At 33.6% G+C, this 72089-nt stretch overlaps 6 protein-coding genes across 9 annotated transcripts; 3 read left to right on the forward strand and 3 right to left on the reverse strand.

The window, feature by feature from the left end:
* The first annotated feature begins 5738 nt into the window (after positions 1-5738).
* Positions 5739-8005, forward strand: LOC109009057. Of its 2 annotated transcripts, none has more exons than XM_018989415.2 (2): positions 5739-7121; positions 7579-8005. In XM_018989415.2, exons 1-2 carry the CDS (start codon positions 6935-6937, stop codon positions 7722-7724), a joined length of 333 nt encoding a protein of 110 aa, XP_018844960.1. In that variant the 5' UTR covers positions 5739-6934; the 3' UTR covers positions 7725-8005. The 2 variants fall into 2 exon arrangements, with proteins under 2 accessions (XP_018844960.1, XP_018844955.1); XM_018989410.2 differs by having other exon boundaries at positions 5740-7459.
* A 2530-nt stretch (positions 8006-10535) lies between these two features.
* Positions 10536-11132, reverse strand: LOC109008447. The gene has a single exon (XM_018988540.1). It carries the CDS (start codon positions 11130-11132, stop codon positions 10536-10538), a length of 597 nt encoding a protein of 198 aa, XP_018844085.1.
* A 6096-nt stretch (positions 11133-17228) lies between these two features.
* LOC109009074 lies at positions 17229-20723 on the forward strand. Its single transcript, XM_018989418.2, has 5 exons — positions 17229-17342; positions 18161-18323; positions 18851-18934; positions 19040-19243; positions 20431-20723. The coding sequence occupies exons 1-5, from the start codon at positions 17277-17279 to the stop codon at positions 20523-20525; spliced, it is 612 nt and encodes a 203-aa protein (XP_018844963.1). The 5' UTR covers positions 17229-17276; the 3' UTR covers positions 20526-20723.
* A 1458-nt stretch (positions 20724-22181) lies between these two features.
* LOC109009080 (U-box domain-containing protein 34-like) lies at positions 22182-42881 on the reverse strand. The gene is made up of 10 exons (XM_018989430.2): positions 42877-42881; positions 28076-28266; positions 26751-26872; positions 26540-26655; positions 25681-25802; positions 25297-25568; positions 25104-25208; positions 24291-24719; positions 22612-23361; positions 22182-22535 (listed from the first exon to the last, which is right to left on the reverse strand). The coding sequence occupies exons 2-10, from the start codon at positions 28233-28235 to the stop codon at positions 22341-22343; spliced, it is 2271 nt and encodes a 756-aa protein (XP_018844975.1). The 5' UTR covers positions 28236-28266; positions 42877-42881; the 3' UTR covers positions 22182-22340.
* Positions 33810-38312, forward strand: LOC109009095 (subtilisin-like serine-protease S). Its single transcript, XM_018989449.2, has 11 exons — positions 33810-34011; positions 34157-34251; positions 34361-34458; positions 34541-34699; positions 35254-35365; positions 35446-35974; positions 36052-36146; positions 36242-36484; positions 36570-36684; positions 36824-37010; positions 37425-38312. Exons 1-11 carry the CDS (start codon positions 33907-33909, stop codon positions 37985-37987), a joined length of 2301 nt encoding a protein of 766 aa, XP_018844994.1. The 5' UTR covers positions 33810-33906; the 3' UTR covers positions 37988-38312.
* Positions 39613-44935, reverse strand: LOC109009101. 3 transcript variants are annotated; one of them, XM_035695133.1, is made up of 2 exons: positions 44726-44935; positions 39613-40246 (listed from the first exon to the last, which is right to left on the reverse strand). In XM_035695133.1, exon 2 carries the CDS (start codon positions 40231-40233, stop codon positions 39799-39801), a length of 435 nt encoding a protein of 144 aa, XP_035551026.1. In that variant the 5' UTR covers positions 40234-40246; positions 44726-44935; the 3' UTR covers positions 39613-39798. The 3 variants fall into 3 exon arrangements, with proteins under 3 accessions (XP_035551026.1, XP_035551032.1, XP_035551027.1); XM_035695139.1 differs by having other exon boundaries at positions 39613-40251; positions 44727-44917; XM_035695134.1 differs by having other exon boundaries at positions 39613-40243; positions 44726-44917.
* Between the last annotated feature and the right edge of the window lie 27154 nt (positions 44936-72089).

Below are 72089 nucleotides of genomic sequence, written 5' to 3' on the forward strand. Positions count from 1 at the left end.
AAGTACGAACTGAACATGAGGCATGATTTGGAAGTTTTGATTCATCCCCTTTTCAATCATACCTGTACAGCCAATACCTTCCCACAAAAATTAATCTCATCCCGTATGGTTCCAACACGATCAAATCCCAACCATTATACAAGTTCAAGTTGACTGACTAGTCGTGAAAAACATTGAGTTTCCTAAAGTCTCGCATCTGATTAAAAATAGCAAAATCCAACCAAAGAAATTAGAATTAGTGTAGCCAACCGACTTGTTTCCATCATAAAAACAAGCTGCAGCCCAATCCCTTTGGAATCTATATTTAAATCTATATTTATTCCAAAAAATACAGCAAGGGAAATTATTAAAACACACCAAAGCAATGAAACCTAATGGAAAAGTCACCAAAGAGAAAAGGCAAAAGGCAATCAACTGTGCATATATATATATATATATATATATATATATATATAAAGATGTGCACTTTGATCTGGTATGCAAAGAAGATCAACAGGGCTCATGAACCTAATCCCTTTGCATTTCAATATAAAAAATAAAAACAGCTTTTATGATTCATGTCAAATTCAAAATAATAACTCAATCAAAACATCAAGTGCCCATGATGGGAAAGTGAGAATGAGAAACATCATAAAACCATTTTCATAAATGGATTCTCATGAAACAGAAAAATATAACCTTATATCGTGATTTCAGAATTACAAAAGAGTTTTTTTTTTTGGCAAGTTCTGTAAGGTTATTCAAAGGATTTTCTATTACCAAAATCCAAAACAGATTGAGACTTCGGAATTCAACTGTGCATAAGAAATTGAGTAATGTTTTTTTTGTCCACAAAGTGCTTTTGAAGTTCTTTTCCAGTAAAGTGAAAAGTTAGAATGTAATCATCTAAGCCCCTTAACTCTTATATTCTCCTTCTTACCACCTTCCAATTTCCATGATGGGAATTGGAACGGACAGTTAAAATACCAATTCAAGCTTACATCTTGATGATATTCCTTTCTTTTATTCCATCTCAACGTAAAAGCATTAATTGAACAGAGAAAAGACTGTGATCAGGCATTAGCATTTCAAGATTTAACACCTATAAGTATGATATTTTGTTCACAAAAGATGATAAAATTATAAAAGTATGATGCAATTCCCTAGTCATTTATAGTGGGCAGAAAAATGTTACTATAAATAAATATAACTCCTTTGATAAGTATAAGTAATAATATAGCAAATCAAAACATAACATAACAATCACCCTGAGTCCTGACTGACAATAGCATGGAAGTTGGTCTGCAGAATTCTAACTGTTGACTGCCATAGATAACAAATGAAAAAAATACCTACAGGACCTGAAGCACCCGGCATATACTTTATATGTTTAACAAAATAACAAAAAAAAAAAAAAATCCAAATCTATCAAAGATTCTTCCATTCAAACATTTTCATTATAACAGACTCAAATCAACAAAGTAATAAAAGGGAAAAACCTTAAAAAAACTGTTACAGAGAAAGCAAACCAAGACCAGTACTACTTGTTGCTCCGATGGTGAGTTTTTTTTTTTCCCCTTTTCATTTTCTGTACCACACTCCATTCTAGGTTTTCATTTCATTTTCTACACAAATGTTACATAAAAATACAAAACTACATAAAAAGACTGAAGATTTTATCTTTGGAAACTAGAACAACGAAACACCTATAAGAGATTAAGGAACAAAAAAAATCTCAAAGATTTAACTCAAAGCTGTTGTTACCTCAAAGCCAAGACCCATTGAAGAGCCAAAGATTTGCAGTTTGGAGCTTAAATTTCTATAGAGGGAAAAATAGAGAAAGAGGGTAGCGTCGGGCTCTAGAGGAAAGAGAGAAATAGAGGAAATTTTTTTCGGATTGTGGGTGAAAGAAATGGGAGAAGAGACGCGGAAGAGGAAGAAAGAAATGAAATTACGGGCGAAAATGGGATGAGCAGTTAAAACAAGTGATTTTATAATAAAATATTCGGATAGATTATGAATAGTGACTCTTCAAATATGAAGATGAAAATAAATTTACTGTAGGTCAAAGTTTAAGTTTTCATGTTTACCGAATTCAATGCCAGTGTTTTAAACCTCTCGTTCATCAAATTTTGGAGAATCATTCATTTTGGCGAGACCGATGCGAGTGCTCTTACCTCTGCTTCTATAGAACCAAATAACATTCATGATAATCACTGCATGTAAAGAAAAACTGCTGTTCTATGAGGCCGTTGGTGGAGGAAGAACGTGGTGACAAACGTGAAGAGACCATTGGCGGAAGAAGAACGCGGGGTGGAGGAAGAACGGAGCGGGGGGAGGGAAATTCGAAAATAAATTATTTGAATATTTTTCCTCAAAATGCAAGTTTAACTATTAAAAACAAAAAACCACATCACACTTCGTGTGGTGTATGTGGACAATTGGGCAGATATGTAGAAGCACTCTTTAATCCTTTCATCGCATATCCATCATACTTATTAATGGAATCCACGTCATCACCAATAGAAACCAGCCACGTGTCAACACAAAAAATTACACAAATTTGAAGATTAAAAAACTAAGAGATAAACAAATGTTAAATTAAAAAATAAAGAAAGAGATCTAAACTTAAGTTTTTTAGTATTTTTATGTTTTTTAATTTTTAAATGTTTTTAGTTTTTCTTGTAAGTATTTAAGTTAATTATATTTAAGATTTTCGTGTTGACACCTGACGCATTTCTATTGCTTATGACGTGACTTCCATTGGTAGGTCTTATAAATTTGTAACAGAAAGATCAAATTGACTGAAGATGAAAGTATAGAAATAAAGATAACAAATAATATATACAAGTCTTAAATGCTTAAATTTTGTGTAAATCTTTTGTAAGAAAGTTGATTCAATTATAAAAAATAGTAAAATACTCACATTATTTTTTATAAGATATATAATTTTTTATTTAAAATTTGTACATACAAATATATTCGTTTTTAAAAGTCTATGGCATAAACTGTATAAGAGCATTAATAATTGATAGCAAGTCTAAATTTTGACTAGAATTTGAGATTTTGGTTATAACCAAAATTTTTAGAGAGGTTAATTCATATTGGACTAGTCATCATAAAGTTAAAATAGTAATATAATATTATATATTTTAATAATATTTAAAAAAACTTAATATTTTGTAAATACACTTGTATTAATATTAAAATTTAATATTTTGTAAGTACACTTATATTTAATATTTTGTATTAATATTAAAATTTAATATTAAAAGAGAGAGGTAGTTGGATGAAAAAATCATAAAATATTGATTTGGTCCTTTTATAGTGACTCTCCAAATATGACTAGAGGCCCTAAATTACTGTAACTCAAAGTTTCACAAATATACATTTGACTAGTCCAATACAAGAGTTTTAACTCAAAAAAAAAAAAAAAAAAAAGATTTGGCTGGCATTTGACTAATCCAATACTAGTACAGGGTAGGTTTGGGATTTAGATAAATACAAAATTTTCATCTGATTTCATTTCATCTCATCCTATCTTATTTTCAAACATAATTCAAATACAAAATCTTCAAACTAATCATTACAAAATTTTCAAACTTTTAAATAAAAAATAAAAAACAATTCCAAAAATAATATTATAAAACTATATTATTATAATATTTTAATTTTATAATATTTTTTATTCAACTTTTTTCCTCTATTTTCTCAAAATTTTAAAAATACTCAACTCAAATTATTTACTACTATTCATAAATTATTTTATTATTATTCATAAAAATTTTATTTCATCCCACTCTTCAAATAAATCGGCCAAAATAAATAGATTATTTTAATATTTAATATTTTCTTTTCTTGTTAAATTTTTCGGGATCTTTGGAGTTTAGATCTACTACAAAAGTCCCATTGGAAACCAACCGCTTACGTGTCGTTTACACCTGGCTCCACTGGCCAGCCTAGGAAGATGCACCTTTTGGTCGATGTCTGTGTGACGCGCGGTGTCATCGGTATGCGTGTTTCCAATGCGCCACTCTGCTCCACCGTTTCGATGATCTCCACGGTATGCGTGTTACCAACGGTACATATTTGTAATTTTAAAATGCATAAGTTCTGTATATTTATTTTAAAAAAAATAGATAAATATAAAATTCATATAAAAAAAATTACTTTTTTTAAAGATAGATCTAACTTTTTTTTTAAAAAAAATACGGAAGTTTGGTTCATCCTAAGATTATATTTAACATTACCATTTTTAATATTCTACAGCCTTAAGTAAGGAGTGTTTGATTCTCTTTTTCGTATCAAGATTTTTTATCATTTTATTTGAATATAAAATATTTTTTAATTTTTAATTATTTTATTTATTCATTACTTGATCATTATAATTTTCTTAAATTTTAAAATAAAATATAAAAAATATACATTTTTTAAAAAAATTTGAAATAAATATAATATTAAAAAAACTAAATTTATAATATTTTTATTCAATTTTTTTTCGCTATTCTCAAAATTCAATAAAATATCTTAACTCAAATTATTTCATTATTATTCGCAGAATTTTCATTTTATCTCATTACTCAAGCATGCCCTAAGTCTCAACTGGAATCTTACAGTGTGCACTTTACAGCAATTAGGGGTGTAAAGAAAAAAAAAAACCGGTTAAACCGGATCGAACCGGTAGGTTCAGTCTAGTTTGTAAGCAATACAGTGTGGTACTAGTTCTTAATAATGAAAATCAGTCCTAAACTAGTGCAATACTAGTTTTCATATTTTGAAAACCGGTTTAAATTGAACCATATGGTATATATATTTATGATTTTTTTTATATTATATTATATATTATATGCTAAATTTCTAATTAACATTACATGAAATTCTAATATTTTTATTCAAATCTATTAATCTTTATAATTTTTAATATAATATTTAATATAACATATAAATTTTAATCTTATAATATAAAAATTAATATAATATAAAATTTTAATTTTAAACATAAAAAATAATATTAAGTTATTAATATAAATTTACTTTTGATAGATATATATATTAATGATAAATACATTTTTTGTATAATAAATTATAATATATATTCTTTTTGTAAATGCATTTTAGACTTATATAAGTTCTATATAAGTCTAGAACTTATATAGACTATAGTTAAATTCAATACTATACTAGTATGCATTTATAAAATAATGTACTTATGTTATAAAATAAATAGGCTAAAAGTTTAGTATACGTAAACATTATATTATTATTAACATAAATAATCCGTAAAACAAAAAAAAAAGACCAAACCGAAATCGAAAAAACTAGAAGTTTCTATTTTGGTAGTGATTTGGTCCAATATCGGTTTTTAAAATTTCAAAACCGATATATATCGGTTCTTTTTTAAAAAATATACAGAATCAGATCGAATCGGACCAATTATACCCCTAAGAGCAATCATTTAATAGAATGCGCTAAAAATTACCCCAAGTGGTGACATATTTCTGGTTCCATGCCAAGAGACAACCAATCGACATATTTGTAGCCATTTTCCATTTGTTCATTATCCTCTCCCCATCATTTAGGTTTTGTTTCGATAGTTAGATGAAATAAGATAGTTAGATGAATTTCTCCATCCTTATTTACTTGTCGTTTGAGTCCTTGTAGTAGTTTAATTTCAGAGTCTGTTATTTTACTTTACATGTGTCGCTTGGATATTTGTCTAGTTTGTTATCCCTTAGAGGAAGGATATAAGGGAAATGGGGGAATTCATTGTGGGCATCTGAACATTTTGCTTGAAAGCTGGAACTATATAGAGGAATTGGGAGCCTCGAACTTTCCAAGGCGTAGCCAATTTATCTGAAGTCTATTTTCTACCATTTATCTCATTTTGCTATTTTTACATGTTCATAACTTCCCTTTCCTGTGTTCTTCCATCTACTCTTTCATTGAGGATCATAACAAGTGGTATCCAGAGCCACCGATTCTTCATGGGTGTGGTACGATTAAATAAAGAGCAATTGGTGTTGCTGGAAAAGATTTTGGAGAAATTAGAGTAGATGACATAAAGACTCGATGAAATGCAACAAAATTGAAAGTGGATGCAGGAATCTTGGGTGCAATGGTAAGACAAGGAAAATGAAGAAGAAAGCATAGTAGAGGTGGAAGAAATACAGAAATCGATAATGCAGGAAGAAAATGAATAGACATTAGTAGTTTCAATGGAAAATTGCTTGGTAAGGGAAGACCAAGCTGTGGTGGAGGGAGTAGAAAAGGCAACTACGAAATCTGTGGCAGTGTTCACGGAAGTCGTTCTCAAAGAGATCCCCAAAGAAATGATCCCATCCGTCTGTAGAAATTCAAACCCAGTGATTAGGATCATGGTCATTCTCTACAATTCACGGCATTCACCACAAAGAACCAGCCAACTTAGGTACTACAAAAATCTAGAAGACAGCTCAACCACATCTTGACTCTCTCGTTCTAGGGGACCTGAGATAGATCCAGGGAAGGGAACATGACTCGTATGCATCCCCCTTGGCCAAAATGCAACTCTTTGTCTCTGTTTGTGTGTCGGCTTGGGATAATTCGGGTCTTTTTGGCCATGGATGACCCCAACAAATCCCAAACCCCAGCCGCAACGCAACAGTATGGGGTGGAGTCACTGGTGGTTGGACAACATCAAACCCACAAAGAAATGGTGGCGTTACATGAGGAATTTCCAGATTTCTCCGTTCTTGCTTTCAATTTCTGCAAGGGTGAGAAACAGAGCCAATTTGCGGGAATATTATGCGAGGATGAGGTTACCATCATGGACTATCCATGACAGTATGAGGGCTATCCCTTCCTTCCACTGTCTTTGATTCAACATCTTCTTTGTGTTTGTGAGAGTTGGCTTTCACTTGGAAATCAGCAGAATATTATTCTTCTCTATTGTGAGAGAGGGTGTTGGCCACATCGCATGAAGTCTGTCTCCATGGCGAAGTTTACTTTACAAGAAATTGAAGCACTTCAAAACGATGGTAACCAGCGTGCACCAGAGTTGTTTGATAAAAAGCCTGGAAAAACCCTTGCTGATGGGGACTTAATAAATTCTGAGTACTTGAAGTGGGGAAATGAAGCTAAAGAGTTAGGCGGTACTCTCAGTGGTAACCACATTTTCCTTATCTCTAATTTCACTTCCTACCGAGATTTGAGTGCAAAGTATACCATTGAAAACATTTTTGAGATATTTGAAGCCCTTCATTTTCCTCTTGTAACCCTTGGTGGAGGACCATGGAAAAATCTCACGATTGAGTTTGCCGAGAATATTAAGGGGGTTGCATTTAGCAAACATTTGATACACTTGCATTCTTACAATGGGTCAATTGATCGACGGCAGCTTTCAGAAAGTGATGCTCACGTTGGTGGTGTGAATGACTTGGCATTCTCACACTCAAATAACCAATTGTGTGGGGTAACTGGTGGAGTTGATAAATTAATCAAGGTTTGGGATTTGTCTGGAAGAAGACTTTTTAACCTTGAAAGTCATGAAGCACCTGTTTATTCCATTTTTCCTCACCAAAAAGAAAATATTCAGTTTATAATTTTAACTGTTGTTGACAGGAAAATTAAGGCTTGGTTGTATGACCATATGGGCTCCAGGGTTGACTATGATGCACCTGCACAGGGGTGCACTAGAATGCTCTACAGTGCTGATGGAAGCATACTATTCTCTTGTGGAACAAGTAAAGATGGCGACTCTTTCCTAGTTGAATGGAATGAAACTGAATGAGCAATAAAGAGGACATATTCTGGATTTTGAAAAATATCTGTTGTTAAAAACATTCCTTATGAGAAATATTTTTTTGCTCACTATCTGTTTGACATATTGTCACTTAAATGGTTTTTGAGCCATTTGATAGAGGAAAGGAAAGAAACCCTTGTGGAAAGAGATTGTGATGGCCAAGGTTCTGTCTGGTGGAATCAATTTAGTTTTCATTCCCTAAATCATAGCCGACCACATTTGGTGGAATTTATTGACTCTGATGAGCTAATGATATTCGTGGATAATGCTGGTGGAATCCTACCTGCAATTAATCATTCGCCTTGGGATGGTTTAACACTTGCAGATTTTGTCATGCCATTTTTCCTCTTTATTGTTGGTATTTCACTTGCACTTACCTACAAGAATTTGTTATGCAGAGCTGTTGCAACTAGAAAAATAATATTACGGGCTCCAAAGCTTTTAATGTTAGGCCTGTTTCTTCAAGATGGCTTCTTCCAGGGCCTTAATGATTTAACTTATGGGGTGGATATTGAACATATGAGATGGATGGGTATACTACAGAGAATTGCAATAGCATATTTGCTGGCATCATTGTGTGAGATTTAGCGGAAGGGTGATGTATATTGCAGCAATAGCCATAATAGGGTACTGCTCTCTGCTAGTTCTGATGGCCAAGTTATTTTATATAGAGTAATGCTACATACAGTCGTGGAATGTGCAAACGTCGTGCAGTCGCTTTGAAAAAGAGTATGATCCACTATTAAAAAATTAATTTTTTTCGTGTGAGTTCTATATTTATTTACTTTTTTCAAATCGATTGCACGACGCTTGCATATTTACGACTGCTAGTATCATTTCTCTTTTATATAAGCTCTCTATTGAGACAGTGGGGCCTAATATGACAAAGAAGTAGACACCTTTGTCTTGAGCTATGGGAATTGTGAAGACGACCAAAGGTGGTGAAAAGAAGAATTTTTTTTCCCTTCCTGGTGGTTGTACATTTAATATCAACGTCTTGATTTTGGATAATGGTGCATTTCTGCATTTGACTTGTTAAAGTCTGCACTACATTAAATGGGGTTTAAAAAAAAAATGGCAAGCTTCTCGAGTTTTGCTCTTGTGGAAAGATTCTATGAAAGTAAATGAGGTCGTTCAACAGTTGCAACCTTACCCAAAATTTTGAGGAAAAGATTTTTTAAAGGGAGAGAATTTGTTATGAACCTGATTTTTACGACGTCGTTGGAGTTCAACTAAAGCAACAACATTTTGGGTCCTCATTTACTTGTCATTTAAGTGTTTCATTTACTTGTTGTTTGAGTCCTTATAGTGGTTTAGTTTCAGAGTTTATTATTTTACTTTACACGTGTTGCTTGGATATTTGTCTAGTTTGTTATCCCTCTGAGGATATAAGAGAAATGGGGAAATTCATTGTGGGCATCTGAACATTTTGCTTGAAAGCTGGAACTATATGGAGGAATTGGAAGCCTTGAACTTCTCAAGGCGTAGCCAATTTATCTGAAGTCTATTTTCTACCAGTTACCTCATTTTGCTATTTTTACGTGTTCATAAATTCCCTTTCCTGTGTTCTTCCATCTATTCTTTCATTGAGAATCATAACATAAGATGTGTAAATAGTAATAAAATAATTTGTGAATAGTAGTAAAATAGTTCAAGTTAAGATACTTTACAAAGTTTTGGAAAAGAAAAGACAAAAAGTTAAATAACAAAATTATAAAGTTAAAATATTATTATAATATCATTTTTTAATATCATTTTTGTTTTGTGAATTAAAAAAGTTGAATTATTTTTTGTGTTTTGTTTTGTTTGGAAATTTACAAATGAATTTAGAAAAATTTAGATAAAAAAACTCAAAATTTGAAATTGAAAATATTTACCTTTGTAATATTTGAATGTTGAGATAAGATTAGATGAGAAGACTTTGCAATCCAAACTGCCAGTTTGGATTAAGAAATACTCTCAATCCATCTCATTATTATAATTTTTATAAATTTTCACATAAAATATAATAAACAATTCAATTTTTTCAAATTCTAAAACAATAATAGTATTTATTATTATTACAATAATCTCATATCATCATTACAATAAAAATTAATATTCTAATAATATTTATTCAACTTATAACATTTATCACAAATTACTCTCCAAACCTAACTTTACAGAACTTATTACTTATTTAATAGTACCCAAACTATTTCGACAAGAGAAATTCTATTTGTAGTTCCCAAATGGAGATTGTATGTGCAAGTCTTTCATTAAATAGAAAAAAGTACCATTTTGATAAGGATATTATTGTAATTTTGAAAAAATTTAAAGATAAAATTAACTAGATTTATAATATAATTCTCATTTAGAGACTGTAGGTAGTATTGCTATTTCGACAAACATAAAAAAATGTTATAGGACCTTCATTTTTCGAAAAATTATAAAGTATTTATGGAGTACTAATGGCGCGATACTTCTATCCTATCACTGCACGTTAATATGTTATGTAATTAAAATTATTTATATAAACAACAATTATAATTAATGTGTAATCCTATAAAAAGATGGGAGTATAGCGTTATTCTTACTCTCAGGGCACCTAATAACTACTCCTTTTTTTTTTCTGTCCCCCATGAAACCGTGAAAAATATTTTTAAATCGTCTTGACGCACAATAATATTTAATTATAAGGCAATATACTCATTTTATACGTATGTCTCTCTTCTAATTCAAATACTTAAAGAGATCAACTTCTTTTTTTTTTTTTTGAATTCAAAACAACTTTGTATTACTCATCATTCAGGACATTACAGTTTTTGTCATGCAATACAGCATTGCATATTACATACGGTCCCTCCTCAATCCAAATTTTTTCCTCACCTAGAACTAGAGCATGTTTGGCTAGCAGATGAGCCACTCTATTCCCATCTCTAGGCACAAACCTTACATTCCACTCCCTTTTCCCTTTAAAAAATTGTTTGATATCTTCCAGAATATGCCCCATCGACGACTGGTCTTCCACATCTTTGTTGATCCTGTTGATGACAGATGCTGCATCTCCTTCGAAGATCACCTTTGACAAAGCAAGTTCATTGCATATTTCTAAAGCTTTCCATAATGCCCAACTCTCAGCTAAAGCAGGATCTACAACATGTTTTCTGACATCACAAATAAACACCAACACTTCCCCTTCCTCGTCTCTAATTACAATCCCCATCCCCATTCTTTTAGCCTCCATGTCTGTAGCAGCATCCCAGTTGGCTTTCACCTCATTAACATCTGGTTTTTGCCATTTCTTCAGTTGTACTCTAGCAGTAGTAGTGGCTGCATCTCCATCTTGAAAACTCTGTGCTGACTTATAATCCTCAAGCCCCTCACTAACCATTTTCAACAGTTTATTAGGACTGTAGAATTGATTTTCGAAGCATACTTATTTCTTCTTAACCAGATCCTTCGCATTGTGGTAGCAATCCATTCCATCTCCTCTTTGTTTAGCTTATTCATCATCTTAATCCATAGTTCTAAGAAAGCCCTTTCCTCTGTGGCCCATTTTTGTACTAGACTGCTTGGCTCTGCCCACACATCTGCTGAGAAGGGACAGCTCCAAAGAATATGGATTATAGTTTCCTCACCCCTTCCACGTATTGGGCATAATGGGTTTTCACCAACTCTTTTTTTTTAACCAGAATACTCTTAGTAGGAATGATGTTATTAGCAGCTTTCCACAAAAACATTTTAACTACAGCTGGCACCTCCATCCCCCAACTAAATTTCCAAACAGCTTCATCTTTGACTCTAGTTGATGCTTCCCCTCTTTCCTTCCTTTTCATGTCCACTGCCAGGTGGTATGCACTCTTAACAGTAAACAAGCCATCTCTTGTAAAGCTCCAAAACCTCTTATCAGAAGACCCCCTTCTGCTCAAAGGAATTTGAACAATAACTTTGGCTTCTTCTGGTGTAAACAATTCATTAATAAGTCCTTCATCTCATTATATCGCATCTGGCCCAATCAGCTTGTTCACCCTTATATCTTCCCAGGATTCCTTCACAGTAGATTGCACACACTTTGATGTAGGTGTAGGCAACCACTTCTCACCCCAAATCTTAATATTATTTCCATCACCCACCCTCCATTGTAAGCCCTCCTTCAATAACTTTTTGGCTGACAACACACTCCTCCAAATGAAGGAAGGACTTATACCAAGTTTAGCCTTTAAGAACTCAGAGTTCTTAAAATACTTATCTCTATAAACCTGAGCAACCAGAGAAGAGGGATTTTGAATCATACGCCAGCCTTGTTTAGCTAACATGGCTATATTAAAACTCTCTATATCCCTAAACCCCAACCCCCCTCTTGCTTTTTGCACTCCCAGCCTCTCCCAACTCCACCAATGTATTTTCTTAACATTTTCTTTGTGACCCCACCAGAACTTTGAGTACAAAGAATTCAACTCCTTACATAAAACTGTTGGCAATTTAAAAACACCCAAAGTATAGGATGAGATGGCCTGTAGAACTGCTTTGATGAGGACCTCTTTACCTGCTTGGGATAAGAAGCTGTTTTTCCAGCTTTCTATCTTCTTCCATACCTTCTCCTTAACTCCTCTAAAAGTTTTGTACTTTGACCTACCCACCATAGCTGGAAGTCCAAAGTACTTTTCATAACTATCACATATAACACCACCAGCTTCAAGTAATATCCATTTCTTTTCTGCTTCATCAGTGTTATAACTGAAGAACAAAGAAGATTTTTTCTTGTTTAACATTTGGCCTGAAGCTACCTCATATTTCTGTAAAATAAGACTCAATCTCCTCCATCCATCCCTTTTTGCTCTGCCAAACAGCACACAATCATCTACAAAGAGCAAATGATTGACTCTCACACCACCTTTAGCCGCTGAAATCCCCTTAATAACCCCCATCTGGTCAGCATGATTGGTAAGGAACTTAATCCCTCAGCACATAAAAGGAATAAATATGGAGAGATTGGGTCTCTCTGCCTTAAACCCCTCGTAGGTGTTACCTTACCACCAGCCTTACCATTCAAGAGAACAGAATAAGTCACTGTACTTACACAGCTCATCACAAGCTTAACCCATTTCTCATTGAAAGCCAACCTTTTCATCACAGCTTCTAAAAAATTCCACTCTATCCTGTCATAAGCCTTAGACATATTCAGTGTAAGTGCTATACTCCCATGTTTACTTTTCAGCCTTGTCTTCATTGTGTGAAGCACTTCATAAGCTATCATGACATTATCAGAAATAAGTCTTCCCGAAAGGAAAGCACTTTGGTTAGGGGAAATTACAAGAGGCAGTACAAGCTTTAGCCTATTGGCAATTACTTTTGAGCACAGCTTATACACTACATTACAAAGGCTAATTGGCCTATAGTCACTAACCAACATAGGCATATTCACCTTAGGAATTAATGCAAGATAAGTGTAATTAAGAGATTGAGGGATATTACCATCATTCAAGCATTCTAGCACTAACTTTGTCACCCACAATTCTCCAATGTTGTTGAAAAAAACTTGCACTAAAGCCATCAGGTCTAGGAGACTTCAAAGGCCCCATCATTTTCAAAGCCATCTCCACTTCATCTTTTGTGAAAGGTAAGTCTAGCCTCTCGTTCATATCCATTGAAACTTTAGGAACCAGGTTTTGAATGCAGTCCTCAATGGCTTCCACCGAAGGGTTAGAGGTAGTAAAAATGCCTTCAAAATAGTTATTAAAGACCCTTTCAATCTCAACCATTTCATAAGAGACCCTGTCATGGCAAACTTGGATTTGTAAAATCAAGTTTTTCCTCCTTCTTTGTGAAGCACAGGCATGGAAAAACTTGGTATTTCTGTCTCCCAGTTTATACCAGTCCCTCTTTGCCCTTTGTCTCCACTTAAGGTCCTCTTGGTCTAATAACAACCCCACTTCCTCTTGAACCTTCTTTATAGCTGCCATGTTTTCCTTACCCTCCTCATATTGTAACCCTTTTAATACTTCGGTTTTCTGTTTTATTACTCTTCCTCGGGCTTTTTCCTTCCAATAGCTCCAGTTGGTTAGAACCTTGCTGCAGTTTACCAATAGCCTCTGTACCTGAGATATATGTGAAGAACCAGCTCTTCCTTTCCCCATTTTTGTTTCAATAACTCTGCTACAATCATCATCCAAGGCCCAAGATGCCTCATATTTAAAGTGCCTTTTGTTATTTCCTTCCCTTCCTGCTTGCCTATCAACCCATAACACAATAGGCCTATGGTTAGAAGACCTTGCTGGCAAAACCTCTAACAATTTATCAATGTAGGCATCAAACCATTTGGGGTTTGCCATAGCCCTATCCAACCTTTCTTTAGTAAAAGTTTCATCTATGTGTCTGTTACTCCATGTAAATTTATCACCATGCCAGCCCACATCATGTAAATTACTAGCTTCAAGTGCCTCCCTTAACTGAGCCATTTGGTGTTCCCCCCTTTGTCTACCTCCCAATTTCTCATCATGTGTAGTGATCTCATTAAAATTCCCCATAACACACCAGCCAATCCCATACTCAGGTTTAAAAGAGGCTAGGACCCTCCACACCTCATTCCTTTTTTGCAGTTCGGGATGGCCATAGAAGCCAGTAAACAGCCACTTGTTCTTTGTCACAGGATTTGTAATCCAATAATTAATGTGCCTTTGAGAATAGTTATGAATTTCAGCAACCATGTCACCCTCCCAACACAACATTAAACCACCCCTTTTGCCAACAGCAGTAACTTCAAAACAATTGTTCAACCCCAGCTTCCTTTTTATCCACTCATTCTTTCCTTTTTTCAGCTTTGTCTCCATTAGGAAGACAACGTTGGGTTTCTTTTCCTTCACTAACAAGCAAATGTCCTGAACTGTCTGAGGGTTCCTGAGCCCTCGGCAGTTCCAACTTAGGATTTTCATAATGTTTGGCGGGGCTGTTCAACAGCCTCCGCCACTACAAGTTCATATTCTTCTGCCCCGACCCCTAGCCTTCCTTTTTTAATCAATCCTCCCAACTCCTTAGCCTCCTTACTATCATCCCTCCCACGTTTTATAAGAGTCTGTGTCAAACTAGTTTCAGCATTCTCTCCTTTCTCCCTTGCCCTTCTATTTCATCTCCCTCCACCTTTATTAATGATATTATGGGCTGGCCTAACTACTTCCTCAGGATATAGCTCAACAGCTTCAGAGTTCCCAACCCCTTCCTTCTCGGTCCTTATTCTGCAATCTCTTTGTTCACACATTGGAAAAGTGCTATCATTAACCTTCTCATTTGACTTTCCTAGTGCTCCCATTCTATCGCTCATCTCAGTTCCCTCATCTCTTCCTTCCTCCACACTTCTATCCTCCTCCCTACTAGTTTTCTCAAGAGTTTGGTTATTTTCAGACCTATTCTCCCCTACTATAGGAATCTTAGATCGAACAGTAGGCACCTCTTCATCAAATCCTTTTTTAGCAAGAAAAGGCCCAAAGCTCCTCCTCTCACCTAAATCTGCCCTGAGCCAAGGGCCATATTGCCCCTCTCCCCCTTGTTTCCTCATGGTTCCATCGAGACCCTATTTGGACATAGCCCCCCATTATGTAAAATTCTTCACACTCAAAACAGATTCTAGGGAGCTTTTCATACTTAAAAGGGATCCATAAGCTTTTCCCTTTTACCGTAATCCTTTTCCCTCTTATTAGAACCTTAAACACATCCAACTCCACCCGCACTCTCAAGTATTTGCCCCAACCGCACCCTTCCGTATTGGTATCCACATCAATAACCTTCCCAATCACTCCTCCAATCTGCATACCACAATCTCTATTCATACAAGCAAAATGGAGGTCATGGAGTTGAACCCAGAACCTTTCTATAGTAAAGGATAGTGCGTCTGGCTGATTCAATCCATCATAAATGTTAAGTACCATCAGACAATTATCAAACAGCCAGGGCTTCCCATCCCAGACCCTCTCTTTATTAGCTTGCGTTGCAAATGTAATCACAAACACATTGGTTCTTACCTCCCGAAAGGATGCAGGTTTTGATATTCTCCAAACTTTTGTCATAGTTGTTTCAATCACTCCGCTTCCTATGCTTCTTTCTACCATAACCCTTCCCACCAAACACCTATCCCCATTTTCACTCAGTTCATCTAAAATATCATCACCCATCACAACCTCCTGATCTTCTTCCTCCGTAAGTTGTAGTCTCGTCCACTTCGTTTCCATCTCTTCAATTCCTCCTTTCACTATGCCCTGCAGTCTCCTCTTTCACCGTATTTCCACTCCTCTTGCCGTCGTCGTACGTGTTTTCCTCCACTGGGACCACCACCCAGACCGTTATAATTGCCTCACTCTAAAGAGCCCCTCCACCCCTTTTCCAGAGAGAAAAAGGAGAAGAATAAATTTAAAGACATCAACTTGAGAGAATATTATTTAGATGTGAAATAATTTTTATAAGTCTCAAATAGATAAGTCTTGCATAAGTTTTTGTAAAAAAGGAAATCACACTTTATAAAGAATATAAAAAAATATTTTTTATTAGTGAGACCCATATTTTTATATAGGACTTTTACGAAACTTACCTATTTGAAACTTATATTGTAATTACAGAGCATCAAGCATGTATTAGAGACTATCAAAAAAGTTTTGGGTAGTGCTATGTCCACCGCCCCCAGTTACAGCTGGGAGCTACTGTTAGATATAATTGTTCTTTTTCTTTTTGTTGTCTTTTTTTACATGTATTTTTTTTATACTTTTAAATATTTTTTTAAAAAATAAAAAAATCACAATATTATTAAAAAATAGTTTTTTAATGACTAAGTAAAAAGAATAATTAAAAAATAAAATAAAAAATTTCAACAGTAACATAGAATTGTAAGAATCAGTGGTGAGAGTATCATTTTCCTTGTTCCTGCTAGTTATTTTCATGTGTTTTTTTTTTTTACTTTTTTTACATGTATTTTTTAATACTTTTAAATATATTTTTTAAAAAAATTACAACATCATTAAAAAATAATTATTTAATCACAAAGTAAAAACAAAAATAAACAAAACAAAACTAAAAATAAAAAATAATGCAAGCGGTAGCTCCAATGAGAGCTGAGAGCGTTCAGCCTTGTTTGAATTCTCAAATCACCTCAACTCACTTCAACTTATCTCATCTTTATTATTACAACTTTTTAAAATTTTCACACAAAATATAATAAATAATTTAATTTTTTCAAATTTAAAAATAACTTTATTAAATTTTTACATAAAATATAATAAATAATTTAATTTTTTTAAATCTTAAAATAATAATAATATTAAAAAATAATATTTTAAAAATATTTTATTTTATTATTCATAAACTATGTCAACTCATTTACGAATCCAAAGGACTAATTTTTCAAAAGGATTGCCCAAGGGAGAAGTAGTGGCTCTTAATTTTAGTGTTTAGATAATGAATTATTTAATGCCAAGAACAAATTATTTATTTAATATATTTGGATGAAAAATGTGAGCCAAGAACGGAGTGGTTAAAGTAACAACAGACCCAGATGAGTTCCTGCTCTTCCATGGCTTCCCTTCTCAGTCCACGTCCTACGGCATCTCTCCTACACAAGGTAGTTTGATCATATATCGCTGTTTGAAAGTCTCTAGGCACAACAATTTCAACCTCAAATCTGATAGATTTAGTTTTTTTTTTTTTTTTTTTTCAAATTGCGCTTGGAGAGCGCTTGTATAACCCATCAAATTATGGCTTCAAGAAAAATGTTAAGGCTGCGTGTTGTGGCAGTGGCAGTGGGGCTAACGGGGGAATGAATTGTGGAGGAAGAATGGAATAGAACCATACAAATTATGCAGTAATCCAAGCGAGTTTGTGTGGTTTGAGGTGGCCATACAATTGAAAGTGCTAACCGCCAGTTAGCAGAGCCGATATGGAGTGGAGCACAAAGCGTCTCAGGGCCTTACGATGTGAAACATCTATTCCAACACGCATAGTAGCTTTTTTTTTTTTTGGTTTTATAAGTAAGAAAATTTTATTCATCGAATGCAATTGTTTTTGGATATTAAAGTTGTTGATATAAGTTAACCACAACTTTTTCTCAATTAATAGTCACTTGTTTTGAAAAGTTTGAAAAAATAACTATGGTCATTAATAAAGAAAGACCCAGATGAGTTGCTGCAATGGAGGATTTCTGTTTTACGTTGAGGTGTAGCCTATGCTTGTGTTGGCATTACTGGAGTTTACATGATTGAACTATGCCTTTTGGCTTAAGGTTCTTGGTGAGGTTATTGATAGGAATGGTTAGGAGCTATCTAAGATCGTTGCACTTCTTGTGTTTGCTGTTCGTATTTCCAGTTAGTCATATCAATTTTCTTTTATTACCCTGATATTATCCTGATGATTTTGAGGACTCCTTCTATCTTTTTATTGCAGGTGAATCGCGTGAGTTCCATTACGTCTACAATCACACAACCCAAAGCTCATCTGACTTTTGTGAAAAATGAAAGATTGCACCGGCTTAGTTTCATGACAAATGCTAAGATGGCTGTTGAAGGGGAAGTGCTGGAGAAAGAGTCAGTCAGTGTCGATGGCAAAGGTGCCAATTCTTGTCATTTTCTACTTAAATGGATTTAGTTGGATCTTTTGTGCTTGACGTTCCTAGTTCATTCAAAGTGGAATAAAGATTGTGAGAGAGTATGTCAGCTCGGTTGTGTTATTGCATGGTTGGAATCTAATAGCATTCTGGTATTGGAAGATACAAATAAATTCAAATTTAAGGTGATAGAAAGCATTGGAAAAATAATAAGAAGGTTCTCAAAAGCATGCATGTACTCGCAGTAAAATTTTCTCTAGATAGTTAGATTTACCCATTTTCTATCAATATCTCTTTACACATTAGGAATTCCCTCATCTATAGCAAAATGGGCAGAAGTATATGTCCTGCCTCCCCTTCCCCAACAGATACGTTGGCACAGAGAGAGAGAGAGAGAGAGTATAACGTGAAAAAAAGTTTAAGCTGTTGGCTATATGTAAATCATGATCTACTTTAACATTACACATTTGTTTTTCCCTTATGTGATATTAAGTTCGATGCTTTTAATCTTTTGGCTGCTATTGATGTAGATTATGGAGTTGTTAGTGTCCACCATGTTGGAATTCTGTGTGAAAACCTTGAGAGGTCACTCGAGTTCTATCAGAATGTTCTGGGTATGTTACTTTTTCATGCTAATGTTTAATTGACATTTTTTTTATACAGAAGAACGTAAGTTTAAGAACAGCTTTTCCTTTTCTTTTTGGATGGTAAAAAATTAGGTCTTGAAATAAATGAGGCAAGGCCAGATGATAAGCTCCCTTATAGAGGTGCTTGGTTGTGGGTGGGTTCTGAGATGATTCATTTGATGGAGCTTCCCAATCCAGACCCCTTAACTGGACGGCCTCAACATGGTGGCCGGGATCGTCATACTTGTATTGCTATTAGAGATGTGTCTAAGCTAAAAACAATCCTTGATAAAGCTGGTAAGTTTTACTTTTCTTCAATCTGTCAGTTTTTCCCTGTAAAAACAATGTTGCCTATATACAGGGTTGTGTAGGTAGATTTTCTTTTTGACTTTTCCCCCTGGTGTATTGGAAATTATATTGAAGCCAAAAGTAGAGTACAAAAGACCGGGGTTTAAATGCACCCCCATGCATCAGCTCTAAGCTGAGCCATTCCATAAGGGAGGGATTCCTAAAGATCAAAAGATAAAGCTCGGTCACAGCCTTTCTTGGCTAGCAGATCAGCACAGAAGTTCCTCTGTCTGTGCGAGTGTTGGATTAAGGCAAAGTCCTGCAATTAGATATTACAGTGCTCTATTTATTAGTATGTCCCGGAGGGGTGAATTTGGACTGTTTGGCATCCAGTTCAACATATAGTTTTCACCAATATCCAATGCCAATGAAAGACCATCCCTCAAACTCCATAGTTTAGCATCTGTGCTTCTTGTGACTCCAATGTTATGGGAGAAACCGTTAACTCATTTTCCATTGCGATTTTGGAATTTCCCTGGCTCCTGCCTCATCCATTTTTCTCTCTGGTACCAATTTGTGTTAAGTTTGAAGGTTTTGAGTTGTGCTGGAGTCATCTATTAGGAAGGTTTATGTTCTCGTATAAGGAGGAAAGGCCACGATATAGTCAAGGCCTTTGGTTTCTATTTACTTATAAAAAAAAATATTCAAGGCATTTGGTCCTGGCTGAAGATAAAGAGTTGGCTGACGGACGTAGGATTCCAAAACCAATTTGTTGCTTCTGATTCAAGGAAGCTAGCTTTCCGTAGGAAAGAAAATACTCTAGGGAACAAAGTGAATGTGCCATTGGACTTCTTAAAGGCAATCAGGAGGAAACTAGGAAGAGTCTATCATACTGCAAATCATTGTTTCAAAAGGATGGGTGAAATTACACTCATGAATAATGTGAATTGTTGTTTCGGAATGGTTAGCACAAGAGGGCAAGAGTCCTGGATGATAATAGAATCAGAAAGCAACAGGTTTCTGGTGGTATGTCTATGATATTGCATAACCAAATAAAAGTTTTTGATATTCAGAAGAGCATCACAGTCGAAATCCAAGTCCAGTTAAATGATGTAGGCTCTCAATTTCAGTTAAAATTTTCAAATGGCAGTTTCATACTTGAGGACTAGGTGTGCCTTATTCACTATATTTTGCAGGTATTCCCTACACACTTAGCCGCTCTGGGAGGCCAGCAATTTTTACACGAGATCCGGACGCAAATGCTCTAGAATTTACTCAAGTGGATGTCTGAAACATTTGAACCATCAATGAAAAACGCATTTGAATGGAGCATTAATCTTTGGCAGGTATTCTCTTGGTGGCCCAGGAATACCCCCATATTATCTTTATGTAATCTATGATACACAGCAACTACATGTACAGGTATTCAAAAAATAAATGTATACCCCCCAACCATGGTTTTCTAAGCCCTCGGTTCTACAATTTGCTAGAAATGGGAGTGATTTTATGAGCTAAACCTGCATGTTTGGCAGAAAACACACAAAATTATTGATAAGTATTGTTTGTCAGGACTCAGAATATATGAACATATTTATGAGGTGGTCCATAAATTATCTTGCAATTTGAATCAGAAAGTATGAATAGAAGGGAAATGGTAAGCAGAAAAGAAAAGAGTACATGCTATGGGAGACTTCACAGGTCACACTAACAGCTGAAAGAAAACATCTGAAATACATAAATTAACCCATTGAGAGGGAACACTTCAAAAATACAGCAGTCTGATCCGAGGCCTGCGACGTACGGATTAGTTAGGAAAGCTTCTTTGGATTGAATGGTTTCTGAGGTAAAAGATGTTGCAACATTAGCTGCTTGTTGCTGTAGGGACCGTTTGGATATAGAGGTGAAATGAAATCATCTCATTTTATCTCATATAATTTCAACTAATAATCTTACTATTATTCACAAATTATTTCAACTCATCTCACTATCCAAACGGGTCTTAAGTTATCGAGTAGAACAATGTAAACATTATCAATGTTGCCAACAACTTAATCGAGCCGAGTTCAAATTTGCTCGTTTAATTTTTATGAGGAATGTTACACAACCTTCCATCCTCCACAAACCATATTTTTTTAAAATTTTAATATTTTTTAATATTTTTTTTAATATTTTTTTGAGTTTTTTCTTTTTAAACTAATTTAATTTTTTTTATTCATTATTCATATATTAAATATTTGATAAAAGAAAAAAATAATAAATACTAAAAAAAGTGTGGTGTGTGGAGGTTGTGTGAATAGTAGGAGATTGTGTAGATTTTTTGAATTTATATTCCTGTCACTAGTTGAGCTTGAGCTTATTTTCGAGTTATATTAATTTTGTTCATGAATAGCCGATAAATTATTTGAGTGAGTTTGAACTTGTTTAAGAACGGTTTCATTTTGAAAAAATAAATTATTTCTATTTTCTTTTTTAACTTATTAAATTTTTTTTGTAAAACAAACTTGTTCTTGTGAATATATATATATATATATATTTTTATATATAATTTACATATACACATATTAGCAGTTATATAAGAAGTCAAGCAAGCAATATGTGTAGTGGAGTTATTCGAATTTAACTAAATTCTGTCCGAGTTGTATTGTATCAAAATTAATCTAACAAACAGCAGAAATTCAAGTGGACTGCAAAAATGATGTGTCGCATGATTATGTCATTAAAAATTAGTATTTATACAAACAATTTTAATAGCATTGATATTTTATAATAAGATGAGAGCACCGCACCATCCACTCTAGAACTACATAAGAAATTTTCCGAGATCAAAAGTTCAAGAACAATCCATGAACTTCTGTTATTCATAAATATATACATTAAATGCTAGTTACAGGTCTCATACAAGTCTTTTGTAAAAAAATAGATTTCACTAATAAAGAATAGTTTTTTTTTACACTTTTTAAAGGTGAGATCTACTTTTTTACATGAATTATTTCTCTTCTGTGAATAATAATAAAAAATAATAATAAAATAATAAATAGTAATAGATAGTACTCGACTACCCAAACTAGCCCCAAGTAATTTCTCAACCTAGATCCCCCACCCACTTCTAGGCATGTGAAAATGTCACACGTGATCTCCACTCCTGGATGGCATAATGTAGAGTGTGGTTTGGAGTTAAAGTAAAATGGTGGAGTCTGAGTCTTGTCACAGGGGATACATTATGTTTCTTGAGCCATGCCTTAATTGCTTCGTGCTCATAAGTAAAACCATCAGCAGCAATGTGTGGGTCATCCATGATTTCCTGCATGGAGGAAAGCAATATTTGAGATGCACGCTCAGATAACCAAATCCATCCGGTGAATTGCAATCTATTTTACCTGTAGGATTGGGCAGAAGTAGTGCTTTGGTGCATAAATATTCTCTCTTTCTATTCTCAAACTTGCTTTTGCAACTTCACTAACTCTTTTGAGGACCGGCAGAACTTCGGTGTCAAGATCTGGTCTATCCCTGCATCTGAGTTTGGAACACCTCAGTGCAATTTGAGCTAATTCCTCTGTTTCAGCCAATGGCCAATCTCTGACTGACTTATCTAGGATGTCAGGAAGGGAGCCGTTTGTAATGGCATTTTCAATAATCGATGGTAGGCCATTTGGTTGGCGGCCTGTTAACAACTGGAAGGTTATGACCGCAAAAGCATATAAATCTGACTTGGGTCGGATGGTGCCAGTTCTAAGATATTCTGGGTCCATGTAGCAGAGTGTACCAGCAAGGATTGATTCTCTGTACTCCGTGATGTCGTCAGGCACAACATCAGAAATAATTTTAGCAAGCCCAACATCTCCAATTTTGCTCACATTATTTCGGTCTAACAAGATATTACCCGGTTTCAGATCTCGATGGACAATTGGATCTGGCTTTGAGTTATGTAAGAATGCAAGTCCACAAGCTACTTCAAAAACTATCTGGAACCGAACGAACCAAGGAAGTGGTGCTTTCCCATTTTGATGGAAAATATATTCCTCCAAGCTTCCATTTTCCAAGTATTCATAGACCAGACAACCACTCTCAGGACAGGCTCCAAGCAACAAAACCACGTTGGGATGGCGCAGCTGGCTTAGAACTTCAACCTAAGAAAAGTTGGGAGAGAACGGAAGGAAACAGTTTCATCAAAATTGCCGCAACAAACCATAGATTCAGGAAATTCAGCACCAAAGTAATTTGCAAACAAGCATTTATTAGAAAAAGGCATAAAAAAAGATGTGAAAGGCAGGGTTACCAAATTCAACTAGAGTTTTATGATGAAACAGGAAGTTATTCGAGACGATTTGAGTGGAGGAATTGGTGGTAGGAAACCATGTAAAAAAATGAGGGGCCTGATAGAATACTGAAGAAAAAAAAATCCCTACATTCTCTACAGGAAGGTTTGCTACTCAAGTGTTCAAAGGGAGACCAAAACCATTTCCGCCAGACCGTCATTTTACAATATGTTTTGCTGAGGGGAGAGGGGACCAAAAGGACAAGCGTGGAGAGTAAAGGGAGGGAAGTGACCTACCAAAAAGAAAGCAAAGAGAGAGAAGTGAAGGGAGATAAGGGATTCCCTCTCGCTCCCAGCCCGCCATTTCGTCTCCTCCCAAATGCAAGAGAGAAGATAGAGAAAGACCATGTTGAAATAATAATTGTTAGCGGGCCCAGAAAACAATCGGGCTTCTCTTTGATTTCCTCTAGAGTCTAGACAAACAAATTTCTTGAGGGAAAAACCACATTCCTTCGTTCTTTCCTTTCCCTACCTTCCCCTCATCTAGCCAACAAGCATTGTGTAGGGAATTTAAGGGAGTTCAAAGAACATTTGGGAGCTTTCACCAGTATAAAAGGATATTATTAAAAAAAACTTGACTTGGTTAAGCAGATGATCCCAAGTAGTGAGTTTTCAAGCATTTCTGAAACAAATTCAAGAACTTCAAAAAAGGACCCTTGATAGAAGACAGCAGGAGAGATAAAGCTGAGTCTAGAGATACTACTGTGACTGAAAAGTGCAACAGACTTAAGCTAGAAATACCTCTTTGAGAAACTCCTCTTTCTTGCCAGTTGCATCATGACTTAGAACCTTCACAGCTACTGGAGTGTGATCAAGACTGCACTTGTAAACTTTCCCATACCCACCTTCACCAATCACATTACTCTCAGAGAAGAATTCGGTTGCTGCCTCTATTTCATCCCTAGTATACCTTCTGTACCTCAAGTCTCCAGAGAATAGTGCATCAACAATTGTCTGTTTCCCCAAGGAAGCCTTGAGGGCATTCAGTTCAGCCATCTTCCTTTCATTAGCCTCTTTAGCAAGCACCTTTTTTGCCTCCTGAACCTCCTTTATAGCTTCCAAATACTTGGCTTTATCTTCAGCAGCAATTTTTCTAAGAGCTTCTTCTCTTTCTAGACCAGCATTCACTCTTCTAGCCTCTTCAAGGCATTCAGAAGAAACTAACTCAACCTACAAATTGAGGAACTGATGGTTAAAGGGTCCATGGTATGTGAGATTGCCATAAGTTTCTCTCTCTCAGCCAATCAAAATAACGCATCTTCTCCAAGACCATATTTATAGTTACACCATAAATCTGAAATTTTGCGAACATAATGCAAAAGCTTTGGATGCAAATAAAATTAATTTGGTTTTGAAATATATTACACACCTAGTTAAAACCTACAAGAAATCCTAAAATTTATTTTGTTTTTTCTTGAAAGGTAGGAAGTACAAAGAAATTTAGTTCAAGTTTTCAACCTTATGCCTACAAATCTTTGGAACATCATGGGATGATAAACCTCAAATATATTATTATTTTCCAGTATCAAGTTACCAAGAGATCAAACCTCTTACATTGTTTTGAGCATGAACCAGCTCTTCACAGGCTCGTTTGTACAGGGCAACAGTATTCTGAATTTCCAGTTGCAGTTGTTCTACTTCAGCAGCTTGCATATCTGACTGCACAGAAGTATTCAGATCACACTTGCATGCCACAAAACAAAAAAAAAAATGAAATCTTTAAAAGTTTCTTAAAAATTAATCTTACCTGCCCAGATATTGTAGAGCAGAAGGAATTGCAGAGCTTGATAGTTTCAATGTCGCCTCCAAAGTTGCGATGATTCCTTTCCTGATCTAAAATGGAATTTTCAGAAGAATCCGCATTTGCAGAAGAATCCATATTTGTTAATATCTGAGAATTTAGGTAACTAAGCTGTGATATTGATGATGCTCCGAAGCTTTTTTGAACCTTGGGTTCTACATGGGGAGAATGAAGCCCAGATATTTGTTCAGTATTGTCACCGGAAACTTCCCCATAATCTGTTTCAGTATACATCACATAATTAGAATTGGTCTCTCTGTAAGAGGAAGGGATAAAACAATTAACAACATGAAAAATTGTTTCCTGAAATATCATGTACTTCCAACTTACCACCAGTGGATGAGGAACCAGCTGGTTTTGTAACTATATTGTCTCTAGATACAATATAAATATCGCAAATGCCAGCAACACCTCTCAGAACAGTGGTTGGTACTCCTGGTCCCTTTAGCTTCCTAAAAGAAATTGAGATAAATCAGCAACAACACCAAAAAACGAAGAATATGAAACTAAACTCACTGTCCCCAACCCCCAACCCCAAAAGGAAGGGAGAAAAAAAAAGAAGAGCCAAAACTGTTAGATGATGAGTTGAGGGAATTACACTTATGAGCATCACAATTTTTTTTATTGGTAAAAGTAAGACTATAATGAATCAATGGAATATGCATAGCCCAAGTACACAAGCATAAAAAATTTACTGTAAATACATCCAAAGAAGGGCTTCATCACGTTATTTTTAACAAATATGTAGTGCTTGGATGTCATTAGATTATCTATTTAGGTAGCCAAAAATTTCAAATCAACTTGTGCTACAAAATATAAGCTTATAAACTCCCATGATTAAAAACCTCCAGCTATGTTACCATGAAATCCTCCAAGCAGAGAAGCAGCATAAAAAACTAGAGCAGCATCTAGGTTGTAGGATATGCAAGATTAAACATAAGATAACCATACTGAGAAAAAAGCAGTCATAACAACATAGGTTTGATACAGGTGTCTTCTCTCGTGCAGTACAAGTGTTCTTAGATTGCACATAATTGGTGTCCTCAATAAAGTTTATACATCTTGCGCCAAATGGTCAAAACAACACCGTCTTGATGATTGTATATCACAGAAATGGACATATTTCTAACCGCATAGATTATTAGAATATAACAAAAGCACGATACTTAAAGTAAGAATGATCTCATACCTCATAACAAAATTTAAGGAGCAAGAGCCCAATACTAAACTCTTAATTCCTGACTCAGATACATATCTAAGAAGTGCAGTTGCTGGATCATTATCCTCCAGAAGCAAAGTTTCCACCTATACAAGTTATCAGAGTAACATTGTTAATAACTCATCACAAGCTCAACAAGAACAAGTTAAACTAGCTTGACAGAGACGTACGACAATCTCACCTTTCTTGTCTTGCATAGTTCCTGAAATGGGACAAAGATTTCTTCAAACTTTAGTTTCACATCCTCCATGTACATCTCCACCACATTTTCAGCCAGTTCTTCCACAGGAATATGCTCTCCTGCTGTATTTAAGAAAAAAAACCAACCCGACTGTCATAACATTAAAGTAACTCACCCGCACAACTCATCGGCTATCCAAATTAATGTCCAATCCTAACACAATATTACTATATTATGAGTAGGATAAAATTTTATTAATGATGAGAAGGACTTTTATCCCGTACACAAGAAGCATACATGAATCACTGAACAAACAAAAGGGAAAAGTGCATTAAAATCTTGAAAATTAGATACCTATAAAAAAAATCTTAAAAATTAGATGTGGAAAAAGGAGCACCATAGTGGGCCTTTGTCCAATGATTCAAGGTAAAACACACGACTTTAACTCCGACACCAAGTTTTCAAAATCCTCAAAGCAATGCTGGTTGCGAAGAGGTAAGCATTGATGGTTGCCACACTGCCCTTTCCAGCATGTTAGAAGCTCCAACACCTGGGAAGGCATCACCCAATTAAATCCCAAAGAGATCGAAGATTATACTCCATAGGATGTTGGCACTCTTGCAATGTAAAAGAGTTTTCCAAGGTAAGAATTTTCCCCAGTGCCGCTGTCCACGTGAAGTGAAGAAAACCATTCTGGGAGGAGCCCTTTTTCTCCAAATAAGCAACCACGGGAAATGAGACTTCAAGTGATCATGTAACACATTGTAGTATCACTTCACTTCAAGCACGCCTCTCCTGGATGGATTCAAACCCTTTTATCATCTCCCACCAGACATGAGTACAACCTCCATCGCGTCTCACGAACGTTGTACTTATTTACCATGTTCTTTTACTGGGGGGGTTTAGTTAATTGCCAAAATAGTGGGTAATGCCGTAACGGTATCTTGGAAAGTTTACCTCACGAAGAAATAAATCAATCAAGGATAATTGGCACGATTCAGTGAAAACACATGAAAATATGCTCCCGTTTGCTGGAGTTTTACGTGTAATGGAATCCATCCTTCGAGTAATAACAACCAAAAGAAATAGATAACATAATATCAACATCAATACATTTTCAAAGTTAACCCAGATAAGTTTACCGAGCGCCAGAACTCAATCAAACTGAACAAAAGAAATTTGACAGTCCACGAGATGCAGATAAGAAAAAGCCAAAATAGTCTTAGAGCAGAAATTGCTAGAAGTAAAGACACCAAGTCTTCACTTTTCCCAACACTTTCTCGGCAAACAAACAGAGCAGGGAGAAACAAATGAAAGAAACGTACACGGAGTCGGGATTGCAGTTATTTTGGGCATAACATGGACTAAGACGAAGCGATCTGCTTTGGGCATGAGATTCTTAACCGCCCACCGAACAGCTCGTCTGCTTCCCCTGCCTCTTCCTCCGCCGGAGCCACCGTTCACTGCAACTGCCACTGACGTCATCGCCGCCGGAGACGCAAAACAATAGGGAGCACTGAAAAAATATAGAGTTAATTACATAAATTCATACAATTATTCGTTCGTGGAATGGGATGCTGCTATTCCTGTTATTTTCACAAGACATCACCACCTTTTTTTTTTTTTTTTTTTAATAAAAATAATATTATTCCTATTTTTAATTTAATTTTAACATTAAAAAAAATAAATGGAGGCCAGACCACTAATTTTTTTTAAGAACCTGATTTTTTTTAATAACTTGAAAAATAAGAAAAATTTTAAATATAAGCTTCACATTCTGCACATCTATTTAAAAATATATGATTTTACTTTTTTATTCTCATATTTTATATTAAATTAGAATAAAAAAAATTAAAATTACATACTTTTAAATAGACGTGTGAAGTGTGAAATTTTTATATAGTAAAAAATAATGATACAAAGTTAGCATATTCAATTGTAGAAAAGGATCTACATAGGAAATGGCTTTTCCTGAAAAGATGAGAAGTGACAACCTTTCTTTATGATACAGGGTCATGCTACATCCCCCCGCTGGGCTTTCGCTGGGACCTTCGTGTAGTATTATTTTATATATTTTTTTTAAAGTTATTTTTTATATAAATTTTTTAATATTTAAAAAAAAATATTTCTTTAATCAGAAAAAAAAATTATTAAAAAATATTTCCTTAATCATTTTTTTAATACAAATCTTGAAATTACTCGTTGTCACAAAAGTTTAAGATGACGAGAAGAGTTAAAAGATTATTATGTCTCTTTTATTATCATTTTTTTGTCATTTTATAATGTACTATTAAATAATTAGAGACTATTTATTATATTTTACTCGTGAGTCTAATATCGCATCAAGTAATGTTTAAAGGTTGATGATAAAAATAATGATAAAATAAATTTATCCTATGATTACGAGTAATGCTGCTCATCTTTAATATTACCATCACGTGTGGGATAGACCGTCATTCAATAAGTGAATCAATATGTAAAATATTTAATTAATAAGGTGTATAATTTGAGTTTGAATTCAAAATTTCTGTTTTGATACCATTTGTAATTATTGATTATCTAAAAAATTTAAGCAAATAAAAATATATAGATTTAATTGTTTATATTTTTTATAAAAATCACATCCAAAATTAACAAATCAGGAGAAAGGAATGATAGAAAATGGATAACTTATTCAAAGGAATAATTCTACTTATTATCCTTACACATCATACACTACACTTATTTTAATTTTTTTTTTCAATTTTCCTATAACAAATATGTGGTGTATGGATGATAAGTAGAACAACTTAATTAGTTTAACAAAAATAAAAATAAAAAAATATTAAAATATATAAAATATGTGGTATGGGATGATGAATATCATCTCTCTATTTGTTTTAGTTACAAATGGGTATTTTTTTGTTGGCTGCAAAACATAGAATAAAGTCAACAAGCTATTGAAAGAGCCAATGACCAAAAAAATTAAAATCATACTCCAAAGCTTAGAAATAAGACTATTAAAATACCAAAAAAAAAAAAAAAAACTTTGTCAATAATTCTTGTGCTTTATCCGATTGAGAATTGTTCTTCGTCTATTTTTTTTAAGAAAACAGTCCTTTGTGTTATGACAAAATTTAAACCATGGCCCTCTAGTACAGACCCAACCAGACTATAGGAATATTATCTTATTTTTAGAAAGATTTTTGTTATTTGTCATCTTCACACACCATACACCGTATTTATTTTTATTTATTTAATTTTTTTTTAAATTTTATTTTTTTCTATTCATCATCCATACATCATACATTTGGTAAGAGAAAAAAAATAAAAAAACATTATGTGTGATGTGTGATATGATGAGAATGAGTATAATTTTTCTTTTAAAAATAAATTAAATTATAAAATAATAATTATTTTTTTTTTTAAAAAAAAAAAGGTAAAAAAGTTGGAATGATGGCCGGGGAGGTCCCCTCGAAGCTAATCAATCATCAGGCTTGGCTACCGCTTGGTGGTCTTTGCTATGATCATAGGTTGACAAGATTCGGTAATTAACCTCATGTTGGTATAATTTTATTTTTATTTTATTTAATTTTTTAATTTTAAAAAAAAATATTTTTCATGTGAATAATGGTACAAACTACTTCACATACGTGCTACAGAGATAAAAAGATTACATATAAATAAATTCATAAAGTAATGTGATTTCAAGTAATCCGTTGATCTTCTTCATAATAATAACTATACAATCTGACGTACCGATTTAACCCATGTTATTTTATATGTTTAATTTTATATAATTTCTTTATGTCTAAAATATTTTTCTTTTCATCATAAGATGAATGGTTAATGACTTACTTCATAGCACCAAAGGGATTATTTAAAAAAGAAAAAGAAAAAAATATACTCAGTAGTCATATATCATACACATACTTTTATTTTTATTTTATTTTTTCTCTTAGCAATGTGTGGTGTAGTCCCTATCAATAAATAAAACAAAAAAATAATGTATGGTGTAGGACTATTGAGTATAATAACTCGAAAAAAAATAGACGACGATGAGATTTCAATCGGGACAAGGCACATGGAGTTTCTAATGGAGACAATTGTTTCAAAATTCATGATAACACAAAGAAAGAAATTATTTCTAAAAAGAAATCTCGATGATCAAATCTTAATTAAGACAAAGTATAAGGGGTTCTTGATCAAAGTTTTCTAAAATAATTGATTAAGAAAATGTTCAATAACAAATGAGAGAGAGAGAGAGAGAGAGAGAGAGACGTTGGGAATGATAATTATTGTTGGAGTAAAGAATCTTGGTAAGAATAATTATGAGAAGAAAAATGAAAAGATACAACGGGAAGTATTTAAGTAGAATTGAAATGATTGCATATTTTAATTGAGTAAAGCAAGCACACTGCACATGTTGGGTGTATTCAAGATGCTGAAATCTTTAATCCATTGCCCAATCCTGACTTTAGTAAGATTGAGTGTGATAGATCATACACATGTTCTTAGATATCTTGAGTTAACGTATCTTACGCATTGATTGCTTTAGAGTTAGAAAATTATTCGAATCTTTAAAACGATTATAAATTGACGTGATTTGATATGATATGTTATATTATAAAATATTTTTTTATTATAATAAATAGATTTGACGTATTACATTAAATCATATCAGTTTATAAACTTATTTTTATAAGATATTTTTATAAATTTAACACTTGCTTTAGATACTATTCAATTCATCTCAAACTAATCATTGATGAGATCTATTATTTTTTCAATATAATACATATATTTCAACTAAAAAATTTAAACTTATCTCGATCTAAAAAAGTTAAATCTATCTCAATGAGACTCATAAAATATTAAAAATATTATTATTCATAACTCAATTAATAGGATCTCATACTTTTATGGTATCCGGGCATTGACACGAAGTCAATTATATCGAAATCCGGTCATTATTATATTATACATTATACAATTGAAAGCTTTCATTATTGGTGTCTCCTCCTTTCCCATTTACTAAAATAAGACCCATCTATCTGCTAAATTGATGATAACAAGAATCCTAATGTATGTAAAGGTAAATTTTACTCATCATCAGCATTATTCCCATACTTAGGGCAAAACCTTCAACTTTTGTTTTCCCAATTCACGAGGGGTGCAAAATAATAATAATACTAATAACGATGATGATGATAGGCGTATGAATATGAATAATAGAGATGATAAAATAATAGAATAATGTTAATATCAATTTTAGAACCCGTTTAGATACAGATGTCACCCACTCATTTAATTTTAACTAATAATCTCAGTATTATTTACAAATCATTTCAATTTATTTCACTATCCAAACAGATTCTTAGGACAAGTTTGGAAGGTGAGATGAGAATTTTATATTTTATTTTGAAGTTTAAAATATTATATTTTGATATTATTATTGTTTTGAGATTTAAAAAAAATGTATTGAGATTTAAAAAAGTTGAATTGTTTTATTATATTTTGTATGAAAATTTAAAAAATATGTAATGATCAGATGAGATAAAAATTTTATATTTTATCTTGTGTCCTAAAGTTGTAAAGTCTCACGTATTTATTTTTAAAAAAATAAATTTATTTTTTATATAAATCTCAAATTTATTTATTTATTTATCTTTAAAAAAGAGTAGCAAGATTTAGACGCACTTCCAAATACATTTATAAAAAAAATAAGAAAAGAGAGGGTAGATTGGTTAGGTAATATGGTGATAATCATTGCAGTATTTGATTAGAATGAAAGAGAATTATTATGACTTGACGCTGTGTAATCATATCAGGTCATGGTGGTGTTGGATTTCCTACTTCCTTGCTCATTTCTTAACTCCTGCAACCCCCCACCACTGCCATTCAATTTTTTATTTTTAATTTCTTTCTAAGCCATGGAAAATTTAATGGATTTTTTTGGACATTATATAATATATTATAATTTATTTACATAAAAAAAAAGAATATAAAAAAGAATAAAAATAAAAATAGTGAGGGAGGCAGAAAGGCAGGCGCCGCACTTCCACCACTCAACCCCACTGACCTCTTTTGGGGTGGCATTCCCCTTTTTATCATCGGCATTTGTGTCTCTTTTTACTTTATAATATACCAATTATTATTAATTACGAAAAATGATATTTATAATTATGAGTGTATAAGTATCGTGTAGTCATTTAAAAAAAATAATATAAAATTTAAATGAAAAAAAATTAATTTTTTAATAATAGATTCTATTTTTTTTCAAAATTACTGCACAGTATTTACGTATTTCACGATTATATGTTTTAGGATGGTGATACTCGCACCAAGGGGAGTTTCCAGCCACCGAACAGAGTTTTTTTTTTTTTAATCTCTTAAATATTTTTAAAAAATATAAACCATAAATTCATTAAAAAAGTACTTATTTAATCACTAAGTAAAATAAAAATAATAATAAAAAATAAAATACGCAATCAATGAGTTTTATCGGTGAATTTTGTAGATGAGATTAGTGTTTTGTTACTAATTAATGTTAGCATGACGAGATAGTAAGATTAAAAAAAATAATAAAAAAATTATTAGATCTATATAGAAACCTTATAAAAAAAAATTTATAAATTGAGTTGGTTTAATATAATTTGCATATTGTAAAGGTTTTTTTTTTATTATAAAATAAATTTTGTAAACGAATATTTTTCAAAATAAAATAAATACAAAGTTAAGATCCAAGAAAATGCTTTTGTTAATTTGTTATCTTATAAAACGATTAAATATCTATAACTACGATTAATAAAAAAAAAATAAGTATTTTCTATTTATTTATGTCATTGATACAAGAATTAATTCATTCATGGTAGATGATGGAGATGGAGAACGAAGAACTAAAATTGTGTTGAAGCTAAGTAACGCTTATACTGAAGGAAAAGCATGCGCTCTTTTTTGTTGTTTACACGCAAGGTTATCCTTCGACGTCAACATTCCTTTCCCCACCAACTTTTGTTTGTTTTTAATCTCTTTTTCCTTTTCGTTTTTAATCTTTCCTCCATATTTAAAACCTGTCACTCTGTCTACACACTGCAACTGAAAGCCTGATCCTTTTGGCATCTCTCTCTCTTACTGCAGTTGAGAGTGGGAGTGGTGGAGGACTCTTTTCTCGGAAATGGATTCATTCGTTTATGCAGAGAGTAGGAGACGTTGCATCGTCTTGCTTTACCTGTTTCTTGGTGTTTTTCTTGCAAAGATCAGATTTTGCTTTTGCGCTAAGGTTAATTACATTATAATTTCGGATGGATATTCAGAAAAACGCTTTTCTACTCCCCACTTCTTTTTGGTTGCACAGATGCTTGGGTGGTTTGCTTTTTTTATTTTTTATTTTTATTTTTTATTTAAGATTCTGGGTTGGTTTCCAGGTTTATGTAGTCTATATGGGAAGCAAAACTGGTGGAAACCCAAACGAGATTCTGAGTCAGGACCATGAAATGCTTGCATCTGTTCATGGAGGAAGGTAAGGTGTTTCTGTGATTCTCCAGTCTTTTGCGTTACTGGGGTTTGTCACTTGTTGCATGACTGTCTTATATATGTTTGAGAATATTTTTGGGTTGGTTGTGGAACAGCATCGAGCTAGCACAGGCATCTCACGTTTACAGTTACAGACATGGTTTCAGAGGCTTTGCTGCCAAGTTGACGGAAGACCAAGCTTTCCAGATTTCTAGTGAGCATCTTTCTTTTCAAAATCCCTTGTTTTCGCGTCAAGAATCAGGGACTAATTGCAGTGTGAATGACAATTTGAACAGCGATACCGGGAGTGGTTTCGGTGTTTCCCAATTCGAAAAGAAGGCTACACACCACTCATTCGTGGGATTTCATGGGTCTTGTGGGCGAGGAAACCATGGAGATTCCTGGGTACTCCACCAAGAACCAAGTCAACGTTATTGTTGGTTTCATTGATACCGGTCAGAATTTTTCATATTCTTACTTTAACTTGTTCCTGTTGAAGAACATTTCGTTCCTCCTTTCCTATATAATATATCTACCACTTCGGAGTACACTAGGGGCAATTAGTTCCCTCCTAAAAATGAGAACCCTTCATTTGAATCTCTCTTTTTCAGTACCTAAGCAGTTGCAGGAGCAGGTATATATGATTAAACGCTCCTATAGGTCAGATAAAACCTTGTTGAAGATAACGGGAATTTTTGTTTCATGATCAAGTGCTTGCTGTTTAATACGATTGAATTATCAAGAAATGTTAATTATTCAATTTATCTTCCGTTTTCTGGTTCCTTAACTTATTTAGGACTTAAGAAGAATAGGGGTGTTTGTTTATTCAATAAAGATGCAATCTTCATTACATCCTATTTGTTTACTTGGATGCCCTGTTCTGCCACTACCGTTATACATCTTATTCTCCATGCACCTCCAGTTTGATTGGGCCCATTTTAATGCACTTTGTCCATTCAAGGAGGGGGGAAAAACTAGAGGTCTTAATTTTGACTATTGGCTGAATCAGGAATTTGGCCTGAATCCCCAAGTTTTAGTGATGAAGCCATGCCTCCAGTGCCTTCCAGATGGAAAGGGAAATGCCAATCGGGAGAGGCATTCAATGCTTCATCTTGCAACAGGTTTTACCTTAATATTTAAACTCATGTTATGAACATAAAAAAAGAGGATCCTCAGGATTGCTTAAAATTTAATGGCACAGGAAAGTGATTGGAGCTAGATACTATATGAGTGGCTACGAAGCAGAAGAAGAATCAGGAAACAAAATGTCATTTAGATCTCCGAGGGACAGCTCTGGTCATGGAAGCCACACAGCCTCAACAGCTGCCGGTCGTTATGTCGAAAATATGAATTATAAGGGGCTGGCAGCTGGAGGAGCTAGAGGTGGTGCACCTATGACCAGGATTGCAGTGTACAAGACGTGTTGGGATTCCGGATGCTATGATGTGGACTTACTGGCTGCCTTTGATGATGCAATCAGAGATGGGGTTCACATCTTGTCTGTGTCTTTGGGTCCTGCTGCTCCCCAGGGTGACTATTTCATAGATGCTATTTCTTTGGGGTCATTCCATGCCACCGCTCATGGAATTTTGGTAGTTTCTTCGGCTGGAAATGAAGGAAACCAAGGCTCTGCAACCAATCTTGCACCATGGATGCTAACTGTTGCTGCTAGTTCAACAGATAGAGATTTTTCTTCCGATATCATGCTAGGTGATGGTACCAATTTCACGGTAATGCTGTTTTACTCTTTCTAATGAGAGGTTTTTTTAATATTAGGGAGGCTAATAAATTCTCAGTTGCTGTATAGGGTGAAAGTCTCAGTCTCTTTGAAATGAATGCCTCAGCGAGGATCATTTCTGCCTCCCAAGCCTATGCTGGATATTTCACTCCTTATCAATCCAGGTGAAGCAAAAGGTACTTGGTAGTCAGTTTAATTTCCACATCAACACAAAGGAAAAGTTTGAATTATTTTTTTTCCTGTCCTACTTCTTCCTCAGTTACTGTTTGGAGAGTTCCTTGAATAGCACCAAGGCCAGAGGGAAGGTCCTGGTCTGTCGACATGCAGAGAGTTCGATGGAGTCAAAGCTGGAAAAGAGTGTGGTAGTGAAAGAAGCTGGTGGAGTTGGCATGATACTTGTTGATGAAGCAGATAAGGATGTTGCCATCCCATTTGTGATACCTGCAGCTATTGTTGGGAGGGAGAAAGTGGATCAGATCCTCTCTTATATTAAAAGCACACGGTTTGTTTATTATCTACACAGGATGGAAAAGTGTGTGTGTTTTAATTTATTATTTTTCTGATACAGGCCATTCTGTCTTGAACAGGAAACCAGTGTCTAGAATTTTCCATGCAAAGACTACATTGGGGTCTCAACCAGCACCCCGCGTTGCAGCATTTTCTTCGAAAGGTCCCAATGCCTTGACCCCAGAGATTTTGAAGGTAAAATTTCTTTCTAGACATTCTTTTGGGGATGCTGGATTTTGCAACTGTATGTTCCATTCTTTTTCATACCTCTTTTTCTTGGTTCATCTTCACTACATTCTTAAGACCTGCTGACTGCTGATTGTTCTCCTTGTAGCCTGATGTCACAGCTCCTGGATTGAACATCCTTGCAGCCTGGTCTCCAGCAATTGGAAAACTGCATTTCAACATTCTTTCCGGTACTTCAATGGCTTGCCCACATGTAACAGGAATTGCTACCTTGATCAAAGCTGTTTATCCTTCATGGTCTCCATCTGCTATTAAATCAGCCATCATGACAACTGGTAATTTTTTTTTTTTAGTCTTGCCTGATGATTTGTTATAGATACTTAAATAGCCTAAAGTAGTTGAATGCAATTCCCATTTCTATAGAATGATGTGAAACACAGATAGATTCATTTGTCCTCTTTGGACGTAAAAATACTTCTCTTTCTCTCAACCTTCTTTTGATAATAGATTTGCCGAATCCACTTAAATTGATGAAGCTATGAAGGACTCAAGTATTTCCCAATATTGGTGTCCATTTGCTCTGTTCTAAAAACCAATCAAAGACAATTTTCCTGCAAGTTGATAAAAGGATATATATATATATATATATTTGCATTTAGCAGTTTGCTTAGAATAAATGAAGTCTACTAACCATAAATCACTGTCAACAAGTTTCCACATAAGAATCTGATTACTGATGGAAAATGCAGCTACTATTTTGGATAAGAACGGCAAACCACTCATAGTGGATCCGGAAGGAAGAAGGGGTAATGCATTTGATTATGGCTCTGGGTTTGTGAACCCAACGAGAGTCCTTGATCCAGGACTCGTCTATGATGCAAAACCAAGAGACTACATATCATTTCTTTGTTCAATTGGTTATGACAAGAGGTCATTACATCTGGTTACAAGAGACAACAGTACATGTCATGGGGCCTTCAGAACACCATCTTCCCTGAACTATCCTTCTATCACGGTGCCTAATCTCAAGGACACCTTCTCAGTAACTCGAACTGTGACCAATGTTGGGAAACCAAAAAGTATATATAATGCTTTAGTTTCTTCTCCCAGGGGAATCAATGTCACTGTCGTGCCAAAGCGATTAATCTTTGACCGGTTCGGCCAGAAGATCAAGTTTACCGTGAAATTCAAGGTGGCTGCTCCATCAAAGGGATATGTTTTTGGGTTGTTGTCATGGAGGAACAGAGACTCACTGGTTAGTAGCCCTCTGGTTGTCCGGGTTGCACCTTCAAACTTGGGGCTGATGAGATAACAGCAGTTGAAAGGGTTAGAGGTTAGGAGCTTTGAAATGAAAGTGAAGATCATCTATATTCATTGCTCGGAACAGAAAAAAAAAAAAGAGAAGAAGATCGATATTCATTATAGCCTAGAATGATCGGCCTGGAGATGGTTGGTTTATGGAATTTCCGGTAATCTGTTAAACTAGCGACATGCCAGCATATGAAACGAGATATATATTTTATTTTTGTCCTATCCGCGCAATATGTATCTGGTGGTGCCTTGGCTCCTCTTTTGCTTATCAAATGTAAATCTCGATGGACCTTGATGGCATCAATTGTTATCATTTTGAGCCTCAAGTCTTGTGGCGTCCTCTTTGTGACAAATAAATATTTTATGAACCAAAGTTACTTATAAAAAACATATTTTATATTTTATGAACCAAAGTTGACAGGAAAAGCAGCCAGAGGAAGGGTTAAGTTACGGAGTAATGTTACATGTAGTTGTGAAGTGTGCAAGCGCCGTGCAGTCGCTTTAAAAAAGAGTGAGATCCACTATTAAAAAATTAACCTTCTTTCATGTGAATACTATATTTATTCATTTTTTAAAGTGATTGCACGGTACTTACATAGTCACGACTATAAATATTATTTCTCTAAGTTACGAGTTGGCTATCTTTATACATTTTTCATGCGTGTAACTAGTATGGTTTTGGAACTTTCGGTTTTGAAACTCTATTGAAGTGAACCGATACCGGACTGATTCAATACTGAAATCGGAATTTTCAATTTTTTCGATTATGGCATGGTCCCATTTTTTCAGTTTTATGGATAAACAAAATCATACTCAACAAAACTTTCGCAAGTGGTTGATCTAAAGTAAGTTTATATTAATAACTTAATATTAATATTCATGTTTAAGATTAAAATTTCATGTTATATTAATTTTATGTTATAAAATTAAAATTTTTCATCAAAATTTAAATGTTATATTAAAAATTATAAGATTAATTTATGTTATATCATAATCAAATGTTAATTTTTGTTATAAAATTAATAGACATGAATAATAAGATTAAAATCTCATATTATATTAATTAGTAATTAGCATATAATATATATAATATAATATAAAAAAATCATATAAAAAATTAAAAAATATATATTTACATCTACCGGTTTGGTTCGGATCGAACCGATGTTCTAAATATCAAAACCGGTTTTGATTATCAAGAATAGGAACGGGACCAAACACACCGGATAAGTCGGTTTTACCGGTTCAATGATTTTTTTTACAACCCCAAGACTCAATGCATTCATGGAAAAAATTGTTGCCTTTTAATTCTATTCTACTTTTAAACTTGTCTATAACCAGATTGTTAATTGTTTTGACGTGACTTTCTTTTATGACTAATTTTATTGAATTACATAAAAATAAAATAAGATGAAATGCTAAATTTGAATTAAATAATGTTCTTGACCTTCTAATTTTTTTTTTTTTTCAATTACTTAAAATGTATGATGATATGATACAAAAATGGATGACGCAATTAAAATTTATTTTTCAAATTAAATTATACCATGTGGCTGATGTGTAGTGTAAAAGCCTTCAAATATTTTTTTAATTCTTAATCTAAAAAGAGAAATGGCAATCAGTCAGTAGTCCTTCAACTTTGGTAGGATCTCATATTTGATGATTAAAGGCAATACAGGGAATTTGGAACTTACAGAAAGGGGTCAACTCTCGACCTACTCTTTCATCTTTGAACATTACTATTAATAAAAGTAGAGTATCATGGTAATTGTTATCAATGTAAAGGGATTAGGCCAAAGGTATGTACAACATCTACGACTGCAACTCTGAAGGATCTAGTAGGCCTTCTAACACAACAAGCTGGTCCAACAGCACCAGCTTCTCATCTTCAAGGGTCTTGACTTTGTCTTCAATCTCTCTCAGCTCGCCCCCCAGTGCAAAGCTCTCTTCTTCGAGCAACAAATACTTCCGTCTCAATGCTCGGTACTCACCTCCAGATGTAGAAGAATCAGGCAATGAATCGGAGTTGGATCTCTCCGGTTGCTGGGACAATGGTGAAACCTCATTCTTCAAGTTTCTCTTGGAGGTTTTCGGCCCTGTTTTCAGTGATGAAGACCCTTGTCCCCCATGAACCTCTTTGACATCATTTCCTTGTAAATGAAACAAAGTCTTTTGGGTTGAGATTTTCTTTTTCCGTATCTTTGGATTCAAATTTTCCTCAGACTGTAGCATCCTTGGATCTTGCATTTCCAACCAACTGCTGCACACCGTTCACAACCACAAAAGCATTAAAACCGGTTACCTAAAGAGACATAGAAAGTAAATTTGGAAGATATTCCGGATATCCTCGTGGCTTTTGTCTACAAATACTGCACTTGTTTAGATGGTTGGAGAGAGAGAGAGTTTATGGTGTTTAAATACGTATTTACATACTGAGTCAATGAAAGATTCATACAACTTGAGCACACTAGAACAAATTAATTCTTCTTGTTTTATTTTTATTTTTATTTTTTTTAAATACACCTACGAGCTTTAACTAAGATGGCGACTCTTCTCCCTAAGAACATGGTGGAGGATAAGGTTGTGGTTCAAATAACTCCATTCTACAAAATGTTTTCTTTTTTGGTAATTCACTGTAAACATACTTCAGATCACCCTCCACCGCACATGCACATGCACATGCCCCAAAATATGATTTTATGTGGCACCAAATTGTAAAAGAGAAATATAGTGACAAGAATCTGGATGTTGAACGGAAAAAAAAACCTATATAATAAACAGATCCTACAGATTGAGTAGCTTGCAACCATCTTTCAAAAGTAACAAGAAGAAACCATAGAACCCCTTGGGCTTGGGGGTATGCTTCCCCCAGGTCTAAGGTTCAAATCCTCTTGGGTGCAAACAATCTCTATGGGCCCATCAGACTAGGGGATTTACCCTTTGACCCAAGGTGCACTTGCAGAAAAACTCCTTCCAAGGGCCTCCGAGGGCCGGTGTACTCCCAGGATTAGTTATAACGCTGTTCCTAGACACCCGGTGCCATAAAAAAAAAAAAAACAAGAAGAAAGCATAGATAACATGATCAATATATCATCCTCCTCCTCAGAGTGGCCAAAACACATTTATCCAAAAAAAGCATATACTAATTTAGCACCCAGATACCAACATACATATGTTTCTTTCTCAACTAAATAATTTTTGGCACTTTTATTGTAAGGCTCCAGTGAGCTTTTCAGTTCATCTTCCAAAACAGTGCAACAACTATATCCTCAACTATAACAATAATTATATGCAAGCATGACAATCTGACAAAGTGATTCAAAAGAATAAATACACGTATAAAAGAATCCCCAACTAACCATGTATTAAAAACTCGGAGAAGGCTTTGTTCTACATTTACTACCTAAACCAGAATTTAGATAGCTCCCCCATATATTAACACAGCTCCTTAATCAAAGTGCAGCCCTAGAGTCACCTGACCACCATTGTATAGCCTGGTCCACCATATTTGGGTTCTCATTTTGATCCAAAATTTGAGTATAGCTGGTTATAATTGTTTTTTGGTAAGTGCTGGACCGGTTTCAACAATGATCCTTGCACAGGCCTTTGATATGTACTGCTTATAAATAGAACTATACATATATCTTTACCCCCTTTTTTTCACGTTGACCAAACTAGAAACCCAAGAAACAGTAGACTTGCTAGGACCCACCCTGATCTAACCTCCATTTCTTCTCTGATTGCTGGTGCAAAAACTTTGAAGAGAGAGAGAGAGAACCCTACGGAGAAAGCATAAACCCTAAAATCCTAGACACGCCGCCACCCCTCCTCCACCCTAGCTGGCGAGTGGCATATCACCATTGTCACAGACAGGGTCGATGGACCCCGGTGTCCTCGCCAAGGACCATCCGGCGTCGGTCCTCCATTTGGCGACCGGAGTTTTTGCAAGATTATCCCTATATTTCCCAGACAAGCCGCCACCCATCTAGCCGGCGAGAGGCTTCTCACCATCGTCACAGACGAGGTCAGCGGACCCCGGCGACCTCGTTGAGGGCCGTTCGGCATCGGTTCTCTCTCCGGCGACCGGATTTTTTCCAAGTTTTAAGTTCTAGTTGTCTGTTGCTCACGGCGTAGCCATGCCCACCATACGGTCTCACCAGATATTCACTTGCAAGGTAGGGAGTGGGCACACTGTTTCTTTGGCACAGTTTCAGATCTGGTTATTTTCAGTGGGCACAAATATGTGTTTTTAACTTGAGGATGAAGCGGGAGCAGTAGGGAGTAGTGGGATTTGACAATGACGATGAAGCACGATGTGGATTCCTCTCAGTTGGAAGGCGAGAGGTGGTTGAAAGTGGAATAAAAAACTTTTGTTTTTATGAAAGAGGGAAGAAATAGCTTTCGTATTTCTGAACGTAGCCAAAGGATAGCTAAGTTCATGTGTCTAGGGAGGACGACAGCTTCGTGGGTGGCTAAGGGGATTGAGGATTGTTTAGAACTTAATTGTCATGAAGGTTTCTTCAGAGAGCTAAGGATGAGTAATGGAGTTTTTAGCATTCAATATCATGCTAATGCAAGGGGCAATTTTTTGCAGCTCTCAGAATTTCGAAATGGAAGGAGGAAAGGTTTGTTGGTGATTCTTAAGGGCGCAAATAACATTGGATGGAAAGGCTTTTTGCAGTCCATTCTAAGTGTCACTGAATCCAAAGCCACTAGTCGAAGTGGGGAGCTTATTGATGGAAAAACAGTGGGAAGGCCTTCCTCAGTCAAAGGTGTTTCTTATGCTGCGGTGTTGAGGTCACTAGCGGGTAGTCTGACCGAGATCAGATCAGCTCAGCGGCAAAAAGAAAGGGCAAGGCACTTGTAGGAGATAAAAAGACATCAGGTGACATTGGAAGAGCTGGAGGGGGTCTTGTGGGATGTCAAATCTAAATTGAAGGGAGTTATGAAATATGTAAGAGATCTGATGATTAATGTGGGTAAGGGGTTGGACCTAGTCGTGGGTACAAAGTGTGTCGGCAAGTGTGACGAAAAGTGTGCAGACAAAGGTCGTGTCAACGATAGGGTCGTTGGACGTTGGCATCTTTGTTCATACCAGCGTCACTATGCCTTCTGAGGGGGCTGTAGGGTCTCAGGGGCACCAATTGCAGATGAAATTGGTACTTCTGTCCAGGGTTCTTTTTTAGTTGAAGACGGGGTTCCTCCCAAGGTCTCGAGTACTTTGGAAGAAACAGTTGAGTCTCTTATAGAAGATGCAAACAAAGTAACAGAAGATAGTGCTTCCCCTCTTGAGGAAGTAGGCACGACAAACAGGCAATAATTGTCGAGGGGTGAAGCAAATACAAGCAATGTTGATGAAAAGGAGGAACCTGTATTGGTAACAGATGGAGGGGACAACAACCATATAGCTGTTGAGCAACCATTTGGCGGGAAGGAAATTCTCGATTTGTCATTGGTGCCTCGTGTGGGGGAAGGTTTAGAGTCAGGTACTGTGGCTGGGGATAATATCGTTCCCCTGGTTTTTCTTCCTTGGATTAACGATGTAGCGGGTTCAACATCGGATTGGATTCTGAATAAAGATAACGGGTTTCTACAAACCTTGGGACTTTCTTATGGAGAACATGAAGACCAATTTAAAACACTACTAACTACAATTGAGGCGAGCCACGCGCTTGAAACCAAATTTAAGTTTAAGAAAAGCAGGGAGTTAAAGAATCTTTCATGGGCAATCAACTATGATGTTAAGGGAGCTAGTTCAAGTCGAGGGAAGGCTAAAGGGAGGGCTTTCGAGTAGAGGCTTTTACAAAATCTAGGGGCTGCGGTCGAGGAGGACAATGTTGTATTTTGGGTAGGTTTTCATGGGCTTTTGGGTCATTAGGGGCTCTCTTGTATGAGTTAGGTGTTTTCTTGTATACATCCAGTGTACTTGGTTACTCCTATTGATATATATAATATTATTACTTATAAAAAAAACAAAATCTAACCTCTTCTAAGAGCAGTCACTCAGCACCAAACCTACAACAATAGTTCTTTTACAATTCGCAGAATTTATATTAAAAATCCAGTTCTGCTCAACATTTTTCAATGGTTTGTTACTCAGCAATATCTAGTGAGTTTTGAACCCAAGATTGCAAATATCCGACTCCAACTCGATTCCATCTCTAAAAGGAAGAAATCCGCTCTGCACCATTCTGACTCAGCCAAAACAGCGCACACATCGGATTGACGTGTTAGGTGGACGGTTCAATAGATTTTTTTATTTTTTTATTTTTTTTATATATATATTTATCTTTTTCCCTACCGCAAACCAATTTCCATAAATTAGCATAACTAACATTCAAATCAAGTTAAATTAAAAAATCGAGAAATTCAAGTATACAAAGGAAACGCCTCCCTTTTGGCCGCTTCTGTATACACAAACAATAGAAAACTACATCCACTTTGAATCCCAAAATCAACACAACTCCCGTGAAATTCAACCAGGATGCAAAGCCCCAAACAAAAACCAGCTCTAAATCACCGACCCAAGTCATAATAATCCACCAAAAATTCATGAAAATAATAATCGCAAAAAAGAAATCCGCTCTGACCGTATGAACACAGAACCTGAGTTGCTGATCTTAGAAGGCCTGATTTCAGACAAAACTAAAAATAAACACAGAGAGAGAGAGAGAGAGAGAGAGAGAGAGAGAGAGAGAGAGAGAGAGAGAGAGCGTGGTGAGAGAGAAAGATATAGTACCTGGGGCGAGTCACAGAATCGGCGGCGGAGAAACGGCTGTAAAAAGGCAGCGGCGAGAAGAGGCAGGGGGAACTGAGGAAAGGGGCAAAAACCCTAACAATCTTTGTCTCTGACCGAGTATCGTATCGCCGGGGGTTGGAATGTGGTAATTGGCTGAAAACTAATTGGCTTGGAACCTTTACTAACGCGGCCTATCTCCATCAATCAGAGGTTTGAATATCAGAATGATCTAAATTTATTTTATATTATTTAATTATTATAATTTTTCTAAATTATAAAAAATTATAAAAAATAATTTAATGTTTTAAAATTTTAAAATAAAAATAATATTAATAAATAATATTCTAACAATATATTATTTTTTTAATTTTTAACTTTTATCTCAATTCATCTGATCTTAACTTACTAATCAAACTTCTCCGATTTTAGATATTAAAATGATCTTAAATGATTTGAATTGATTTATTAATAATATTATTTTGTGAATCTTATTAAAATATATTTAAATATAAATAGGTTAAGATATGTATTTAAATATATTAACTATGTTGAGATGTGTTTAAATTTTTTATAAAATGTTGAAAATAATGGGTCCCATCTAAGAATGATTTGAGATTAGTTGAGTGAATTTCAACAACCAAACACACCAAAATTAATCTTTCTTGGATTTTATTTCACAATCATTCTTCCAAATTATTCCAATAAAAAAAAATTACAATCTGCTCTTTAACTCAAAAAGATAAAATTATTTCTCAAAGTTATTAAAAGATGAAATAATTATATTAACTTTAAAAAAATAAATACTACTAAAATTTATTTTTTTAAAGAATAATGCTACAATGCAGTCTCATTTTGACCGCTCATATATTTATTTATTTTTTCTTTTACTTATGATTAAAGAAGTGACTATTAGTATATTTGTATAATTTTTAAAAATATTTAAATATGTTAAAAAAAGGTAAAGAAAAAAAAGAAAAAAATAGGAAGGAAAATTTGTACTAGTCGGCACGCCCAAAGTCAAAGCTGGGTGGCACACTAGCATTACCCTTTTTTAAAATACCTTTAAGAAGTAAAAGATCTTGATAAAAAAATAAGAAAATATTTTTAAAAAAAGACGTGTTCTTCTCTTAATTTTTAATTTCTTATCTGTTACATTTTTTTATTTCGAACATATAATTATTCATTTCAATATGTTTCTTGACTTTTTATTTAATTTCTTAGGCTTTTTTATTTATTTATTTTTATGAATATGTTTCTATAAATTATTTCTATTTCTATTTTCATGTTTTCAAATTTCTTTATTTTTATTTTATTTTATATCTTTTTTTTATCAAGGGTAATTAGTTCTGTTTTTTTTATGAAGATGGAGCATTGAAATTTTTGGTAATGAGAGTTATTGAAATCTTTAATAATTAGTCTAAGGGATGATTAATAATTAAACGGTGGTAGTGTGAGAAGGTTTGTGTATCTTTTCCGTGTTGAACATCTACGCAAGCACATGCATGCTTGCATTATTGTTTCGGAGAAAGTATGCTTCCACATGAGACATATATCTTTAAAGTTAATTTATATATAAAAATAATAAATAAAGAATAAATAGAGTGCAAGAAAATAAGTGATCAGATAACTAGAGTAATGTGCAATGAAATAAAAAATACTCAAAATATTAACAAGTTATCAATTGATACAATAATTGTTCTTCATATCAGATGAACAATAATACGTGAAAAATATTTAAGAATTACAAGGGGAGAACACAAGAAAGCAAAATAAGAGAAGCGCTCTTAGGTTCTGAAACTCTCAGGGGTTCTAATAATAAGGTCTTGCCTTTCAACAAAATCAAGCCCTTCTTATATAGGCAAAAAGTGGCTTATCAGTATAATAATTCTTGGGATGAACATTAATTTTGACTTCTTTTATTATTCATTTGACCAGAGAAAAGCTACTGAAAGTAGAGATAAAGCAGCGAGAATTTATGACTTTGCAGGAACCAACATCGGGAATCATGGGGACTTCCGTAATAATTGTAGTAGTGTGACCCCCTCAAATTCTGTTTGGGATTTGATGGAACTTGAAGTGTTGGGAAATGTAACACAAGGTTACCTGCTTCCGTTCATAATAGATAAATATGCAATGCATCTAGCATGCAACTAACAATATACAATATTCGCAGCAGATAATATTTTTCTTTGAGCAATACTATATGTACTTGAAGTAATATATCCTTAAACATAAACATGTTTAATAAAATTCACGTGATAACTGGTATCCAAAATGTTACAGTATTTTTCCAACAGGTCTGTAATATAAAGAGTATTGGAGACAATGCTCCATAACTATAGTTTGGAAATAAAAACTATTGTACTAATTCGCTTAGTCGTTCACGTAGCTCAACTATGAAATCCAAACTGACATCCAAAAAATGGGGGATAGGCTCCATAAACTCTTTGCCTGTGTGATCAGCTTTTAATTTCGACTTCCAAGCGTAGAAGCTGTCAAAGTAATACAAGGGTAAATCCCAAGATCGAATTCACAGGGACAATGAGAATTTAGCAAACATGTCATTTTCATAAGACCACATATTACCGTTTGGAGTGACACGAAAGTTTAAAATGATAAGAAAAGAGTAAACTAAATTTCTAAAATTGCTAAGATTAAAGGGATTTAAAGAAATCGTATGGAATTTGACTTAAACTTGTAAGAAACAATTAAACAAACACTTGGGATGCAATTTTCACCCACTAATTTGGTGATGGATTTACTTCTCTTTTCATTTTCTCTCAACCATTCTCTCATTCCTAGAAATCATAGTCGGATAATATAGCAATGAACCACAATTTTATTTTAATAAAATTACTAGACAAATTATATAACAATCATAGAAAGTGAAAGAAAAACATTAAAGTCATGTTACTTGTTCAAGTATCAATTGTGCCTTTACGTCTACAATCGATCTAAACCAAGAACAAAGAACTCTAATATTTTCTAGATGCACATTGAGATATAATCCATCAAGTTAATCATCAAAAGTACTAAATATTGAAGTAAATCCAATCCCAAATAGTCACGGGTTACTCATTCAATCCCAAGCTAAAAATCTAGCCTATCATTTCTAGATTAACAAAATGCTCAAGAAAATTAAAATCTAACATCATCATAAACTGTTTCAAATGAAAGTTACTGAATAAAAATATACTGTATCCCACAAATGTGCTGAAATCCGAAACTCAAAAGCATACAAACTTGCGGAAAATAAAATGAACTGGAAAAATAAATTGAAGAGGAAGAACTGAACCGCCGAACGAAAATAAGTCCGAAAGAAAAAAAGATGAGCGGAAGAAAAACACAGAAAAAAAACTTAAAATTGAAAACTGCTGGCGCACGAAAATTCTTTTTCGTTTTATATCTCTGCTTTGCCTCAAGCCGACTACGCGTTTCCCGTTTCTGCTTCTTGCGTTTTGCTCCCCTTTTCATGCGTTTCGAGTCGGCTCCCCCTTTCTTCTCTGCAGCCCAGCGTTTTGAGCGTGCCCAGTGTGCGTGCGTCCGCGTTTCACGTATCGCCCAGCAACCATTCCACTTCGTCCGCGTTTCACGTATTGCTGCTGTGCGTTTTGATCTGCGGTGCACACGTCTCAGCCCAGCGTTCCACTCTCCATCTCTTGCGTTTTGAGCCAGCCCAGCGTGAGTGCGTGAAGTCTTCGTGCAAGCTGCTTGCAGTGAGGCAGTTGCTGCTCGTCCTGCAGTGAGGCCCTGCATTACAACTCTTTTTTAGTGTAAAATATCATAACTTTACATAGAGTCAAGTAATAAAAATCAATACATAATTAAGTGCTTAATTCATTTTTTGTTAAATAATTCATTCACTTAAGCAGCTTTATCATGTAATTTTTATCACTTTATCACTGTGCTCCACATTCTATTCGACCTCGTCCAATCTCCCATGCCTGGATTCTCCAAGTCCTGACACATCGTCTACCATTCTGAGGGGAATAGTAGTTGGGACTACCAAATGAGATTTGACTACAAATCTCAACAAGTTAACAAATAACTTAAACCGCCGGTTTAAAGATGCATGCGTGACAGTAAAAACATGAATAAGCTTGACGTGACATGACATACAATAATACATGTGCTAACATGACTTGAACTGACATGAAATGAAATGAATTGATATGAAATTAACATGACATAAAGCTGAACGTGAAACTAAACATGAATTGAATTTGAACTGAACGTGAACTGAACTGAGACTGAACATGAACTGAACTGAACTGAATGTTAAAATAACATGAACGTGAACGTGAAATACATGAATTGGAAATGCTAGTTCCTGTAATTGAAATTATGCATTCTGATTAAGAAAATAAGAGTACTCAGGTAGCTCCTACACCTTCACCTTCACCATGAATATCATTTTTGTATTATGGCAGATTATACTCCTTCACCATAATACAAGGCAGCGATATGCCTTGACCGCAGTACTAGGCAGATCATAAATTAATTGAATTAATATGGCATGAGATTGAACACGAAACTGAAACTTGAAATTAACTTGACTGACGTGAAAATATTGTTTTCGAGACACACTTTATACTCGAAACATGACTTGATATGAAGCGAAATGATAGATGACTTGACGTGACATAACGTAACATGTGCGTGAGATGAATGACATGACACAACATTAAAAAGATAAACATTTTGTGACATTGGCATAACATGTAACAGATAAACGTTTCGTGACATGACATAACATGAAACAAACAAACATTTTGTGACATGACATAACATATAAGAGACAAATATTTTGTGACATGACATAACATGTAACATACAAACATTTATTGACATAGCATAACATATAATAAACAAATATTTCGTGACTTGACATAACATGTAACAAACAAACATTTTATGACATGACATAACATAGAATAAATAAACATTACCTGACATGGCATACGTGTAACAGTTAAATATTGTCTAACAGAATATATTGTATAACGAATAAATATTGCATGGCATAATATATTGTGTGACAGATAATTATTTCGTGACAAAATATAATGTGTAACAGATAAATATATAGTGACATGACATAACATGACATATATGATAACATAGGTACATAAAAAATAGTTCTCTTACCAACATACATACACAATAATCTGACAGTAAGTTAGAAGTTAACCTACAATGAACGTTGCGTTACAAAGAAAAATATGCGAAACACGCGAAACTATAAGTAGGGATTTCTAAACGTTTGAAACTTCATCACTAAAAATTTAGAAAATCAAAAACACTACCTTAGAGTAAAATTATCATTTTACCCCTACATGTGGGAAAATGACAATTTTACCCATAACTTAATGATTTTACATCTTAACTCTAAAACTCATCAAAATTTATATTTCTTATGTAAATTTTGTCATAAATCCAAATATCTAATTAGAAGAATTTAAAACATATCACAACCATAACAAACCCATCAAGGCTGAAGCACACATAGGCTAAAACTCTTGATTTTTGTTGCAATTTTATCAAACCTCATTCCTCATGCTTAAACTAAAATATTGCAACATAAAAAAAATCGTATCCTATGTCCAAATAGCATACTAAAACAACTAAGAAAATACACTTCACAAAATCACAAATCTTTTTAATAAAAAGTTTCAAGCTTCTTAACTAAAAACACAACCCTTGATTCTCAAGGTTTTGTCTCTTTTAAAACATCTCCAAGAACTCCAAGAGTTCAAATAATTTCTTCCAATATGTTCATCACACACTATTAAGAACTAACATGTTTTGAATCATCAAGCAAAAATGGCAAAATCACATGATCCATACCAAACTTTCGGTTTCAACACCCATACTTAAAATCGATTGCCTTAAGGTTAGGTTTTGATCAAATCCTTTGATCCGAAACATAACACGACAAAACTCACAAACCAACAACATCACATGGTTAAAAATCATGGCCTAGAGTAGATCCATGCATTAAACTCAAGATCACATAGCCATATTTGAATCAAAACAACCATATACCCCAAAACCTTAAATCTGTGACCTAACAGAGTCTCTCCATGCATAAAAAACCAGATCTATAAAAAAAACACAAAAAATATTCAAACTAAGATCCTAACATGTAGATCAAGACTTAGGATCATCATATAAAAATATGAAAGCCATTGGAGCATGATTTTACAACAAAAGATCCAAACTTTCACAAAACAGAAACTGTTTTACTCATTCCAGTTTTCAACTTTTTAGATCTAAGAAAACATTTCATCAAAAAACTTATAACATGCAACGACTCATCAAAATTTCATATAAAACTTTTAACTACACTACATAAAAAAATAAAACCAAGATCTTTCCAGTAGCTTGGTCAAAAATACCAAAATATCAAGCACTGTCCAGTTTACAGCTCATAATGACATTTCCAAGTTTAAAATAACTTTTGAATGACCAAATGACCATGAAAATGAACATGAAAAATATAAACATAAAACTAGACTCAAAGAGTAACAACTTTTGTGAAGGAAACTTCATGACAAAATACTTAAAAAAGCTTAAAAAATGGCTAGAAAAGTGACTCAGGAAAACTGTCTAAGAGAACTTTTAGATTTTTCTCCAAGAAAAGTGTTGGAAATGGATGGAATGAAAGGGAATGGACTTGTACACCTTCTTACACAACTTAGGGGTGAAGGGAGGGCTTTGAGTGACACTTGAATGATGGCTGTGTTAGCCAAAACAAGGGGAAAGCTGTAGGAAATAGTGAATGGTTTTAAGCCAAGTAATCTTTCTTGTGAAGGGTGGTAGTGAGGTGGCCTTTTGCCTTCACATCAAGTACAAATTGGACCTGCTTTGGTCAGTTTTTAGTCAGCCATGGCAGAGGGGGGAACTTCCTCCACAAGCCTTGCAAAGGTGGCTCAATTTCATGGGCCTTAATATGTCTTAACCAAATAGGCCTCAATTTGGGGTTTAAAGAGGGTTTCACTAGGGTTTGATTTGCTATCAAGCCTAAATCTAATTTTTCTTAGCCCAATAAAATTTTTAGGGTTTAAGGGATGAAATAATTATGTAATAGTATGAATTTGATTGGTTAAGAGCATGTGGAAATGATTTAATTAAGTGATTAAACGCTAAACTAGAAACTTGATCCATTTAGGGTTTGCAAACAAGTTTGGGGTTTGGAGAAACCATTTGGGGTTTTGGTTTCACTTGAATTCTAAATGTTTAGGATTTCACTAGAGTTAAAACCCTTATTGGTTTGGGATTGGATGGTTGGATGAAACAGTATTTTGCTTAGGTGACATGATCTCAATGCTTGATTTCCTTCACATTTCCATCTCATGATTCCTCTTGGTGCCAAGTGTCCAAATAAAAATTCTCTAACCTAATTTGGATATTTCACACTATGATTTTGAAAATACTACACTTTTTTACTGCTATCGAGGTTACATTTCACTTTAAAAAAGTGAAAATAACTTTGCACTGTAAAATCTTAAATAATCATACTAAACTAATAGTGCAAATTGTTAATCAAATTTCGATTCCGAAGGGTCTTGAAATAATCAAAACGGTTTTTTGAACAAGCATTTCATCCAAAAATTGAAAATGAGTTTATTGCAGAATAAAATCCTAAATATTCAAATGAAACTAATGGCGCAAACCGTATCTCATTCTGACACTTCTAGGTACATCAAATAAATAAAACCATACTTCTAGAACCACAATGAGTGGCAATATTGACTATGCTGACAGACTAAAACCTATATGATTGGTTGATTCATGAAAACTTTTGGACTTTTCACGAGAATCCTAGAGCTTGAAGAAATTCATCCATTGAATTTCTGGTGGGCTGTTACAAGTAGTTTTTGTTAATTGATGCCAATGTCAATATTTCCATCATCAAAATAGGGGATCAATCTCTAGATAATCTTGGAGTAGTTTCTTAATCATGCCCAAATATATCATCATAAGGGTCAGGATTATCAATAGAGGCTTGAAAGGATGCATTTGACTCATTATCAGAATTCTCATCATTGTCTTAGAGGGACTTATTTAATAGATAAATTAAATTTATTTTCTTGAGTCTTTGAAGAGCAGACTTCTTCTTGGAGTTAGAAGATTTACTTGATTTATTAGATGAAGTAGGTTGCTCTATCACTTGAGCAATAGGATATACAAGCTCTTGAATCATGGTTTTAGTACTAGGGGATTCTTCAATACTTTCCAAATTAGGAGAAGTTAGAGGAAAATTTCTAGTAACATTTTCAATGACATCTTGGATATGACGAAATATGTCCCACCACTTGACGTACCTATTACAAATAAGCATATAATTTTTCGTAACATAATTCCATTTCGAGATCTAGGGAACCTTGTATTTTCTGTAGAAGTGACGGGAAATAGGGAATTTTTTACCATGCTTGTCAGTTTTGTAGATAGTAGCAAAATATTTAGGCCCCGTTTGGATGTTGAGCTGAGTTGAGATGAATTGAGTTCTTTATGAATAGTATTGAGTTGAGATTGTGAAGTAAATTTTGTGGGGCCCAGCTAAGATGAGTTTAGATGTATTTATGAGAAGTTGAAAAAGATTGTGAATCTTGTGTGTAAAGAAGTGTTCAGTTAAAAAAGGTTGTGGTCCCACGTGTAAAGAGGTTTTGAGTTGAAATGAGTTTAGTGATTTGAGAGTTGGGTGTTTGGATGTTAGACCCAACTTAAAATTAAACTTTACAGTTCAGTCTAAGTTCCAAATGAGACCTTAATAGCACATTGAGTTTATTAGGGAAGATTTCTGAAATAGGACCTTGTACGTACCATCTAAGAAACCAAAGGGGGAAATTGAGAATTGAATTTTTTGTCAAGATTGATAAACCAGGAATGAGACTGTTAAAGCTTATTTTGTAAGAAAATGTTGGAAGGTGAGAAGAAGTCATTCCTAGCCCATGGTGACGATTCAGGCCTTGGTCAGTGTCGTCTAGAGCCCACGATAGTGGTTTGAAGTGGTGGTATGATGTCGATATGTACATCTATTTCAGTAAATAGGAAATAAATACAATAAATATAAATGGAGAATGAGACACAAATTTATGTGGTTTGGCACAGGGCCTACGTCTATGGGTCTCTTGGAAGGTAAATCCACTATGAATGGTGTATTTTAGAGTCTTCCATGGTCTCTCATAGCTCACTGTACAAATGGATCGATAATCCTTTTTGTATGGAGAAAATAAAACTGGAGCTTCCGTCTCGAGTTTGAAGGAGCTCTCGCCTCAAGTCATCCAGAAGTCCCTACATTTCTGATCTCAGATCCCTTTTATTGGCATCTGTTAGTGGTTGATGAAGAGCTCAACTTTATATCACTTTATCGTCCTCTCTTGCATGCTTGACCCCCTTTCCCTCTGAGACCCCTCTCTTAGGCTGGGCTTGGGATGCCATATTGGGCCTGGGGTATTTTTACTCCTTAACAGAGACATCTCAACATTTTGAAATAACATGAACTTGAACCAGACTTTAATGTAATCATAGTAATAGTAGGTAACATCAGAATTAGGGATCTTCTTGGTAACATAGGGATAAGCTCCCCAACTTTTTGTTAGTTATCAAATTTAATTTGTAAACACTGTGGTAGATCATTTTGGTCTTATTGTTTTTATAAAAAATGAGTTTAAAAAGAATAAATTGTGTTTGAGTGAGAATGAAGTAGTAGTACCGTAGGTTCTTTTGAATATGTTCAAGAATCCAATGAATGCCCTGTGAAAATAGCCAAAAGAAATTTTTGGGGATTGATATATTTTGACTGATTAGGTTTGATATAAAACACGTTTTGAAAATATTGTTTTTGGACATAATCAGTCATTGGAGCATAGTGTTTATCAGGAGTAAAAGACTGAACATGTTGATGGGATTTAGTAATATCATTAGCATAAGGATCATAGGGTGTGGCTAAAGTAGAGTAGAAACTAGTCTTAGTGATGGTTGTACTACTAAGGTAGTAAACCAATTAGTGAGATCAAGGGGGAAGTAGGCTCTTTCTTCACTATTTGCCTGTCAGGGACAGGAACATGTGGAACTTGTTTGTCCTTAGTAGGCTTTTTGCTTGTCATTGGTGTTCTGCAAAAATTCATGAGTAAGAAAATCATTGATAACATTTTGGGAGCCTTAATATATTCAATATCAAAATAAAAAAACACTTAAAATAACTTGTCATCAGGCAAAAATATGTTTTAAAGCAATATTTTCAATATCCTTTTCTAATACATACTTGGCACTTTTGCAATCAATATGTAATAGAAATTTTTGACTTAATAAATCACTTTGAAATTTAGATTTACATAGTAATATGGATAAAATCTCTTTTTTAATAGTACTATAATTAATTTGTGCATTATTTCAAACTCCAGAATAGAATCGAACAATTTGTTTAGACGAATTTGATGAAACAATTTGTTTCAGAATACCACCATAACTAATGTCAGATGCATAAGTTTCAACAATTTTGAAAGAATTAATAGTAGGAATACCAAGATAAGGTAGAGTCTTGACATGAGTCTTAATTTGTTTAACAAGGGAGGTATGAATATCAGACCAACGAGGTGGATTAGACAGTAACCACTCAAATAATGGTTTACATTGTGTCCTTAGGTCTCTGTAAAACTTAGCAACATAGTTTAACGGACTAAGAAATCTTTGTAATTGAGTTTAATCCGTGAGGGCATTAGGAGGTTTATTAGCAAATTGAATAACTATATTGATAGGACGAATTTGTCCTTCAGAATTATCATAACCAAGGAAGTGAATCTTGGTTTGGAATAACTTGATTTTCTTAGCAAAGACAACATGACCATTTCGTTTGATGATTTCTAGAAATGAATACAAATTTTTCCAATGTTCATCGACATATTTGGAGTAGATAAGAACATCATCAATGTAAACGATGGTGAAATGACTAAATGAGTTGAAGATATCATTCATAATATTTTGGAATTCACTGGGCGCATTCTTAATCCCAAAGGACATAACATTCCACTTGTAAACCAAAAGGAGTGGTGAAAACAATTTTATACCTATCAATCTCATTAATATGGACTTGCCAGAAACCAAACTTCATATCGAAGTTAGAAAACCCTATAGCATCACTGAGCCTATGGATCAGATAATTCTTATTAGGAATGAGGTACCTAATCCACTCTAACACTTTTTTCAGGGGTTTGTAATTGATAACTAAGCGAGCTGATCCTCTCTCAATCTTAGCATTTTTTTGAACATAGAAAATAGCATATGACTAAAGTGACTTACTATCCCTAATAATCTTTTTAGTAACCAAATCATGAATTTTATTTTTGCAAAATTCTAAAGTCTCTTTATTTATTTGAATAGGTTTGGATTTAGTAGGGATATTTTTTTCTGAAAAATATTTAACATAAATAAATTAACAATATATTTTTTTCTATATCAGAAAGCATTTAGAAAATCAAAACATATATCATTAACGAGTTTTTTTGTTGAAACTATCAATTCTTGACCGTAACAGTTTATCAGATAATTGTTTTGTAATTTTTTTTATTTGATTTCATGCTTTAGGAAATTCAGATGTTTAGACTTAACAGAGATCAAAGCATTCAAACAATCATTAGTGCCACTATCAAATTTTGAAGCAAATTTGAATTTTACTTTCTGACCAAAAGTGTAACACCTCCTTTCCTAGGATTAGGAATGTAACATGTTTCCTTAAGCTTAGGATTGGTGATTTGGCCTATTAGGGTAATCAAAAGGTTTTCTTATTCTTCACCTTTTGTTAAAACATTAATAGTTTTACAATTAGAATGATTGCTTCCAATTTTAATATTAGGAGAATCAGACAATTCAGTAGTAGAGTGATAATTAGAATCACTTGAACTGATTCCATATGCAAATCATCTGTTCTTTAACATTGTTATCAATGTCTAACTAATTTATCCTATTTTTCATCTTGCTAGGTTTTTGTAACGATCCGGCCCAATATTTATAAGGTCTGAATATTGATAATTTTTATTAGGCCTAAGTTATATTTAAGGGGTCATATTGAATAAACCCACGAGCGATAAATTATTGAGGTTGATTAGGAGTTTTAATTAGTCTCAATAACTAGGTTAGATGCCATTTATTATTTATTGAACGAATTAGACTCAGTTTAGAATTTAAAAATTGGCCATTAGAAGTTTATTTTAATTTAAAATCACCACTGATTGAAATCCCCTATGCAGTCTCAGTCACTGTCAATCCTATATTGAATGAACTACTAGATCATGTTTTTAAATTCAAACTCTCTTATTGAATAATCGTGATCGAGTATAACTCGAACTCGAACTTGTCGGCACTCTCTCCCAAATCTTTTTATAAATATTTCCCTTTCGTGTGTTATTTAGAAAAAACCATAAACCTTCGTAAGTGCAGTGGTTGAACTCAAGATACCCAGTCCAGCACCGTGTGTGTCCCATGTTCACCATGCCAATAGCCAATAGCCAACTGCCTCATTCCTCTCACAACATCCCTCACATTTTCTTTGCCCTTCTAGTTCATGCGATCGATTTTATACCGAAAATATTGGATTAACACTGCGAGGTAAGTAGTATGATCATACCCTTACACGTAAGTATGGTAAACGAAAAGTCTTTTATAAAAGTATTATGCATTTACGCCTCCATTAGAAGTCTCTTTTTATGTACCCAAGTCATGACTAATTTATAAATATCATATTTTATGCATCTATTTCATGTTAGTTGCAAGACATGCACCAAATATTTTATGAAACCCATGACTTATGTAAATATTTATACATTAAACTATTTATGAAAATTCCTGATTTTATGAAAGGAGTTATGTATCAAAAGATTTATGAAAAATCATGATTTTATGTGAGGAAACATGTATCACGACATCCTATGGAAGAATAAGATTTCATTTGAAATCTGTGCAAGTATGATTATGATGAAGTATGAATGATTAGATACGTAACAACCTATGTTATGATATGAAGACGAGCCTTATGTTATTGGCATATTGCATTGCCAGGTTGTACATGCTGATAGTGCACCCAATGTGTCTTTCTTATTTATAAATTCTACAACCCACGACCACAGGCAGAATTAGAATTTACTTAGATTCGCTAACCCTAACTCACGTGGATCAATAGTGGGTACTGACTTATGACAAGTGAAAGACGAGTTAATGCATTTCATGTACAGATTAGGTTCATGTTCATTTTAGTTATGTATGTATTTATGAGTATGCATAATTTTCAAAAAATCATATGTTTGTTATGTTTACTGTATGATGTGTTGTTTATTGAGTATTCAACTCATTTTTGTATGTTTTTATATTTAACCACCCTAGGTGATGATCTTTAGGCGGATGGGACTGCAAAACAAGACTTGACCCAGGGAGGCGAGGTAGAGGCCTAGACAGTTTTTGTCAAGCTCAACTTTTATGATTTCAAGTTTAATAAGTTATTTTGATAAGCACATGAGACTTTATTATTTTAAATAAGTGCTTCAGCAAATTCTCTTCTAGATTTTAAGTATTTAATAAAAATTGACTTATTTATTTATGAAATCTTTTGTACCTGACACTTTGTTAAAAAGAAAAATTATTAAGTCAAATTTAGTAGCACACGAGTTCCTCAAGATTTCAAAAAAAGAAAATGACTTTATTGAGGGGAGGGGTGTTACAATTTTTTAGTACAGTTTTTACTAAAATAACCATACTTATCACATTTGAAATATCTTCCTTTAGTAGGGTTTTGAGAAAAATATTTTTTTTGTAAACATGTTTCTTTTTGTAAAATCATCACATTTTTTAGACGTGTTTTTTTGAATTTATAAAACTTATCAGGTTTTCTGTAAACAGATTTTGTCCCTTTTTCTGGAAGGGACAATAAGAGGTAAGCCAAATTGTTTACATAAATTTTTCATTTTATATTTGACTTTCTTAGTATTTTTCAACTGTTGATGTAACATTTTTTTGATCATTATACATGCTCATACCTAGTTTTTTAGTAGTACTAATAATGTCACCATATGTAAAATTAGCGAAATTAATCAAACCAGTAGTATCAGTAAGTCCGTCTTTTACCTTATTAGCAAAAAAGTGAGGTAGTCTGTCAATGAACTTCTCTTTCCAATAAGTTTTTAAACTATATTCCCAGAGTATAAATATGAAAATGAGAAAATCTTAATACCATCTATACTCAGACATAGTAGAACATCGTAAATTATTCAAATAATCACTAATATCAGTAGTAATATTAGAAAGAGTACCAATAAAATGTTTAACAATAATATAAATCAAAGTATTAACACCATCATAAATACTCTGGCCAATGGTAGTATAAAAAATAAGCATACCATCATCATCATGCTTGACAACATTTTTGATGATTTCTCAAGATGTTTATTCCACCAATGATGAAGAGTATCAGAAAAACTACTAGCTAATAGATCAACAATTTTAATATGATTAAGATTATGGTTAGTGACATAAGCATTAGCAACCATATACATATTATTCATCTTATTGAAGATTTCTTGTACAATAGAAAAATCAGAATCTTTATTGGAGATTACCTTCATACCCTTACTAGTGATAGTACATGTAGTACCACTAATAGAAGTTTCGGTACTCTCAATTTTTACTTTTTGCAAATTAGAGAGCATTTGATTAATTTTTCCAATAGTTTGGCTTGGTTAGTCTTGAGACTTAGACTTTGCCTTGTTTCAAGTAAGTTGACCAAAGGTTTTTCAATCTGAACAGAAGAAACAAGTTTTTCAACTTTTCTCTCAATACGGTCTAATTGTTGACCAATAACATGCAAAGAGTTTGGCAAATCTCTTGGATGTAAGGTATATATCTTTATTGCTCATGAAATACATTGGCCTTCCTTTGGGAGATACTTATAAGGCGAAGGTTATTTGAGATGGCGTGCTTGTGAAGATTGAGAGAAGGTTGGGGGATGTTTGGAAAAAGTTTTTATCTCATCTCATTTCCTTCCCAAACATCATTTAAACACAAACACTTTCAAACTAATTATTACAATTCATCAAATAAAAAATAAAAAATAAAAAATAAAAAATAAAAAATAAAAAACAAATTAAATCAATTTTCTCAAATCTCAAAACAAAAATTATATTCTAACAATATTTCAACTTTATAATTTTTTTTATTCAACTTTTTTTTTTTTCATTCATTTCTCAAAACTCAATATATACTTAACTCAAACTATCTCACTAGTATTCATAAACTATTACTACTATCCACAAAATCATCTTATTCTCCAAGCATCCCCTTAGTAGGCTGGAAATGATTACTTGTCAAAAAAGGGGGAGAACCACGTTAATCATGAGCAGTACTCTTTATAAGTACATATATATATATATACACTTTCTATTCTTGTTACAAGCTGAGGTATGGCAAACCGTAGTGAGAAGAATTTGTATTCTTTTCTTGTGGGCTGGAATTGGGATAAGACCAAGTTTCATCATGTTAATTAATTGGATAATATTTGCTCCCCGGCCTGCTCCAAGAGAAATAAGGAAGCAAAAAATGAAAAAAGATGGAAACATAAGAAGCTAGAGGGAGGGGAGAGATCAAGATCATGCATTGAGGGGGAGGGACGGAAATCATCAATATTGGTGGCGCGTACGTGGAGCTTACGTGCTTCTTTGACTCACAAGCCTCACAAGGAAGCATGTCAAAGAGGTTGGGGGGGAAATGGGTTTGAAGATGGGGCTAGAGAGGCAAGTTGAAAGCCATAGGAAGAGAGGCCTTGGCGGATAAAACCGTCGTTGAAGCTGTGACACGTATTATATATAGCAAGTTAGCAATCGTTAGTGGAAATAATGTGTGATACTCAAAATAAGTAAACTATTCTATAAACCTGAAAAATCCAAAAAAATTTATTTAAAAAAGAGAGAGAGAGAGAAGCAGAGTAGATACTAGTCTTTATGGAGTAGATGGAGGCGACGGAGACCGAAGTAGATCTCGACTATCTTCTTGCAAAGGTTGATGAAAAATTAAAACATCAAAGGAAGGCTTGGCATTTTGATTTTGAGAAACTTCAATCTAAGGGTACGTTTGAGTGTTGAAAAGTGTTGAGAATATTTGTGAATAGTTATGAGTAGAGATTGAAGTGAGTTTGTGGGTCCCATTGAGAGTATTTTGAGTTGTTTGGATGTGTGAAGTATGTTGAGTTGTTGACTTTTGAGTAGGTAGTTGAAAAATATGTGGGTCCCATAAATATTATAGTGATTTTATTTTTAGTAATAAATATTATAATGATTTTATTATAGTGATTTTTTAATATTAATAAATATTGTAGTGATTTTATTTTACTTTATATATAATAATGATAAATATTATAATGATTTTATTTTTAATTTATATATAATTGTGATAAATATTATAATGCTTTTATTTTTATATATATAATAGTTATAAATATTATAGTAATGTTATTTTTTATTTATATATTATAGTGATTTTATTTTTAATTTATATATAATAGTGATAAATATTATAGTAGTTTATTTTTTTATTTATATATAATAGTGATTTTATTTTTTATTTATATATTTTAGTGATTTTATTTTTTATTTATATATAATAGAGATAAATATTATAATGATTTTATTTTTTATTTATATATTATAGTGATTTTATTTTTTATTTATATATTATAATGATTTTATTTTTTATTTATATTTAATAGTGATAAATATTATAGAGATTTTATTTTTTATTTATATATTATGTGATTTTATTTTTTATTTATATATTATAGCGATTTTATTTTTTATTTATATATAATAGTTATAAATATTTTTTATTTATATATTATAGTGATTTTATTTTATTTTTATATATAATAGTGATAAATATTTTTTATTTATATATTATAGTGATTTTATTTTATTATTTATATATAATAGTGATAAATATTTTTTATTTATATATTATAGTATTTTTTATTATTTATATATTATAATGATTTTTTTATTGATATTTAATAGTGATAAATATTATAGTGATTTTATTTTTTATTTATATATTATAGTGATTATTTTTTATTTATATATTATAGTGATTTTATTTTTTATTTATATATTATAGTGATTTTATTTTTTATTTATATATTATAGTGATTTTATTTTTTATTTATATATAATAGTGATAAATATTTTTTATTTATATATTATAGTGATTTTTTATTATTTATATATTATAATGATTTTTTTATTTATATTTAATAGTGATAAATATTATAGTGATTTTATTTTTTATTTATATATAATAGTAATAAATATTTTTTATTTATATATTATAGTGATTTTATTGTTTATTTATATATTATAGTGATTTTTTTTATTTATATATTATAATGATTTTTTTTTATATTTAATAGTGATAAATATTATAGTGATTTTATTTTTTATGTATATATAATAGTGATAAGTATTATAGAATGTTTGTGAATAGTTATGAGTAGAGATTGAAGTGGGTTTGTGGGTCCTATTGAGAGTATTTTAAGTTGTTTGGCATGTGAAGTATTTTCAAAAGTAAGAAAATACTTGAAAAGTGTTGAGGTATCTCTGTTACCCAAACACAGACTCCTAATCATGAAAGGAAATCTCTATACACAACATGCACTACCATCACACTTTTATCCTATATATATATATATATATATTATATGTAAGATGTGACATATCTATCATCATTATTTGATGATTCTTTATCATTTAATAGTAATAACTGTGTCACATCTTACATAGCGAGATATTAAAAGTGAGATGAGAGTATGATGTATAATATTATTAATTATAAAAAGGTCAAATAATTATTTACAACTCAGATATATTTGTCATGACTAGCTAGTACTTTAATTTCAAGACTTACGAATTTCTAAACTAATTTGATTATCAAAATAGATGCATGCACGACACAATCTTGTCATTTAATTTTTTATGGATCGTTAATATTTTTAATTTTAAAGTCTTTATTATGAGTATTACAAATGATTTATAGCGAGAATAACATATAAAATTAATGGGTCAAGTACTCATGACCCTTCCACGAATTAAGGCGAAAATGAAATGGGTATATGATTAATTGCATGGGCAATTGGGTTCATGGCATATCTATCTGTCACGATCGACCTTGACACTCGATCATTAAGCTCGATCTAATTAAATCTTACAATTTTGTATTGATCATGTATTCGTATAGATTTCGCTGTAAGAGTGAGAAAACTCCATGGAATATTAAAGCATCTAAAACTCCAATATAGCACTGTAAAAGGAAGAATCGATGTAAGAAAAAATGCAGTATATGACAAGTACGTACAGTACTTTATAGCCGCTGCATCTACACTCACTGGTAGGCAACCATGCATGCACGACTCTTCGAGGCGGTCGGAAAAAACAGTTGCCACTGAATTACTTGATATATACCGGTCGTCGCTAGTGAAATGATCGCCCTAGCTAGTTAAGTATATATAATGGATTCATAACGATGTTTTTCGGAAAAGGAAAACGTCGATAGCTAGAGCATCCAAATTATCGGCGTTGCCAACATGATGATCATCGATCTTCGCTAAAGCAACAGTACACATGACACACACACACACAAATATTTATATATATATAGCGACGGTTTTTTTGTGACCGCCGCTATAAAAATGATGTTGAATTAATGATCACAATTTTAGTGTGAATGGACTCGAATGTCTACAAAGTACTTAATGATCAGAGAGAAACGTATTGTCAGACGTTGGGTGCAAACATACCAATACTTACTCAGATCATGGCTTGCTGGGATATTTCAAGGGAATAAAAAAGTGCAATATATATGCTGGGGGTGGGGCAAGTAGCTTAAACTCATCTAAATCAGAATTAACTTTCATGTCAGTATGATGCATGCTCTACAACGTCTTTCAAGTGCAAAAGTGCGTTGATGTACATGTATAATTAATTGGGTCTTGTGGTGGGGAAAGTTAGACTCTGAAGCTTTCATGACAAGATGATCCTCTGCGAGAGAGAGAGAGAGGAAAGAGTAATAATAGTTTTATGTGCTTTCTGCCCTGAATAGGATTACAGATCGTTCTCTGTCTACTCATTTGAACAAATAAATCGATATGCTGATCATATGCATATGATTAAATATTACCTTACAAGGAGAGAACATGATCAAGTGTTGTGAATGGGAGAGAGAGATGGGAGAGGGGGAGGACGGTGGGTGACAGATAGAGAGTAAGCACGCAGAGCTTCATGCTGGGAGGTCCATGCACGAAAAACACCTTGTGTGCTCACTCTCTTCTGTCACCTTCTCATACAAACCCCTATAATAATCATAACGTAACAAGAAGCCTTCTTCCTAATTTCCAGCATGCCCAGATCATGCATTTATAAGCATGCAGTAGCCTAGGATCATTATCGCATAGAAAGGAAGAAACCTTCATTTAGTTGTGTGCTGCATGTGAACACATGATCATGATGATTTCTATGACTTAATTTATAGAGGTGGGAGGAAAGAGAAATGGAGATCAAGTTCAAGGTGGAATATGAATATCTGCGGTTTAAACCCCAGATCTCTCAAGTATAAATTAAAATACATACATAGCTTAGGCTCTTAATTATTTGTATGTCTCCATCCAGCATGTACTAGTTTAATAATTGAGTAATACTAGATATAATTATGAAATGTATAAACGTCGCACGCACTTTCTTTAAAAAAAATAAGTCGGTTTACTATTAATTTTTTATTTATTTATATAAATTTTATATTTATTCACATTTTTTAAATGAGTGTCCAAAATTTATGCATCCTATGCTTAATAATTAGCGCTTCGCATTAACAAATGTTTTAAAAATGATTTAAATTTCTGGTAGCTATACTTGGTAGCAACTAATTATTACCATTCCTCCTCGATCGGGCCGGGAGAGGACGAGCGTAACGAAGAAAGGAAAGCGTTTAAGAGATGCGCACACATACACGCACAAGGAACACCCCATGAAATAAGCTAGCTTTGAGAAAAAGTGTGAGGAGTGCGTTGAACAAGAATAAGACGTGGGAACTTCTTTAATGTAGTTAACCATATTATATATTATTGAAATAATTCAGGAACTTTGTCAAAGAAAAAATGGTTGGCTAGCTTGTTCCAATTAGAGTTACTGCATGGGTCCCCAAACATGCCTTAAAGTGGGATATTGGAGGAAAAAACTATGTGAATTAGCCAAATCGATATCATGTAATCTGATGCAAAGATAAGTGGTCCATGTATTTGGATTCCTATAATCATCAATTAAATATAAGCAAATTGATCAACATCGATCATTAACTATATTGGATCATCCAATGTGAGTTTGCCAGAGTCGAAGCTTTGAAATTAATATAAAAGAAACACATGATGAAGAATTTCCTCTTGCTTTAGGGATTGTCCAATGTGTGTGCTTCTCAAAACCTAAGCAGCAATATTATAGTAAATGATATGTTAATCTATGATCGATCCCCACAAAAGATTACTAGCTATGGCCTCAGATCAAAGGAGCATATAATATATACGGTATATATCTATGCTTTGATCTGCTATATATATATATATATATTAAACAAAAAGAATAATTAAACTGTACCAAGAACCATATTTGAAATTGCTTACACTGATAATTAATTATTGCTATATATATATATATATACATATATATTCAGAGGTGGAGATTAAGATCACGTACGTACGTCATACCTAGCTAGGTTATAACATTCGATCTTTTGTATTGAGTTCGTTAAATCTTGTTTGTATTTTTGTGAGATTTGATGCTCGATCCAGCTTTAGCTAGCATGATTCGTAATCCTAAAAGCTAATAATCAAGAACGTCATTAGATTGAGTGGAACGATCGAGCTCATGGGTACCTACGTACGTGCCAAATTCGATCTTAGTATTAATTCTGTAAGTTTTTTTCATCTGAATTTTCTTAATTCATTGAGAAGAAATATATACGTACTTTGTAAACACCTGTAAACTGGTATAATTTGAGATTAAGTCTTCCATTTAATTAGTCATCTAAATCATCACTATGATCTGGGGATCCAAGATCGATGCACATGGGCGCCCACCTCCCTAACATGTATGTATGTGTGTATATATATATATATATATATATATATATATATATAGGGCCGGGTTTGGTATGAACTCAATCGATTTGTTCGTGATTATGAGCTTGTACATGCGTTATAGCCATTATCATGATGCATTTTGACAATATTATAGTTTTGTATTAATTGTCTGTATAAAATTAAGTTCTAATTATATACTTTTATGATATATATGACAATCCGATTACTAAAATAAACTATCATATGTCTAATTAGTAAATATTTATATATATAATATAGGTTATAATTTTTAAGTATAAGGTTCGACAAGCTGAGAGGTTTTCATCATCATGACTTCAATTCTTATATATGGGAAGTAGGAAAAAGTACCTAATGCAACCTAATGCATTAGCCTTCAAATATGAAAGATGTTCATGACCCATTAGCCTTGTAATAGGCTGTAATAGCCTCCAAAGTCCCTACATGTACATGAGTTCGTTTATGGAGAAGATGATCATTCCGAAGCCCCATATTAATGCTTTTGTCAAGGGGAGATAAAAGGTTTCTTTAACAGCTCTCGGGAGTTGAGACGAGGGATCTGTTGTCTTCTTTTTTTTTTGTTATTATTATGGATATATGGTCTTAGCAGAATATTGGAGCTGGCTGCTATTGGTTGTGGATTTCTTCAAAGTACTTAACAATGATTCTGTCAATTTTTTTCATCTACTTTTTATAGATGATATGTAGTTTTTTTTTTTTTTTTTTTAATTTTTATTTTATTTTTATTTTATATGAAACATGGACATGTTCAATTGTAGAGAGATCTCTTGCTTTGTTTTAAATCTACCTTCCACCTAAGGTGAACCTTGCAAAGTTTGAAATGGTCCCAATCATGGCTGATTCAATGTGTAATATCCGAAGTTTGACAAGTTTTTTGGGATGTAAGGCATCTTTTGGGCACATCATGAAATACATTGGTCTTCCCTAATTAAGGACTACTTACAAGGCAAAGAAAATCACAAAATTGATATTTAAAAATTTAAATAAGAAAAGATATATATAACATTCTAATTAATAAAACAATATATATTCTAAATTTAAAATGATTGTGCTAATTGCTTATTTCAAAAAAATAATATTTAAATGGAATATAAATATTTTAATTAAATAATATTTTACAATCAGCCACAATTAAAAATTAACACCTCTTTTTATTTTTATTTTTATTTTAAATTCAATAAAAACTGTTAAAAAATGATTACCTTTTTAACTTTTAGTTTCTTTCTTCCTCGTAAATTAGGGTGACAATTTTTCTCAAGTCATAAATAAGTCAACCATAATTGAATCGAATAATTAAATATGTCAGTTGGGTGAAGAACCACAAACACATTTTCCAATATATCTACTTCAATTATATCATTACCATCATTTTCCTAATAAACATTTTCTCATATGCTTTATTCTTGAATTGCATATATCAATACATTGCTAACATCCATATATAAGAGTACCGATATATTCCAAACATGAAGGTTTATCTTTAGAAATTCATGCAGTGTAACGCCCGTTCTTGTGCTAAGACTTTAAAAAATAGTTTTAAAAAAGGAGATGAGAATTACTGAATTTTTAAAAAAAATTCATTTCCTTATCAAGATATAAAAGATTCTATAGTTAAAAACTGAACATATTTTATAAATCTAAAATAGAGTTTGAAGGAAAAATTCATTAAATTAAAATATAAAGACCTTCTATTAAAATATGATTTCATACATTATATAAAATGTGTGTAGGCTTCTATCACCTTTTCCTTGGGTCATGTCCGTCTTGACGCTTCGTCTTCATTTCGTACCTGGGTGGGAGCACACATAAAAAAAATGAGTCAAATACTCGGTAACCATTACTTTATACTGTGAAAATATATAATATAGATTTTCATTCATGCATTCATCATTTCTCTATTTATATTATATAAAACATTTATTTCCTTTAAAAATATTACAAGGTGAGATTTTTCTTTAAAAAGTTTTTCGTTCTTCATAAAACATTTCCCATACCTTGTACATTTCTTTATAAAGAATTAAACCATTTCACATACTCAATTAACTGTTATCACTTTCCATTAGTCGGTACAAACTGTTACGTCCCGTATGTTGGGGTTAGCGGTCTTTTGGACCTGAATTACTTGTGGCCACAGGTTGGGAATCCCCTTTAAGTGAGGGGGTAGCACTAGGCTACCAGTATTACTTACTCAGCATTGCAATCTGTTCAGTCCATTGGTACCATCATTCATTTAGTCATGACCATTACACAACTTCATTTCATATATTAAAACATTCATTTACTTTCTCTTTCATTCATTCATTTTAGTCATTTTCTTTCTTTCTTTCTTTTCATAACATAAATCATAGACATCATCATTTCATTTCATGGAACGTAAAGACAGTAAGTACTACTATATAACATCCATTTTACATGCATACAACTATTCTTGAGGTACATAAAAATGGGCTACCAAATAAGGCCATTATATACATATACTTTAAAATATTAATACCTTAGTATAGATTCATAAAGCATCGTTTCATTTAAAAAAAAACATTTATTTCCTTTTGTTGCATAAAAGACACTTTTCTTGAACAATTTCATTTCATTTTCATAAAGAGAAACATTTCATTTTCATTTTCATATCATTTAGAAAATTTTAGAAGAATATAAACATAATACTTACCTAAACTTCATACTATTTTATGCATCCATTCATGTTCATGTCAGATGACAGACTACATGAATCCATAACTTTTATATCATTTTCCTTTCATTTACTTATGCAACTTAAACTTAAAAACTTGCATAATAAAAATATTCTTAACTCAAGTGTCTTCTCTTCTAGGTGGTCTTATCATTCAATTGATTATTTACTTAAACCTCCCTTCACTTAGACCCATCATTATCCAATTAATCTCCTTTCAAGTATCTACTTGCATGCTATTTTATAACATTTCTTATTGCACAAACTTACACCTTTAGGTATTCATAACATCACTTTCATTTCACGTATTCAAGCCATCATTCATCCTTGAAGCATAGCCCTTTTCATAAATCCTAAGCCTAAATTATGAACTTCAAAGCCCAACTTCATTTCTAACTCATAAAGTGAGCTCCAATGCTTCACTTTTAACCTTTAAAGCATCAATCAACAAGCCTTACAAATTAATCTCACTTCACCATGAGATCCAAACTACAAATATAATACCATCCCTCAATGCACATACAATCCAATCTAACATCAACTCAAGTTCTCATTCACTTCCTCAGATACAAACATATATCACAATCCAAACCAAGTATACATATACAACCAACCAAAAATACACATTGACATGACTTCCCAAATTTCATCCATACACAATACATTCATGTATACAAAACTGTTCAATACAAGCAACCAATCAAAATACACATGTACTCTACCCATTTGTCATCTAAGATCAACATGCAATCCATCAAAGCATCCACTTGTTTTACAAGCTTTATCTACACACAACATACATGATATATACAATTATGTTCACCATTTAGAACTAGCACACTCACCATACTTCACAATCTGTATGCTTTACAAGCTTCACTCACAGCTCTATTGCAATCCCAACCAACACATCACTTCTTCTTGGTTGATCATAACCCACACATATAATATATGAAATTTGTCCATATAAACATTTATGAACATTCTATTCAACCCATAAGCCTCTTGGTAGTACATATACATTTCCAAATCAAAATCCAACACAAATGCATAATTCCATATGTTCAAAGCCATGATCTTTATCTACCCACATATTCAAACACAACACTATTCAATCACATATACATATCAATCCATATATCACTTAAATCAACACAATCAAGTACATGGCGTCAAAACCATAAATCTTTCCATACTATAAACTCTTACATAAATCGACATATGCCAAACTACTATAATTACATAGGCCTACAAGTCCAAACCAAAGCCTTCTTAGTCCATAAATAAAAACAACACATTATTCAGCTATAGAAACATGTTAGCCCATAAAGGGAGATATATAGGTACAAATGGTTACAAGTGCCATGCATGCTCAAGAGTGCTAAGCGTGTAGGGTGGCTTGTCAGAATCTACATGTGGTGGAAAGAGGACAAACGATGGCCATGGGCTACCGGTTTAGTGGCATGTTGCCTTTGTCATGTTAGATGGTTGCTTCTATTGCCTCCAGTTGTTTGTGCTATTGCTGCCCTTACTTGAAACTTTTGTGGGTTTTGAATGGTGCCTTTACAAGGTACCTTGGATGGGGCAACAACCTATGGCTTGAGTGAAGGGAAATCGAGTCATGGAGGGCCTGGAACATACTACTGTACATATGCTATAAATTTTGTTGCTATTCTTGCTTTATTTTCTATTTTGTTGTTGTTTGTTTCAATTTCAATCGTTGTTTGGTGTTTCTATGTTGGATTACCTCAAGCTTCTGTAGCCATAAATAAGTGATGGAAGGTGGAATTCAAGGGTAAAATAAGAACTAATGCAATTAAGAGGATTGGAGCTAGATCTTGCTGGTGGAATAGCAGTTGTGTTCCAATTTTTTTTTATTATTATTATTATTATTATTATTATTATTATTATTATTATTACAGAAAATAGGGGCTTACCGTGGGGTGCTTCTTTGGCTATGCATGATGGTGCTGGTGGTGGCTTCAAGACTTCACAGTGGTGTGGTTTGGTAAAGTGGAGGCACTAGGCAGCCTAGCTACATTGGTCCACAACAATTTTCTTTTTATGCAAAATCTAGCATAAAAATCCCATTTATTTGAACTTCTTAACTTATCAGAATTCTCCACAGCAGTACTAAACAAAAAAATTAATCGTCACCTATAGAAAATTCATGCAACTTGAATAAATTTCCAATTGAGCAGTTACTTCGTAATTACGTCTAAAATACCTATTTTAATACCTCAAAAACCTAAAATTTCTCTTAACTCTAAAATACAATCACTCTCTAAATTTATCAGTGTTCACTTAATATCCACTTAACCTAATTCCCACTTATTCACAAGTTTATTTAACAAAAATCAAAACCCAACCCATTTAAAAATGAAAAGTCGCTGAAATAAAAATATTACCTGACTCAATAATTTAGAACCCGAACTCAAAATAATTTAGAAACCAAGCCCAACCTAAAACATTTAACTTCTAAATAACTTAACAAAACACACTCAAAAACAAAAAGAACACCAGTAGAAAACAAGCCCATGTGGCCCAAAGGGCAAAGTTGTAATTTATTAAAACTAAGCCTCCTTACCTCCTACGTAAAGGGCTTACGTGAAAACATAAACCAAAGCTTGTTGCAGGGAGATACTTGCTAGACCCACAGTAGTTGTGCAACGGAGACTCACCTGAGAGCAGCTGCGAGGTGGTGGAGACACGGGCGGAGCTGGCGGCTTAGGGTAGCGTGAGGTGGCCGACAAAACTCTCGGTGCAGGTGGAGTCGAAGTGGAGGGGTCTCATGTCGTGGGGTGGCTAGGTTAATTCATGGTGGGGAAATAATTTCCTTGTTTCAATGTGGCAGATCAGGGCAGCACTTGCATTGGTTTTATTTTTGGTGGCTGGGCAACAATGGTCAGAGGGTGGAGCTGTGACATGGGTGGCTGGCGAGATTGCTAGACTTCCGTCGTGCAGCGGGCTGAGAGTAGAAAAATGTGCTCTATTTTCTTGCTTAAAATAGGGGTCTTTAGTGGTTATTATCTTACCATGCAATCTGTGTGCTTGGCGTTTCACGTGGTGAAAAATGTGGTAGTGATAGTTTACAGTGGAGGGAGTCAAGGTGGACGAGCTTACGGTGGCTTAGGCTTGCGTAGGTGATCACCATGGCTTGCAGAGGTGCGGTAGACTAACCTTTGGGCAATGGCTAGCGGCGACTTCTTTGAAAGAAATATGTGTATTTATAGAGGTGATTGAAAACTCCAGATGAGAACAAAAAGGAAGGGGGACGTGCATGAGAGACGTGCATGGTGTGGAGTCTGGAAATTGATTCTCATGGGATTGGGTTTTGGTGCAAGGTTTGGGCCTTTGGGTGATCGGCTAGGGCACATTTTAAATATTTGGGCCCACAGTTTGAATAGTGAAGGAAATCTATAAAAGACTCTTCCCTGAATTTTGGACCTCGACTCAAAAAAAAAATCCAACTTGTTTAA

Source organism: Juglans regia, chromosome 1 (genome assembly GCF_001411555.2).
Source record: "Juglans regia cultivar Chandler chromosome 1, Walnut 2.0, whole genome shotgun sequence".
In the NCBI taxonomy this organism is placed as follows: domain Eukaryota; kingdom Viridiplantae; phylum Streptophyta; class Magnoliopsida; order Fagales; family Juglandaceae; genus Juglans; species Juglans regia.

What these genes read in the sequence shown, in the direction of transcription:
- LOC109009074 (XM_018989418.2), top strand. Translation starts at nt 17,277, where the DNA reads ATGAGTTCCTGCTCTTCCATGGCTTCCCTTCTCAGTCCACGTCCTACG. An exon ending in GTTCTATCAGAATGTTCTGG is followed by an intron (nt 18,935 to 19,039) that starts GTATGTTACTTT and finishes GTAAAAAATTAG; the next exon opens with GTCTTGAAATAAATGAGGCA. An exon ending in AACAATCCTTGATAAAGCTG is followed by an intron (nt 19,244 to 20,430) that starts GTAAGTTTTACT and finishes TATATTTTGCAG; the next exon opens with GTATTCCCTACACACTTAGC.
- LOC109008447 (XM_018988540.1), bottom strand. Translation starts at nt 11,132, where the DNA reads ATGGTTAGTGAGGGGCTTGAGGATTATAAGTCAGCACAGAGTTTTCAA.
- LOC109009057 (XM_018989410.2), top strand. Translation starts at nt 6,935, where the DNA reads ATGAAGTCTGTCTCCATGGCGAAGTTTACTTTACAAGAAATTGAAGCA.
- LOC109009101 (XM_035695133.1), bottom strand. Translation starts at nt 40,233, where the DNA reads ATGCAAGATCCAAGGATGCTACAGTCTGAGGAAAATTTGAATCCAAAG.
- LOC109009095 (XM_018989449.2), top strand. Translation starts at nt 33,907, where the DNA reads ATGGATTCATTCGTTTATGCAGAGAGTAGGAGACGTTGCATCGTCTTG. An exon ending in GCATCTGTTCATGGAGGAAG is followed by an intron (nt 34,252 to 34,360) that starts GTAAGGTGTTTC and finishes GTTGTGGAACAG; the next exon opens with CATCGAGCTAGCACAGGCAT. An exon ending in TGACCCCAGAGATTTTGAAG is followed by an intron (nt 36,685 to 36,823) that starts GTAAAATTTCTT and finishes TTCTCCTTGTAG; the next exon opens with CCTGATGTCACAGCTCCTGG.
- LOC109009080 (XM_018989430.2), bottom strand. Translation starts at nt 28,235, where the DNA reads ATGACGTCAGTGGCAGTTGCAGTGAACGGTGGCTCCGGCGGAGGAAGA. An exon ending in GCTCTACAATATCTGGGCAG is followed by an intron (nt 25,209 to 25,296) that starts GTAAGATTAATT and finishes ACTTCTGTGCAG; the next exon opens with TCAGATATGCAAGCTGCTGA. An exon ending in ACTTCTGCCCAATCCTACAG is followed by an intron (nt 22,536 to 22,611) that starts GTAAAATAGATT and finishes TCCTCCATGCAG; the next exon opens with GAAATCATGGATGACCCACA.